Source organism: Triplophysa dalaica, chromosome 14 (assembly GCF_015846415.1).
Source record: "Triplophysa dalaica isolate WHDGS20190420 chromosome 14, ASM1584641v1, whole genome shotgun sequence".
Classification (NCBI taxonomy): domain Eukaryota; kingdom Metazoa; phylum Chordata; class Actinopteri; order Cypriniformes; family Nemacheilidae; genus Triplophysa; species Triplophysa dalaica.
In genome coordinates, this window is record NC_079555.1 from 22,969,547 (window position 1) to 23,030,841 (window position 61,295).

Here is a 61,295-nt window from a genome sequence, read left to right on the forward strand (position 1 = left end):
GTCACTTGTGTAAACGCCTGCTGGCACTGCTCCGTCCACTGGAGGGTATCTGCTGCGTCCTTTTTAGTAATATCAGTAACCTCGAGTAACCTCGAGACCTTGTTTCTCATTCACTTTATGTGACTAAACTTTATTGTATTTGTTGCTGGAAGCACAGGCTCACAGCACGTTTTCTGCTGAAAAGGGGGCAGAGACTTGCAGCTCACTTGCAATTAAAGAGACACACACACACACACCAAAACAGTGCGTTTCTCCACACATGCAAAAGTGGGAATGTAGCGCATGGTATATTAAAAGATCTGTGGTGTATTATGAGCCGAAACTTTTCAGACACATTACGTGGACCCCTATGATTTATATAACATTTGTGTAAAACTAGAAAAAAAAAATCACCCCTTTAAATATACTGATGAGCCTTGCCGGTGTCTTAGCTCGGTGGAGTCGCGCTGAAAGAGTCGCAGGTCTTGACACTCGTCGGTCGGTACACGAGGAGGGCAGATGCTTACCTCTTCTGGACGATTTCCTTGCTGACCAATTTCACGTAACTTTCTGCAGAGACCCGATGTGCTCGATGTACGGCAGCTCTTTGCTGTGCATGAGGTCTGTGTTGACCGTGTGGTGCTGGAGAAAGAATGACAAGAGTTTAAGTCATGACACGCATTTAAAGGTACAGTGTCTAGACTTTTGAAGGATTTATTTACCAAAATGTAATATATAATACAAAACTATGTTGTGTGTGGTGAAGAAATACCTTAAAAAATGAACCGAAATGTTTATATTACCTTACAATGAGCGATGTTATGTATATACACCGCATGAACACCCTTACATGTAATTTATCAAATTGCACGGCAATGTTTCCATAGTAGCACTACATGGACAAACTGAGCGTGTTTTGTAAAACGAAGGATGCACGGCACTATGTTCTTCTTCTTCGGCTGTGTTTTGGAGGCAGCTTGCAAAGCCACTACATAGAAGGATTGGCAAAATCCTTTGATAGCTTTAGCTAATAGATTGATAGCTTTAGCTAATAGATGAGCTGATCATCAAGTGAAGTAGCGTACATTAATAATCACTATAACGATTAGAGTAAATTTAATTAATTTATTTTTCTTTGTAAATAACCCTCATCACTTGACTTGCAAAGGTTATTCTCTGCTGTCTCAGACGACATTTACATTTACATTTACATTTAGTCATTTAGCAGACGCTTTTATCCAAAGCGACTTACAGATGGGGTAGGCAATGGAAGCAATTGGGACAGCATAAGTACAACAAAAGCATAAGTGAAATCAAAAAAGAAGACTGGTCTCATATAGCCTAACACAGTATACAGATTAATTCATTCATTCATTATTATTTTTTTCTTAAAGAGTTGAGAAGAAAATAGAGTTAGAACAGATCAGTCAGATGTTGACGCAAGAGATGTGTTTTCAGACGTTTCTTAAAGATGGCTACAGAATCTGCAGATCTTGTAGCAGTGTGTAGATCGTTCCATATAGGTGGAACAGATCCGGAGAAGGTGCGCGAGAGAGATTTTTTACCTTTTTGGGATGGGACCACAAGACGCAGTTCGTTTGCAGAGTGTAGGGATCTGGCGGGTACATATGTCTGCAGTAGCGAGCGAAGTTAAGGTGGTGCCGAACCAGTGGTGGTCTTGTAGGCCAGTAGCAGAATCTTGAATTTTATGCGAGCGACTATAGGGAGCCAATGTAGCTTCATGAATAGAGGAGTGACGTGTGCTCTCTTCGGTTCATTAAAGATAACTCTTGCCGCAGCATTCTGGATCATCTGTAGAGGTTTGGTTGTGCAAGCTGGAAGTCCACCCAGTAGCGCATTGCAGTAGTCCAGTCTGGACAGGACCAGAGCCTGTACTAGGACTTGCGTAGCATGCTCTGATAGGAAGGGTCTAATTTTCCTAATATTGTAGAGGATGAATCTACAGGACCAGGCGGTGCTAGCAATTTGATCTGTGAAGTTGAGCTGATCATCGATCACCACTGCCATGTTTCTTGCCTTTCTGGAAGATGTGATGGTTGATGAGCCAAGTTGAATGGAGAGGCTGTGATGAGTCTTTGTATCGGCCGGGATTGCAAGCAGTTCTGTCATTGAAACTTTCAGCTGCAGGTGATGGTCATTCATCCAGAGCGGGATGTCGGCTAGGCAAGCTGAGATGCGTGCAGAATCTTTTCGTCTGGGCGAAAAGAAAGGTAGAGTTGTGTATCATCCGCGTAGCAGTGATCGGAAAAGCCATGTTTCCGGATGACAGAGCCTAGGGATGACATGTATACAGAGAATAGCAACGGACCAAACACTGAGCCCTGAGAAACACCTGTGTCGAGATGTTGGGACTCAGACACCTCACCTCTCCAAGATACTCTAAAGGACCTACCCGAGAGGTAAGACTTGAACCATTGTAGCACCATTCTGGAGCCATCCCTTAGTCTTGAGGGTGGACAGGAGAATGTGATGGTTAACGGTGTCAAAGGCGGCAGATAGATCCAGTAGGATGAGAACAGATGAGTTAGAGGAAGCTCTTTCCAGTCTTAGGGCTTCAATGACAGAGAGCAGCGCAGTTTCAGTGGAATGACCGCTCTTGAAACCAGACTGGTTGCTGTCTTGGAGGTTGTTCTGGGTGAGAAAGGATGAGAGCTGGTTACATACAACATGTTCTAGAGTTTTCGCAACAAAGGGGGGGAGGGATACCGGTCTGTAGTTTTCTAACACTGCAGGATTAAGAGAAGGTTTTTTTAGTAGTGGGGTAATACGGGCCTCTTTGAAGAGTGTAGGAAATGTACCAGTGGTGAGAGATGAGTTGATAATGTGGGTCAGAGAGGGAACAACCGATGGGGAAATGGCCTGGAGGAGATGAGTGGGGATGGGATCTAGGGGGCAGGTAGTCGGGTGGTTCAAAGAAATGACTTTGGAAACGTCCTCTTCAGATACGAGAGAGAACGAGGGGAGCGAGCATGTGTCTGGGGATTGGGCGTGGTCAAGAGGCAGTGGCGCAGAGAATTGATTGCTGATGGCGGTCGTTTTCTTTACAAAGAACGACGCAAAATCGTCAGCTGTTAAGTCCGATGGATGTGTCCGATGGACATCTCTGTCCTGTGTCCGTAACTTCAGTCTGTTGTTCACCTGTGAGACATAGATTGCAATTATCAACACCACCGATAATGGCCGCTATCACTTACGGAACCCTTTTGTCCTGTGACGGCAACCGTAGCTTCTCTAATGGGAGGGGGGTAGCGGAGCTGTAGGTTGCAATTTCCTACATCGCCAATAGTGGCCTCTGAAACTTACACACAGAACATTTAAGCCCAATGAAGTGTCCAAATATAAAAATACATCCGACATACTAACCTTTTCAGGCTCTTCAGGTATTTGAGTGGAGTCTGTTTGGTCGATTTGGCCTCAGTGAGCTCACAGAGATCAAGCTTTGATTTCTCCCTGTTCCTCACAGACAACAGGGACGGCCGTTGTGGGTCCATGAAGGGGAGAAAACTAGCCACATTATCTACCTGAAAAGAAAGAAAAGCATTTTTAAAACACTTTCAAATGATATTCTCACCTCCTGTTTGAAATCTTCATTCTGGAGGTCTTTCTCCAGGTACGTGGCAAAGTCTTTCAGGAGCGGATGATCCAGGGAGTGTTTCTGATACAGTCCCTTCTCTGCCATCAGCTTCCTCGCATGACTCTTCCACTGCATGTCGGGCTCGCTGAAATGTGAAAAACAGAGCATGTTATAAAAGTGCATATAAGTGAGTAGAACAACGTTCAAAACAAAGAGCTTTATTCTCACATCTGAAAGGTCACTGCAAACTTCAGAGGGCTCAGTCTCCGCCACAGCTGGTGGTTCTGGGGTGGTGCCCGTGGACGACATTGGTGCCACTGCACCCGTCAGTGCTGGAGGAACATCAGTCACCACCACCTCAATCCACCTTTTAGAAAGAATTGAAACAAAGCTAAATTCACAGCTCCTGCAAATCACACAAACAAAAAGCAAGACGACACTGTAGTAGAGTAGGCGGGGCGAGACCGTGGTTCGAGTCCGGTGAGTAATTGTGAATTAGCGCCAGCTGTGCGCACACCGGCCTCGAATCACGTAGGAGATGGGAGCATATAAAAGGAACGAGCGACCGGACCGTCGAAGAGAGAGGACCAGGCCCGAACTTGTTTTACGTTTGTATTTATATTGGTATTTATATTTATGTTTATGTTTTGTTCGCCGGCGGTCGTCCGTGAGGGGCCGCCGGCTGTTATTATTTATATTAAAACTTGTTTAATGTTTTCCGGTTCCCGACTCCTTCCTTCTATTTTATTGAGATGTATTACAGACACATTTCTGCTTCACCAACCTGTCGATGGGACTGGAGTACAACATGATCTTTGCCAAGTGGCCAGAACTGAAGACTATGCCAGACTGCAGAATCTCCAGAGAATTGGCCTTGGCCTTCTCCACCAGCTCAGCGATGGCCTCAGATGTGTGAATGAAGCTGCAGCTTGATATAATGATCATGTGAATGGAGACATTAGCGAGTCAGAATCAGTCCAGGTCCAGTGCTGATCAAATTATGACTGATTTACGGCTCTTAAATAAATTAATTAAAAAACACTGTTAACCATTTCTGTAGACATTACAGTATTACTGGCAGTAGTTTGTTCAAAGATAACTGAACATTAAACATCAACAAATATTTATCTTGACAGAAAAAAAAAGTTTGTTACTTTCACCCCTTTGAAACCCTTTTAAACTCTTGAGCTTTTATTTATTTTTGCTAGAAAACAAGACAAAAATGCTATACAAATCTTGTCAACTTACCTTTGAGAAGCCATTCTTGATTGAAGAAGAAGGTTTTCCAAAAACTGCATCAAAAGAATCTGCGTCGGATGTTCTAGCAGAAAGTGGGTGACTGGTCCTGTGGGGTCTCCTCGTTTATATCTACCTGAGAGGGAGGGTCTGAAATTGGGAGGGGCTTCATCAATCATGTCAGTTTCAAACAAGATTTTAAATAAAGTGAAATTAATTTATAGTACATATACTTGTATTTTTGTTAAAGTGACTTTTTTGTTCAAGTTTACCAAAGCAAGTGAGTGCACATGAGCCTCAGTTTCACCAGACTTTAGACCTTATGAACAAAGGGTCACCAAGTGTTGTATCAAGTTTGGTCATGATACAGCACATTATTTTTGGAGGGGTCTGTGAGTTTTTTAGCCGCCCTACCACCAAAATCCACTAGGGGGCCCATAGGCTTCCATTGGTTTTAACACTTGGTCTGAAATTTGACCACAACAGACATTGAGATGCTTTTTGTTTATTATTTTTTTAATTTTCCAATTAACAGACACATTGAAAAATACAAAAGCACAGAAACAATATGAAACAATACATTTGTATGAAACTATACTTTTGATGCACACTAATTTATGAATCAATTATCATTTCTGTATCAACTTCTCTTCTGAAATAGATTATTATTCGAGACACTGATCAGATGTGTATTCAAGAGTCTCAGAGCTTTCCAATAATATATAGTTTGTCGTGATTCGATTAGAAATTAACGCACAATATTGACGCAAACTTCGCGTTATGTTTCCCATATACGGGACAATGACGGTTAACAACAAACAAGTACAATAACCTAACACAAGAAAGATTCATAGTTCATGTTGTGCTCTTTGTGTTTTTTTATTTTCGACATTCACTAAAACAAATGATTCTTACCTTAAAGTTGTGTTGTGGGTTGTTTGTAATTCAGGCACGGGCAACGCCATGTTTGTTTACGCGGCAGCATTCTGGGAATTGTAGTACCTCCGTGCTAGTAAAGACGTTAGGTCAGCAAGTCGCTTTTTATTCAACGTATATATAATGAACTACTAAATATATTTATATATCGCAAATGTGCATTGGACTACGTGCACAAACAATGATTTACTGCGTTCGCCTCTTATTCCCCACACTCAAATTCCCAGAATGCTTTGCAGCGTAAACAAACATGGCGGCGCCCTTGAATGAAGGAATTTGAACGAATGAACAGTACAAACAGTAAAACACGAGAGAAACCAAGCGTGTAGATAAACCAGAAACAACGTCGGAGTGTCTTTAAACCCCTCCGGTTTTAAAGGAAATGGGGAACTACTTTCTTCCGCCACGAATCCAAACCCAGCATACCTCCGCTACCGAGGCCAAACAATCACTTCCTTTATATTTGCGCTGTGCTGAGAGAGACTTTTAAAAGTCAACTCACCAGGAATGTGTTAATCCCATTTCTATTCTCTTGATCGAGACCCTCGCGTCCCACTCTGTAACATTTTTAAACAATGAGTGCAGAGCGCTGTCAATCAATTGCTATAGACACCGCCAACACGTCCTCCAATTATCATGGTGTTTTTCCGCCACCTAGTGGCCATTTTCCAGTATTGAAGTTTGCGCATTGTTGTGATTTACAGGTGAAACTCGAATAATTCGAATATCGAGCAAAAGTTCATTTATTTCACTAATGCAACTTAAAAGGTGAAACTAATATATGAGATAGACTCATTACATGCAAAGCAAGATAGTTCAAGCCGTGATTTGTCATAATTGTGATGATTATGGCTTCATGAAAACCCCAAATCCACAATCTCAGAAAATGAGAATATTGTGAAAAGGTGCAATATTCTAGACTAAAAGTGTCCCACTCGAATCAGCTGATTAAGCCAAAACACCTGCAAAGGGTTCCTGAGCCTTTAAATGGTCTCTCAGTCTGGATCAGTATGAATCACAATCATGGGAAAGACTGCTGACCTGACAGTTGTGCAGAAAACCATCATTGACACCCTCCATAAGGAGGGAAAGCCTCAAAAGGTAATTGCAGAAGAAGTTGGATGTTCCCAAAGTGCTGTATCAAAGCACATTAATAGAAAGTTATGTGGAAGGGAAAAGTGTGGAAGAAAAAGGTGCACAAGCAGCCTGGAGAGGATTGTCAGGAAAAGGCCATTCACAAGTGTTGGGGACTTTCACAAGGAGTGGACTGAGGCTGGAGTCAGTGCATCAAGAGCCACCACACACAGACGGATCCTGGACATGGGCTTCCAATGTCGTATTCCTCTTGTCAATGTAAGGTGGTGAAATATGTGAGAAAAGAAGAACCACCAACCACCCACTGGCCCAATGGCGGAGTCCAAGTGGCATGGCGAAGGCATGCGCGCGTTCTGTCTTTCCAGCGCTCTGGGTTGTTATAGTTAATGTTATTTTAACTTTGCATAACTTATCTGACTCCAAAAGATAAAAAGGAAACCTTGTTGAATGATATTATTTGTATATGATTATTATACGTGATAATAATCATGCAATTTTGGTCAATGTTTGATTCTTCTGCCTTATTGTAAATTACACTCCTTCATCCGATTCATGCTTAGAGTCTCGCGCCGGCCGTTACACGCGGATCTCACGGTCACAAACTCGTCAGTCTTGGTCACTGCCAGAGGTTCTATGACTAGTAATACTCAGAAAGCATTATTTTATCTAGTTCCCTTAGACTATAAAAACTTAATCAAAGTAATGATTTTTTTTTAAACAGAGGTCATGACCACTCCATAGAGATAAATAGACCAATCTTACTTCCTCTGATGGTAGCTCTGTATAATCATGCCATAGTTTCCTATGTACACTTAGTTAGAATAATATTCCAATAACCAGAGGTTTGAGACTTTTCTCATTTAGATTGGTCAGACAACATATGTGCTGTTCTAAAGGGAAACATTGGCCCCTACGGTCTAAGTACACTTAACTAATGCCAAGTAGTTAGCCGGAGCTCTAAAATCTCAGCTGGCGTGCCCCAATACTCCACCTAATAGAGGATTTTAGTCCGTCACTAACCTGAACGTAGATTTGCGCTAACAAAGGATATAGTGTGATCTACTAAAGTTCATAAACTCAGAATATTGCAGAACAAACTCAAACATGGCAATTTATTAGTCAGGTAAATGTCTCTTGCCAATTACAATTCAATTCAGAGAATAAAAAAAAAAAACATAAATTCCTCAAAGATTAGTCTACGAGTCTAAGACGCATACCTGACAGTAGAAAAAGATGCGATCGGAAAAAACACAGTTCTGTGTGTCTGAAGGCACCATGAGGTTCATCTTAGTAAGAATGCCCCAGAACATTTGACCAGCTTCCCTTAAATACTCAGACCAAAATATCCTTCCTCTCTGACATCCATGTCTGCAGGATAGTTAGATCTATCAGTTTTGGCATATGAACAATATGGAACACTACTATGTTATCATTTGGATCTATAACAAGATAGTCAAATCTATCAGATCTATCATACCGAGTGGTGACATCTGACTTATCAATGTGTTCAAATCTTTGGTAAACTATTTGTCTTTGGAAAAACTACATTTTTCATCCTGAGATTGACAATTGCAAGAATTGCCCATAACCATGATGGCCAACCAAAGAATATTGGGTTATAAATGATGTTTAATTAACAAAGTTCGGGAGGAGCCGAAGCATATAATCAGCCGGCTGGTCTACAATCAGCAATCACAACGTATACACAATCAGCCCTAGCGAGCTCGCTAATAAATAAGGAAACCATCTTACCTGTTCGATCTCATTAGATTAAGCATCAACTTGAAGTTCGACGCTATGTCCGAGACCCCCGTCATCGACGACGCACCGATATACCGCAACCCTTCAGCGCCGATGAGCGTGTCCCATCTTTCCAGCTCGGGATCGGATCCAGTAGAAGATTCCCCGGCTTCATCACGCGGCCGCCAGCTCCGACGTTCCGCACCTCGCAAGGCTAAAACCAGAGGTGACACTTCATCACCTGCCCCAGAGAGACGTCCGCCGCCTTCACCGGCTGCTTCCTATACCTCTACTCACGACACGATACCCGCCATCCAGAAATGGACCGTCCAGGGCCTACGGCTGGCTCTATCCAATGCGGACGTCGAGTTCCATAGGCGGATGACCAAGGCGGAGCTTTACTGCCTCTACGTTTCTTCCCTGGCCGACACCGCCCCACCGAAGTCAGCTCCACAAAAGACCACTGACAAGCCGGGCAAGGCTCGTGGTTCCCCCTATTCCCGACCCGGGCAATCCACCAATGCGGCTCGTCGTGGCCGTCCGCCGGCAAGCCGGCACAGCAGGCCCTCCGTGAGCGCAGGTTCCGCCACGGATTTCCAGGACGCCACGAACCGTCCGGTCGAAGGCTTCCAGCAACTCGTCCCTCTAGCTGTAGGCCAGCTCCAACCTCCAGCCAACATCCCGCCAGAAGTAAACAGCGCGGGCCGCATAAGAAACGTTGGCTCGACAGCACCCGGAGCTCCGGTGCGTTCTCACCCATTCCCCGCCCCTGGCTCTTGGCCCGCTGCACCCCCATCGACTACTAGCGCGAGGCTGCCTCAGCTAGCGATGCAGGGACCGGTCCTCAGCCAGTTCACCGCCCCCTTAGAAGCCACCGCTAGCGCGAGCATGACTCCGCTAGCCGCTCAGGCGGCTGCAATCCCCTCCATTTTCTCTCTCCCGCAGAGCCGACCAAATTTCACATTGGCTACGGCGACAGCAATGCCAGTGCCGGTTAACGCACCAGCGTTGGAACCGCCTCCAGTTTCCGGGAACATCAGATCGCAGATCTTGACAGGTGCGGACACAGATCTTTATTCACTCCTCTCACCTTTATCACCTCCGTCAACCGAGCGGCAGATCACTTACGGCGATCTGTCGCTCACGCTAAAAAATCAGTCACCCAGCCACACCCGCACGCTTCTTTCCCCGAATTTACCGTTGCTTTTTCCCGCTACACTGACGTGATCTGCACTGCGTTCCCTCATAGGAGACGCGAGCTGGGCGATTATCTCGCTATCGTGGCAGAGCTCGCTCTCTCCTATGGGGGCGCGCATTTCTACACGTATCACAAACTTTTTTCTGCCAAATGTGCCATTCGTGTGGCTCAGTGGAACCAGTGCCCCTACTGGGGAGCATTGGACACTGAGCTGCATAACAGGGTTTTCCTGGGCGTCCGCAATATTTCATGTGCGGTATGTCGCTCAGTAGCGCATACCACAATCGATTGTCCCCTAGTCACCCCCTCTCTTCCCCCACGCTCAGCTTCGCCTCCCAAATCTACCTGCTCTGTTCCGCGCCTGCCAACTCGCCCAGTTCACCAAACCCAGGGGCAACCCACCAATTTGGAGGCTTGCAGGAATTTCAACGTCGGAAGATGCGCCAGGCAACGTTGTCGCTTCCTGCACGTTTGCTCATTTTGTAGCGGAGCACACGCTCGAATCGTGTACCCGTTGCCTCAAACACAGAATAAAAACCTAAAAAATTACCTTTCGACTCCCGTGAACATTTCTTGTTTGTCTTCCGAATTGTCCTCGCACCCCGACTTTCAGTTCACTGACTATCTTCTGACCGGTCTCTCGAACGGTTTCGACCCAGGCGTCATCAGTCTTCCATCACACAGCTTAATATGCCCCAACCTCCAGTCTGCGCTCGCCGAACCAGAGTCAGTCGATCTCCTCATTAAAAAAGAGATCGACGCTAATTTCATTATTGGCCCCTTCGACGCTCCCCCTTTTACTGCATTTCGCATCAGCCCCATTGGCATAGCAACACGTAAATTCTCTGGATTTCTAAGATGTTCAGAAATTTCCACAACATCCATTTTCAACCCCCTAACTCACCCAACGGTATCCGACCTGTCAGTAGTCGATTCAGAGACGATGTCATTCTCCATTAAACAGAGCAAGACGGACCAAACCAGGAGAGGACATTTCATCTATATATTCAATCTCCACTCACCAATTCAACCTTACCAGACCCTCCTAGCCTACCTCCACTTCAGGAAATCCCAGACCAAAACCGCAACGGATCCTCTATTCATCGACGAGTCTAACCGCCCAGCTACACGCTTCTGGTTCCAAAAGCACCTAAAAGCTGTCCTGCTCCTATCCGGTATCCCCGCAGACCACTTTTCCGGCCACTCCTTCCGCATAGGCGCAGCAACCACAGCAGCCCAAAAAGGCCTCTCGCAGTCTCAAATCCAAGCACTAGGGCGCTGGACATCGGAAGCTTTCAAGAGCTACATCAGGTCAGATCGCTCTATCATCAGGGAAGCCCATCGAACCCTCATTTCCAAAATCATCTAGAGAATCCATACTTCACACACACAAGCTCGAACATCCTCCATGCCAGCCTAAATCTCTCTAACAGGAGATCTCACCACTGCTTCAACCGGCTCAGGGGCCAGTGCCCAAGTCTAAGGCTTTGCAGCAGCAGATTTAACAGCAGGAGCCAACATCGCAGCAGCGACTACCCTGGCAGAGACCAGCACTCCCATTCCAAGCAAAGAAGTCAGCGTCACAACCGCCTCAGCCAAGGCCAGCATTTCCACTTCAGGCATGGAACCAAGTGCTGCAACTAGGAATCATCCGCAGCACTTCTGTCACAAGCGCCAAAGCCAGCGTTGCAGCAGGGATCGGCTCCACAGACGCCCATGGTTCCATGTAAGAAGCAGAAACCAGCGTTGCAGAAGGGATCGGCTCCACAGACGCCCATGGTTCCATGTAAGGCACAGAAACCAGCGTTGCAGAAGGGATTGGCTCCTCAGACGCCTATGCACCTACCACAAGCGCCGAAGCCAGCGTCGCAGCAGCGATCGCCTCCGCAAAGGCCCTTGCTTCCATCTAGGGCGCAGAAGCCAGCATCACCGCAGTGACCGCCTCCACAGAGGCCAGCGCTTCCATCTAATGCGCAGAAGCCAGCGTCGCCGCAGCGATCGCCTCCAAAGAGGCCAGCGCTTCCATCTAATGCGCAGAAGCCAGCGTCGCCGCAGCGATCGCCTCCACAGATGCCAGCGCTTCCATCTAATGCGCAGAAGCCAGCGTCGCCGCAGCGATCGCCTCCCAAAGGCCAGTGCTACCATATAATGCGCAGAAGCCAGCGTCGCCGCAGCGACCGCCTACGCAGAGGCCAGCGCTTCCATCTAAGGCGGCGAAGCCAGCATCGCCGCAGCGATCGCCTCCGCAGAGGCCAGAGCTTGCGCTTCGCTTCCTGCCACCTACGACTTTCCACGGAAGCAAGCATTACAGCATGATCACCCCAGCAGGAGCCTCCGTCAGGCGCTCCACTACAGCCGGCTCCCTCCTTCAGTCGCCTCTTTCCAGTATAAGTCTCAACAACAGGGACACACACAAAGCCATGTTCATTCTGGACGGTTCCCGAAAAATCCATATTAGGAACTCTCCCTACGCTCTACTACCAGCCACTCGTGGATTCAAACTTCTCATCACTGCAGCAGACACCTTTCACCTTCTCAGTCTCAACCATCCTCGGAGGAACCCCTACCCCTTCTTGTCTCATAACGAACCACATCTCCTAAGGAGCCCTCATCCTCTCGTCTCTACCCGAACGCAGGCCACGCCTCCGCAGCGCTCAGCATCGCTTTGGGGGGTATGCGTACTCCGGCGGCTGTCCCACTTTCTCGCTTTATGGGGGTGTGCTCTGGGCTCAGACCGGTTCCGAGCTCGGCGCACTCACTCGTACCAAGGTAGAGTGTTTCGGGCTCGGATAGATCTGGCGAGCTCGGAGCCCGCTTCCCGGACAACACGCCAAATACGCATTACCTTCATAACCAAGCTCTATCATTATCCCTATCAGCATCACTGTTATCTGTGTAGGTGAACTCGTGAAATGATGTTTAATTAACAAAGTTCGGGAGGAGCCGAAGCATATAATCAGCCGGCTGGTCTACAATCAGCAATCACAACGTATACACAATCAGCCCTAGCGAGCTCGCTAATAAATAAGGAAACCATCTTACCTGTTCGATCTCATAAGATTAAGCATCCCTCCTCCACCCCGGCTCCTCTCCAAAGCTCAATATCCCGCAGGAACCCCGGGGGGTGTGCTCTGGGCTCAGACCGGTTCCGAGCTCGGCGCACTCACTCGTACCAAGGTAGAGTGTTTCGGGCTCGGATAGATCTGGCGAGCTCGGAGCCCGCTTCCCGGACAACACGCCAAATACGCATTACCTTCATAACCAAGCTCTATCATTATCCCTATCAGCATCACTGTTATCTGTGTAGGTGAACTCGTGAATCAACTCAGTAGGGGAGAGTGGGGTAAAGCGAGACATCGGGTAATGTGAGACACCCCCTGTATCTAGGCAACGGAACACATTTGTGGTCATGTGACCATTATGTTTTTGAGCAAAATTCCCCTTGGCCATGAAGAAGAAGACCTCATGCTGCTGTGGTAAGCATATTTTTTTCACAAAAATATATTTTTTGCTGGTAAAAGTAAATTTTCTTGCTGTCAACTTAATCAACTGTTGTGCCAAAGCAAATTGATTCAGGTAGAAAAACTTATATCATACATGTTGATGAACTACCAACATATAAAACCTTGTGATGATGCTAGCTGAAGATTAGCCTGAATTTCTAAGAGAGATAGTTTTTTTCTAAAATATGGCGGTGGGGTAAAGTGAGACAAATGCTGTGGGGTAAAGTGAGACATGAGGCACAAGTTCAGTTTAGTCTAAAACATATGTTAATGTAATATTACATTACATATGTTTTATTTTTAATGTCATAAACACTGCAGAAAAACCACCATGCCAAGGCAATACACCAGGAAGACAACCTGGGGTAAAACACCCCTTGAGGAGATGGAGAGTGCAGCCGCTGAGGTCAAGGAAGGAAAGAAGTCTCTAAGAGCAGCTGCAAGGGATAGAAATATTGATAAGTCAAGCCTCCTAAGATTTATTAAGAAAAAAGAGAAAGGGGAAGTAAAATCAGTAGCCTGGGGTGCAGTAGCTGAGGCAAAGAGAATATTCACAGATGAGATGGAGGAGGAGCTTGCCAAACACTTGAAACAACTCGCTGAACAGTTCCATGGCCTTCCTCCAATTAAGTGCCGTCAACTGGCATTTGAATACGCAGAGAAAAATTATATACCTGTCCCTGCCAATTGGACAAAGACACAATGTGCAGGTAGGCTAGGGTGTGCAAGAGATCACATGATTCTGTAGGTTAACTAAGGCCAACTGATCTTGCCACAAAGCTAAATCGTATTGATAATAATGAATTGTTTACTCTAGGTGAAGATTGGTTTGGCAGCTTCCTAGCACGCCGCCATCTCTCTGTCCGAACTCCAGAGGCAACATCCCTGGGAAGGGCTACAGCCTTCAATAAAACTACAGTCGGGGAGTTCTTTGACAATCTGGCTGTGTGTGCAGTGAATGCTACTGGGAATGCCATACCTCCCATGTTTATCTTCCCCAGAGTTAAGTTTAAGGACTGCTTCATTATAGGAGCACCCCCAGGAGCCAAAGGTACCTCCACCAGAACGGGATGGATGAATGAAGACACCTGGGCTGAGTTCCTTGAACACCTGATACAGCACACTAACTGCAACCCTGACCATCCCATGCTGCTAATCCTGGATAATCTTAAGGCTCACATCTCACTCAAGGCAGTAGAAATGGCCAAGAGCAACGGTATTGTTCTGCTCACCCTCCCACTCCACACGTCCCATCGCATGCAGCCTCTCGATGTGACCGTGTATGGCCCATTCAAGATCCAATACAGCCGAGCTCTTGATGGGTGGATGAGATCAAACCCTGGTAAAACACTCTCGATTTACCAGATTGCAGGACTTGTGAATGAGGCCTTCATGTCAGCAGTGACACCACGCAACATCATTTCTGGATTTAGGTCCACTGGGATTTTCCCATATAACCGAGAAATTTTCCCTGATGAAGCGTTTGCACCATCTATGGTGTCAGACCGGCCAAACCCTGAGCTGCACCCTGCCACTGCAGATGATCCACCCCCTGCAGATGATTTGGATGGTCCACCCCCTGCAGATGATCCCCCTTCAGATGAACCACCCGCTGCATATAATTCACTTGCGGATGCTAATCCTTTCACTGCGCATGGTTCACATGGATGTGCCTCGCCAGCTGACTAAGATGTGCAATGTGTTCCCAGCCAACCTGGATATGTCTCTCCTCGTGAAATCCTACCACTTCGCAAATTTCCCCCCAGAAAACAAACCAAACGAAAGCGTGTGAAGACAGCCATCCTAACTTATACTCCTGAGAAGCAGGCAATTGAAAAGGCTTATAAAGAAAGACAAAAGAAACTGGCAGGGGAAAAGAAAAATAGAAAAAAAGAAAAGGGAAAACTGAAAAAGAAAGCAACCAAAAAGAAAATCATAGTTAGCAGCTCTGAGGAGAGTGATGTCCCTGTCCCAATTGATAATGTGTCTGACAAAGAGAGCTCTGAGGATGAGAGAAGTGATTCAGGGAACACAGATCTGTCCGTGGGTGACTTTGTCATATTTAACTTTGCAACCAAACACAGGAGCGTCCGTTACATTGGCATGGTTGAGAAAGTTGAGGATCATGAAATACTTGCACAATTTCTCAGAAGAATCCAGGCAAACACGAAAGTGTGGGAGAGACCCACGTTTGCTGTAAAGGAAAATGATGTGGCACATGTTCCTAAAAGTGATGTGGTGAAGAAGCTGCCACAACCTAAAAGGCCTGGAGGAACCACACGGAGAGAGCAACTCTTCATCTTTCCCTGTAACCTTCAGGGCTGGAATGTAGAGTAGACATAGTTGTAGAGTTGTAGACAGCAGGCTGGTGTTCTAATCCAGGTGGGTCTAGTCCTGTGTTCCAGGCTGTTCTAGTTGGTTCTGATTGTCTTTTGGACAATCCTGGACACTAGCTGGCTCTAAGGGTCCTTTGTTCTGACCCCCAGACTGCGTTCTAATCTAACTGGTTCTATCTGTCATTTGAATGTTAATTAAAACATTTTGAATTATATTATGTTGTATTTGATTTGTTCAGAGTTACTGTACTTTCAAGTTACTTATTTTTTTCAAAATAATGTGCTTAACTGACCAATCGCCATGATTCTGTTACTAGTCCAACATTACTTCTGGAATGTGTGGTTGTCAAACTAGCTGTCAGGATTCTAACTGTTACAACATGTGTTGTTATGGTAGTTTCAGAGTGGAAAAAGTTAGTGGATCAGTTTACCCCCAGCTGGTTCACTTTACCCCCTTGATTTTTCTGGTCTGTCTCAGTTTACCCTTAAGCTGGGGTAAAGTGAGACACAACAAGACCACTTTTTTAAAAACAATCATATTTTCACTGCCCTTCGTCCTGAATACATTCTGGTAATTTCCATTGCTATGAAACATCCTGAATTAATGGGAAATGTGTAAATTTTACTAATATATCATTTTAGCTCGCTTAGAGGGGAGCAAATGTAAAAAACGTCTCACTTTACCCCACTCTCTCCTTCGCCCAAAGGGGTCTAAAGAGAGACTTTTGCTCTTTAAGGCCAAAGGATTCAAAGTTATAACCAGTTGTACACTTGTCAGGACCAATAGATGGATCTGTGTCTAGTCTTCAATTACATATGTGTTTTGTATCATTTTTTATCATTCGTTGTGAAATTAGTAAGAATTGAAATAATGAAATCATGAAATCTAGCACATGTGGTATGGAAGGATAGTAACATTTCTAAATATTGCTTCAAAACAAACTTTTAGTGTATATTTAAGATTGGGACATTAACAAATGAATCAACAGATGAAAAAACACACACAAAACCAGAATTTACAATGCCACCAAAGAGCAAAACAACAAACATATAGCTGTAAAATCTTTTATCTCACCAGTGCTTGTCAGCAACTCATTGACACTTCACAAATCAGTGTCACTGTTCAATATGTAGGTGATTGTTCAAAGGTACACTAAACATTATTATTAAATGTGTTTTAATATGGATGAACTTGAGCTAAATTGTATGATTCTGGATAGGTGGGGGTCAATGTGGTCTGTAAAAATCAAAATTTGTTTTTGCTCAGGTTAATGAAGTGTCTCTGCTCACATCATCATAGGAGTCGGAGACAATGTAGTTATTGTTGTTGTAATGTAATTGTTCTTTCATTTTAAATATCTGTCTTACCATCTATATAAACATCTGTTATTTTCTGATTTGTTACATTTTATTTCATTTTATTTATTTATCCATCCATCCATTTTCTACCGCCTATCCGGGGCCGGGTCGCGGGGGCAGCAGTCTAAGCAGGGATGCCCAGACTTCCCTCTCCCTAGCCACTTCATCCAGCTCTTCCGGGGGGACACCGAGGCGTTCCCAGGCCAGCCGGGAGACATAGTCCCTCCAGCGTGTCCTAGGTCTTCCCCGGGGTCTTCTCCCGGTGGGACATGCCCGGAACACCTTACCGGGAAGGCGTCCAGGGGGCATCCGGAAAAGATGCCCGAGCCACCTCAGCTGGCCCCTCTCGATGTGGAGGAGTAGCGGATCTACTCTGAGCTCCTCCCGAGTGACCGAGCTTCTCACCCTATCTCTAAGGGATCGCCCGGCCACCCTGCGGAGAAAGCTCATTTCGGCCGCCTGTATCCGGGATCTTGTTCTTTCGGTCATGACCCACAGCTCATGACCATAGGTGAGAGTAGGAACGTAGATTGACCGGTAAATCGAGAGCTTCGCTTTGCGGCTCAGCTCCTTCTTCACCACGACAGACCGGTACAGCGACTGCATTACTGCAGAAGCTGCACCGATCCGTCTGTCAATCTCCCGCTCCATCCTTCCATCACTCGTGAACAAGACCCCCAGATACTTGAACTCCTCCACTTGAGACAGGAACTCTCCACCTACCTGAAGTGAGCAAGCCACCCTTTTCCGGCTGAGAACCATGGCCTCAGATTTGGAGGTGCTGATTCTCATCCCCGCCGCTTCACACTCGGCTGCAAACCGTCCCAGTGCATGCTGAAGGTCCTGGTCTGATGGGGCCAGCACGATGACATCATCCGCAAAGAGCAGAGATGTGATCGTGTGGTCACCAAACCCGACGCCCTCCGGCCCCTGGCTGCGCCTAGAAATTCTGTCCATAAAAATTATGAACAGAACCGGCGACAAAGGGCAGCCCTGCCGGAGTCCAACATGCACCGGAAACAAGTCTGACTTACTGCCGGCAATGCGAACCAAGCTCCTGCTCCGGTCGTAGAGGGACTGGATGGCCCTTAGCAAAGGGTCCCGAATCCCATACTCCCGGAGCACCCTCCACAAGATGCTGCGCGGGACACAGTCGAATGCCTTCTCCAGATCCACAAAACACATGTGGATTGGTTGGGCAAACTCCCATGAACCCTCCAGCACCCTGAAGAGGGTATAGAGCTGGTCCAGTGTTCCACGACCGGGACGGAAACCACACTGTTCCTCCTGAATCCGAGGTTCTACTATCGGCCGGATTCTCCTCTCCAGTACCCTGGCATAGACTTTCCCGGGGAGGCTGAGAAGTGTGATCCCCCGGTAGTTGGAGCACACCCTCCGGTCCCCCTTCTTAAAAAGAGGGACCACCACCCCGGTCTGCCAGTCCAAGGGCACTGTCCCCGACCGCCACGCGATGCTGCAGAGGCGTGTCAGCCAAGACAGCCCCACAACATCCAGAGACTTGAGGTACTCAGGACGGATCTCATCCACCCCCGGTGCCCTGCCACCGAGGAGTTTCTTGACTACCTCGGTGACTTCATCCCGGGTGATGGGCGAGTCCGCCTCTGAGCCCTCGGCCTCTACTTCCTCAATGGAAGACGTGACGGCGGGATTGAGGAGATCCTCGAAGTATTCCTTCCACCGCCCGATGATATCCCCGGTCGAGGTCAACAGCTGCCCCCCTCCACTGTAAACAGCGTTGGTGGGGCATTGCTTCCCCCTCCTGAGGCGTCGGACCGTTTGCCAGAATCTCTTCGAGGCCGACCGATAGTCTTTCTCCATGGCCTCGCCGAACTCCTCCCAGGCCCGAGTTTTTGCCTCCCCAACCACCCGGGCTGCAGTCCGCTTGGCCTGTCGGTACCTGTCAGCTGCCTCGGGAGTCCCACAAGCCAGCCAGGCCCGATAGGACTCCTTCTTCAGCTTGACGGCATCCCTTACTTCCGGTGTCCACCACCGGGTTCGGGGATTGCCGCCTCGACAGGCACCGGAGACCTTACGGCCACAGCTCCGAGTGGCTGCGTTGACAATGGAAGTGGAGAACATGGTCCACTCGGACTCAATATCTCCAGACTCCCTCGGGATCTGGTCGAAGCTCTGCCGGAGGTGGAAGTTGAAGATCTCTCTGACAGGCGATTCGGCCAAACGTTCCCAACAGACCCTCACAGTACGTTTGGGTCTGCCGAGTCTGTCCAGCTTCCTCCCCCGCCATCGGATCCAACTCACCACCAGGTGGTGATCGGTTGACAGCTCCGCCCCTCTCTTCACCCGAGTGTCCAAGACATACGGCCGTAGGTCAGATGAAACAACAACAAAGTCGATCATTGACCTCCGGCCAAGGGTGTCCTGGTGCCCTGTGCACTGATGGACACCCTTATGCTTGAACATGGTGTTCGTTATGGCCAAACTGTTACTAGCACAGAAGTCCAATAACAGAACACCACTCGGGTTCAGTTTTATTTATTTATATAGCACAAATAACCTAATGTTGACAACTGTGCTGTTCAAGGGTGAAAGAAAAAAAACCCTTGACCCTTGAACAGCACAGTTGTCAACATTAGGTTATTTGTGCTATATAAATAAATAAAACTGAACCCGCGTCCAGGGATCGGGTTGTCGAGGCCCCCGCCTTCGACTACCACCCGTTCCACTTTGCACCGGCCCCTTACGGTCCCTCCTGTAGGTGGTGAATCCACGGGAGGGTGGTCCCACGTCGCTCCTTCGGGCTGAGCCCGGCCGGACCCCATGGGGGAAGGTCCGACCACCAGGCGCTCGCATACGAGCCCCAACCCCGGGCCTGGCTCCAGGGTGGGGCCCCGGCTGCGCCATACCGGGCGACGTCACGGTCCTCGAAATTGTAGTCTTCATATGGGTTTTTGAACCGCTCTTGGTCTGACCCGTCGCCTAGGACCTGTTTGCCTTGGGAGACCCTACCAGGGGCATATAGCCCCGGACAATATAGCTCCTAGGGTCAACTGTGCTGTTCAAGGGTGAAAGAAAAAAAAAAAAAAAAAAAAAAAAAAAAAAAAGAAAAAAAACAATACAACGTGAATAAATAAATAAAAAATCATCCTTGCTGTGTATGATGAATGGAAAATGTATTTTGAACGCATTGTTTATAAGCAATCAGAACAATATGGCCACACTTTAGAATGCTACCCATTTGTTACACATGTACTAATGATGAGTAGATGTAATCACTTGGTGTGACCAGGAAGTTGAATAGATTTACATATACATGTATTTAAGAACCAATAAAGATGAGGGTGTTGCCACACTCAGTCACATGACCAGGAAGTTAAATCAAATAATTCAGAAAATTATATAAAATTAACAAAGCCAGCTTCCTATGTAAAACTTTGTGTACCATGTGTGAAAATCGATTGTGAATACTGATAGATCTGGATAGAAACGGTTTCTTGTTTATTTCATTTTATTATTCTATTTCATTTATCACATTTATTACAATATTCATCATATGTATTCATTCCTTTATTTTATTATTCACTTCTATTCATATCATGTGCTCTTTATTTTCCTGTTGTTTAACCTGGGAGTTGTATTGTGTCTTATGCTGATATGAGTATCCGTTGGTCTCCATCTCAAGGTTCATAATAATGTCATGAGACAATGTTTTGATACTGTAATCTTGAATGTTAAAAACACATATTGAATCTGTTTCTAGTCAGACGAAGTTTGGCAGAGCTTGACTGAGCATCAACGCACAACTGAGATTATTCAATAAATCATTTGTCTGTCTATTTAACATCACTTCGTCTCCTGCCTGCTGTTCTTCCCTTCAGCTCTATATCTCCCTGTTGTTTGGGTTAAAGGATTGACTCACAACGGAGTTGATATCTCCAGGTGTAATTTGTTCCTGACGGAGAGAGATCTAGTGAACCTGGACTCAAAGTTTAGATCTATAAGATCTACAAGCCATATCTCATAGTTGGATCTAACAATACAATACAATACAAGTGGTGTGGCAGCGCTGGGTCACATGAACAGGAAGTTAAAAAGATATCAAAATATTCAAAATCACAAAATAATCTTTGTTTCCTTTGTGAAAAATGTTTGTGAACATATTCCAGTGGGTGTGGCAACACTTGATCACATGACCAGTAAATTAGATATAATTTTATTATTTCAAATTTTTTAATACAATCAACAAACACTGATTTTCGTATTCACGTTTTCATCTGTCGTTTGTGAGTCGTCTGTTGACAAGGACAGTCTTAAGAAGATTACTGCTGATTCCCTGTGTGACACTGTCTATTATACCCATGCCACCCATAAAATACATTATATGACATGTTGTGTTGCAATTTTTGGTGAAATCAATCAAATTTCATGGAGTTGGTCAGCTTTGTGTCAGTCAGTGTCCGTTACAGCTCTTGGCTTTTTGTGTACAATGTATTTGAATCTACCTCACTTCCTGTCCAGATGGCACACGTTTCCTTGGGATGAGATTCACCAGCTAGGGAATCACCTGGAGCTCAAGGAGAAGGAAATGGGCAAGGGGAGGAAAGCCAACGAGGAGCTATGATGCACTTTCAACCTCTTACCTCTTTTTGGGGGTTCTGCAAATGGTCAGAAAACGTTGAATATTAATATCAATGTTATGGCAAAAGCTAATACAAATTTAAAAGCAATATCCATGTTAAGCATTGATAACTTAATATATTCATTCCTCATCTGCATCTCTCAGCTGGCTCTCCGTGCTGAAGAGGAAGAGGAGAAGAACAGAAGACTCAAAAGAGAAGTAAGTCCAGCCCTTTGTGAGCCTGCAAACGAAAATCTTACATTTTTAGGGTTGAAACCTTTTGTAATTGTGAGGATTTTTATTCTTCTTCTCATAATTTTTCTGCCCTTAAACTGATCATGCAGCCCAAACCGTACGGCCGACAGAGTTTAGACTAAGTTGACTGAAGTTGTCTCAGCAACAAGAGCTTTTTTGGTTAATATTTAACTGTCTGATATCATTTGAGTTTTCATTATTTACTGATGTATATTTAAATATTTTATATGCTGTGAATATATTTTATATACAGAGAATGAAAGATGTGAATGAGCTTTGTTCATTTTGAAAGACTGCTTAATTCAGTTGGATATTGTGGGCTGAAAAGTTACTTGAAAATGATAAAAAAAGCTTTATTTGATCAAAAAAATTTCTATTTGGTTGAATAAAAGTAATGTTTTATACAATGTAATAATTGTAAAAATTTTATGTCAAACTCAAAGTCAATTTGGTTAATCCACTTAAAGGTACGGTGTGTGTACAAGATCAGGATGGCACCACCTCCGCCTCATTTTGAGCCTGGAAAAACCCTGTATCCGTCTGTATTTTAAATGCAGGCTTTTTAGAAAATGTGACACAGAAGTTATTTTATAACTCATGAATCTATAATTCACCTTTCATTTGATATCAAGTTATACATTTAAATGAACCTCAAGATTAGAGACAATAACCCAGTTTATACCTGGAAATCCCAAGAAGCCACGTGATTGGCTGAACAGTGTTGTTTATTTCACTTTCAGGTGACATCACTTCCTGTTTACATTTAAATGAACCTTAAGGTTATTTAATAACTTTGTTTATATTTGAGAATTCTAAGCACCCACATGATTGGCTGAACAGTGTTGTTTATTTCGCTTTCAGGTGACATCACTTCCTGTTTACATTTAAATGAACCTTAAGGTTATTTAATAACTTTGTTTATATTTGAGAATTCTAAGCACCCACGTGATTGGCTGAACAGTGTTCTAAAATACTGTGTCGTTTTGCTGGAAGCCACCACACTCAAAACCTAAAAGCACACTGAAGAAAGAGCATACAGCATCTTCTCTGAGATATCCCTTGAGATTTTACAAACAATCACTACTTTTCTCTGAGCAGTTTACTTTCGACACCATGAAGGTATGTTAATCCAACCTTGTGGTAACATAAAAAATACTAAGGCACTTAAAAAAAAAGATATATCCCCTTGATCAATCTGTACTCAATCTGTCGCTTCACTTTTAAAGCGAAGTGCAGATGGTACCTTCTCTGGTCCAGGCTATAACCTGAGAAAGAGCAGAAAACCTTCGAGCCCTCTGAAGGATCCCAACCTGTCTGACAACCTTGCAGTGATAGCACATGTAGTCAGCTTGGACCACAACTACATCTCTAAGTCTGGCAGCTCTCACTCGAAACAACTAAAGGGCATGAAGCTAGAGAACCACTTCTTTAATAACGCAGCTGTAATTCCTGAGTTTTGCCCAGAATTTACAAAGACTCACACCGTAGCCCATCTGGTGCAGACCAGCCCAGAGGAACCTCTTTTAATCCATGGGAACAGCACAGAAGACCATCAAAGAATGTCTCGTGCTGTGGTGGATTCTATGTTAAAGAAATCCTCTGGCAAGCCTCTTAACTACAGCCTACAGTTAGGGCTTCGTGTGAAGCAACGCCTCTGGAAAACTCTAAACTGCCCCACCATGCTTGAAGAAGAGCAGCCTGATGGACTCATCCAAGTTAAAGAGATGTTCTCCAGACCAAGCCTAAAGAGATCTGCCCCTCGTATAAATGTGGACATTAGTGGTGAACCCCTGCCATACGCACCACAGAGGAAGAGACCCTGCCTGTGACATCCATGCAGATCCTAGATTATATTTAGTGTCTATAATGTACATAGTTCTTGAATAAATGTTTGTTCCTTATAACTATGAATCTGTCTTATTTATATTCAACCTTCTCATACAATTTCATGCAATTGCAACTTAACTACTTGTTGGAATATTCGATTAAAAAAAAGATTCAAAATCAATAAAATCACTTTACAAATACATTGAAAATAGTCAAGTAGCTTATCATAAAGTATGTATTTGTGTGAAAGAGGTAAAAAACACAATTTAATTACTCTTATGAATTTGAGGGGGGATACTGTCTTTTGCGCACAGACAAGATGAAAGAAAATGTCAAATTAAAAGAAATAAAGAAATGGACAAAGATGCAAAAAGAGACTATTATAATTAGTACAAGTATGCATTAAAGGGATAATCCAACCAAAAATGAATAAATGAGGATGAAACATCTGATTTCCCTTCATCATCCTTCTCCAAGTAAAATCCTGTAACTCTGTCTTACTTGTCAGATCTGATACAGAATGGACATTTAATTTCAGTGACACTGACACCACAAAAATCACAAGAAACAAGGCAATCTGGGGAAGCACCTAAGAATGGCACACATGGATTAATGAAGAAACCTGTCTTGTGCGCTGTTTTTTCATGAGATTTCTTCTGTTCTTCTGTAAACATATCAAGTGCATATTTCTCACGAGAACATCCCCAGGTAATAAAGTCTGATGTAAATGTGTATGATTGGGGATAGCGTACACTGTTGATCAAGCTCTGAGCTGGTGGATTGGGATCAGTACAACATACACTTTTCATTTTAGATGCTGTGATTCGACCAGCACGACACTGAAACCAGTTTAGAAGAAGCTTGATCCCTTATAGCTATTGCTCTTCAGATACTGAAATCTTTCAATGATTACAAATGGACAATACATCACTGTAGTCCGTGTGAAGTGTCCCCTCATGCCGCAGTTCAGTCAACACCAGGGGAAAGTTTTCACTCATTGGTTTGGGAATAAAGTGGTCTGAATAAGGCTCAATCAGGGATAAATTGCAGAGTTTGAGTCAGTTGTGCTGAGAGTGTTGAATAATGATGATAATTCATCTCTGGTAGGAGGCTGTGTTCTACTTTCTTTAACAGTAGAACTGTCACTTTCTTTTTCAAATGACTGCACATAACCAGATCATTCACTCTAGCAGCTATTTTACTTTATATTTCTTTGCTGCAAACCAGGCAATCTCTCGACATTCCTTGTACTCCACTTTTGACTAGGGATACTCCGATCCGATATTTGTATTCCTTGTTATGGATGGGCAACCGCTGTCCGTCATAGCGAACAATGGCTTCACTAAATTTGTGAATCATCGTTCGTTATTTTGTTTTACAGGGAAAGGAAATTAATGTTAAGTCGAGCCTGATGTCTTACACAGCAATGCACACAGTTTATTAAGTAATTGTGCACTTTAAAAATGTTACCTTAGTATCGGATCGGTACTCTGTATCGGCCGATACTGAATCTCAGGTATTGGAATCGGAAGAAAAAAAGGTGGATCGGAGCATCCCTACTTTTGACATTCCAGTAGGTAACATCCAATGCATCTTTTCCTGCGTCACTGTCTTTGAGTCCCTCAACTTCACTGTTGCTTCAATCAGAAACAACAAATCAGCCACATGTGTGCACGTCTCCCCCAGGCCAGCCATACAAGTACAGTGGGCTCCAAGAATCCTTCCAGACTTTCCTGCAATCGTATTCACTGAGAATGAAGTACCTGGACACAGTCTAGTTTCAGTTCAAGAGCCACACATCTCTCCTCTTGGTAGTGGGGATCCTGTGAGTCAAGTTTATGTTTGAAGGCCATTACAACGCAAACAGATACAGACAGACAGACAGACAGACATACACAGACAGACAGACATACACAGACAGACAGACAGACTGTATAAAGAGAGGTTGTGAGAGTTAGTCACAGGCAGGCAACTTCAGAGACTAATTATATATGAACAGTTACACATGTTTATTATTGCACAGGCTTAGGAAGGCTGAAGGCCCAAATGCATCAGTGTGAAGTGTTTTAGTTATGTTTAATAGTGATGATGGCCAAGAAGTGAATAAAAGACTTTTATCTTTTTTTGGACCAGAAGAAGTGCCTTGAATTTATTTCTATAAATCGAGTTATCTTATATTGAAATTAGCTAGCCCCGTTCAGCAAGCCTAATTTCTTGTTATTGTATTATTAGCATTTTCTTACGGAAAAGTGTCTCTATTGATAAAGCAAACAGCACGATTACAGCGTCCGAAACATAGCAGAGGGCGCGCGTGCCTGTAACCATGGACTGCACGTACGCGCGAAGTAAGTGACGTCAGCCTCTCCTGTATATATATTGCCGAAAGGGCCACGCCAGTTTCGTGGACGGTATGCACCAAAACAGTTTTATTAACCTTTATTAGAATCGACATTTGCGGGTCCGAAATGGTTCATTATAAACACTTTTGCCCAAATACGAACTCTAAAGACATTAGTTTTATGATAAACTGATGAAAACATCGCCGACCGGCGCCCTCCGAAGCCCCGCCTCATTAGCTAGTCAGAGCAACAGCCAATGGCGAGTCGCCATAGGCAGATCAGAGAAAACGACCATAATTCACACATTGTTAGTAATACTTTTGCAAACAATCACATAATAACCTATTTTGACATTATGACGTGAAATGTGGAGGACTTTGGAGACATGAATGTGCCTAAAATGTCATAAACATAACGCAGCACTTAATTGAATGGGTATCGATGCTGCGTTTGTTTGTTTGTTTTTGAGCATCTTCACAAAACCGTCTTACGGTGTGCAATGGGAGAGATTAAGAGAAAAGTGTCTCTATTGATAAAGCAAACAGCACGATTACAGCGTCCGAAACATAGCAGAGGGCGCGCGTGCCTGTAACCATGGACTGCACGTACGCGCGAAGTAAGTGACGTCAGCCTCTCCTGTATATATATTGCCGAAAGGGCCACGCCAGTTTCGTGGACGGTATGCACCAAAACAGTTTTATTAACCTTTATTAGAATCGACATTTGCGGGTCCGAAATGGTTCATTATAAACACTTTTGCCCAAATACGAACTCTAAAGACATTAGTTTTATGATAAACTGATGAAAACATCGCCGACCGGCGCCCTCCGAAGCCCCGCCTCATTAGCTAGTCAGAGCAACAGCCAATGGCGAGTCGCCATAGGCAGATCAGAGAAAACGACCATAATTCACACATTGTTAGTAATACTTTTGCAAACAATCACATAATAACCTATTTTGACATTATGGCGTGAAATGTGGAGGACTTTGGAGACATGAATGTGCCTAAAATGTCATAAACATAACGCAGCACTTAATTGAATGGGTATCGATGCTGCGTTTGTTTGTTTGTTTTTGAGCATCTTCACAAAACCGTCTTACGGTGTGCAATGGGAGAGATTAAGAGAAAAGTGTCTCTATTGATAAAGCAAACAGCACGATTACAGCGTCCGAAACATAGCAGAGCGAGCGCGTGCCTGTAACCATGGACTGCACGTACGCGCGAACGCGCGAAGGGTGTGACGTCAGCCTCTCCTGTATATATATTGCCGAAAGGGCCACGCCAGTTTCGTGGACGGTATGCACCAAAACAGTTTCGTTAACCTTTATTAGAATCGACATTTGCGGGTCCGAAATGGTTCATTATAAACACTTTTGCCCAAAAACGAACTCTAAAGACATTAGTTTTACGATAAACTGATGAAAACATCGCCGACCGGCGCCCTCCGAAGCCCCGCCTCATTAGCTAGTCAGAGCAACAGCCAATGGCGAGTCGCCATAGGCAGATCAGAGAAAACGACCATAATTCACACATTGTTAGTAATACTTTTGCAAACAATCACATAATAACCTATTTTGACATTATGACGTGAAATGTGGAGGACTTTGGAGACATGAATGTGCCTAAAATGTCATAAACATAACGCAGCACTTAATTGAATGGGTATCGATGCTTCGTTTGTTTGTTTGCTTGTTTTTGAGCATCTTCACAAAACCGTCTTACGGTGTGCAATGGGAGAGATTAAGAGAAAAGTGTCTCTATTGATAAAGCAAACAGCACGATTACAGTGTCCGAAACATAGCAGAGCGAGCGCGTGCCTGTAACCATGGACTGCACGTACGCGCGAACGCGCGAAGGGTGTGACGTCAGCCTCTCCTGTATATATATTGCCGAAAGGGCCACGCCAGTTTCGTGGACGGTATGCACCAAAACAGTTTCGTTAACCTTTATTAGAATCGACATTTGCGGGTCCGAAATGGTTCATTATAAACACTTTTGCCCAAATACGAACTCTAAAGACATTAGTTTTATGATAAACTGATGAAAACATCGCCGACCGGCGCCCTCCGAAGCCCCGCCTCATTAGCTAGTCAGAGCAACAGCCAATGGCGAGTCGCCATAGGCAGATCAGAGAATACGACCATAATTCACACATTGTTAGTAATACTTTTGCAAACAATCACATAATAACCTATTTTGACATTATGACGTGAAATGTGGAGGACTTTGGAGACATGAATGTGCCTAAAATGTCATAAACATAACGCAGCACTTAATTGAATGGGTATCGATGCTGCGTTTGTTTGTTTGTTTGTTTGTTTGTTTTTGAGCATTTTCACAAAACCGTCTTACGGTGTGCAATGGGAGAGATTAAGAGAAAAGTGTCTCTATTGATAAAGCAAACAGCACGATTACAGCGTCCGAAACATAGCAGAGGGCGCGCGTGCTTGTAACCATGGACTGCACGTACTCGCGAACGCGCGAAGGAAGTGACGTCAGCCTCTCCTGTATATATATTGCCGAAAGGGCCACGCCAGTTTCGTGGACGGTATGCACCAAAACAGTTTTATTAACCTTTATTAGAATCGACATTTGCGGGTCCGAAATGGTTAATTATAAACACTTTTGCCCAAATACGAACTCTAAAGACATTAGTTTTATGATAAACTGATGAAAACATCGCCGACCGGCGCCCTCCGAAGCCCCGCCTCATTAGCTAGTCAGAGCAACAGCCAATGGCGAGTCGCCATAGGCAGATCAGAGAATACGACCATAGTTCACACATTGTTAGTAATACTTTTGCAAACAATCACATAATAACCTATTTTGACATTATGACGTGAAATGTGGAGGACTTTGGAGACATGAATGTGCCTAAAATGTCATAAACATAACGCAGCACTTAATTGAATCGGTATAGATGCTTCGTTTGTTTGTTTGTTTGTTTTTGAGCATCTTCACAAAACCGTCTTACGGTGTGCAATGGGAGAGATTAAGAGAAAAGTGTCTCTATTGATAAAGCAAACAGCACGATTACAGCGTCCGAAACATAGCAGAGGGCGCGCGTGCCTGTAACCATGGACTGCACGTACTCGCGAACGCGCGAAGGAAGTGACGTCAGCCTCTCCTGTATATATATTGCCGAAAGGGCCACGCCAGTTTCGTGGACGGTATGCACCAAAACAGTTTTATTAACCTTTATTAGAATCGACATTTGCGGGTCCGAAATGGTTCATTATAAACACTTTTGCCCAAAAACGAACTCTAAAGACATTAGTTTTACGATAAACTGATGAAAACATCGCCGACCGGCGCCCTGCGAAGCCCCGCCTCATTAGCTAGTCAGAGCAACAGCCAATGGCGAGTCGCCATAGGCAGATCAGAGAATACGACCATAATTCACACATTGTTAGTAATACTTTTGCAAACAATCACATAATAACCTATTTTGACATTATGACGTGAAATGTGGAGGACTTTGGAGACATGAATGTGCCTAAAATGTCATAAACATAACGCAGCACTTAATTGAATGGGTATCGATGCTTCGTTTGTTTGTTTGTTTGTTATTTTGAGCATCTTCACAAAACCGTCTTACGGTGTGCAATGGGAGAGATTAAGAGAAAAGTGTCTCTATTGATAAAGCAAACAGCACGATTACAGTGTCCGAAACATAGCAGAGCGAGCGCGTGCCTGTAACCATGGACTGCACGTACGCGCGAACGCGCGAAGGGTGTGACGTCAGCCTCTCCTGTATATATATTGCCGAAAGGGCCACGCCAGTTTCGTGGACGGTATGCACCAAAACAGTTTCGTTAACCTTTATTAGAATCGACATTTGCGGGTCCGAAATGGTTCATTATAAACACTTTTGCCCAAATACGAACTCTAAAGACATTAGTTTTATGATAAACTGATGAAAACATCGCCGACCGGCGCCCTCCGAAGCCCCGCCTCATTAGCTAGTCAGAGCAACAGCCAATGGCGAGTCGCCATAGGCAGATCAGAGAATACGACCATAATTCACACATTGTTAGTAATACTTTTGCAAACAATCACATAATAACCTATTTTGACATTATGACGTGAAATGTGGAGGACTTTGGAGACATGAATGTGCCTAAAATGTCATAAACATAACGCAGCACTTAATTGAATGGGTATCGATGCTGCGTTTGTTTGTTTGTTTGTTTGTTTTTGAGCATTTTCACAAAACCGTCTTACGGTGTGCAATGGGAGAGATTAAGAGAAAAGTGTCTCTATTGATAAAGCAAACAGCACGATTACAGCGTCCGAAACATAGCAGAGGGCGCGCGTGCCTGTAACCATGGACTGCACGTACTCGCGAACGCGCGAAGGAAGTGACGTCAGCCTCTCCTGTATATATATTGCCGAAAGGGCCACGCCAGTTTCGTGGACGGTATGCACCAAAACAGTTTTATTAACCTTTATTAGAATCGACATTTGCGGGTCCGAAATGGTTCATTATAAACACTTTTGCCCAAATACGAACTCTAAAGACATTAGTTTTATGATAAACTGATGAAAACATCGCCGACCGGCGCCCTCCGAAGCCCCGCCTCATTAGCTAGTCAGAGCAACAGCCAATGGCGAGTCGCCATAGGCAGATCAGAGAATACGACCATAATTCACACATTGTTAGTAATACTTTTGCAAACAATCACATAATAACCTATTTTGACATTATGACGTGAAATGTGGAGGACTTTGGAGACATGAATGTGGCCTAAAATGTCATAAACATAACGCAGCACTTAATTGAATGGGTATCGATGCTTCGTTTGTTTGTTTGTTTGTTTTTGAGCATCTTCACAAAACCGTCTTACGGTGTGCAATGGGAGAGATTAAGAGAAAAGTGTCTCTATTGATAAAGCAAACAGCACGATTACAGCGTCCGAAACATAGCAGAGCGAGCGCGTGCCTGTAACCATGGACTGCACGTACGCGCGAACGCGCGAAGGATGTGACGTCAGCCTCTCCTGTATATATATTGCCGAAAGGGCCACGCCAGTTTCGTGGACGGTATGCACCAAAACAGTTTCGTTAACCTTTATTAGAATCGACATTTGCGGGTCCGAAATGGTTCATTATAAACACTTTTGCCCTAATACGAACTCTAAAGACATTAGTTTTACGATAAACTGATGAAAACATCGCCGACCGGCGCCCTCCGAAGCCCCGCCTCATTAGCTAGTCAGAGCAACAGCCAATGGCGAGTCGCCATAGGCAGATCAGAGAAAACGACCATAATTCACACATTGTTAGTAATACTTTTGCAAACAATCACATAATAACCTATTTTGACATTATGACGTGAAATGTGGAGGACTTTGGAGACATGAATGTGCCTAAAATGTCATACACATAACGCAGCACTTAATTGAATGGGTATAGATGCTTCGTTTGTTTGTTTGTTTGTTTTTGAGCATCTTCACAAAACCGTCTTACGGTGTGCAATGGGAGAGATTAAGAGAAAAGTGTCTCTATTGATAAAGCAAACAGCACGATTACAGCATCCGAAACATAGCAGAGGGCGCGCGTGCCTGTAACCATGGACTGCACGAACGCGCGAAGGAAGTGACGTCAGCCTCTCCTGTGTATATATTGCCGAAAGGGCCACGCCAGTTTCGTGGACGGTATGCACCAAAACAGTTTTATTAACCTTTATTAGAATCGACATTTGCGGGTCCGAAATGGTTCATTATAAACACTTTTGCCCAAAAACGAACTCTAAAGACATTAGTTTTATGATAAACTGATGAAAACATCGCCGACCGGCGCCCTCCGAAGCCCCGCCTCATTAGCTAGTCAGAGCAACAGCCAATGGCGAGTCGCCATAGGCAGATCAGAGAAAACGACCATAATTCACACATTGTTAGTAATACTTTTGCAAACAATCACATAATAACCTATTTTGACATTATGACGTGAAATGTGGAGGACTTTGGAGACATGAATGTGCCTAAAATGTCATAAACATAACGCAGCACTTAATTGAATGGGTATAGATGCTTCCTTGTTTGTTTGTTTGTTTGTTTTTGAGCATCTTCACAAAACCGTCTTACGGTGTGCAATGGGAGAGATTAAGAGAAAAGTGTCTCTATTGATAAAGCAAACAGCACGATTACAGCGTCCGAAACATAGCAGAGGGCGCGCGTGCCTGTAACCATGGACTGCACGAACGCGCGAAGGAAGTGACGTCAGCCTCTCCTGTGTATATATTGCCGAAAGGGCCACGCCAGTTTCGTGGACGGTATGCACCAAAACAGTTTTATTAACCTTTATTAGAATCGACATTTGCGGGTCCGAAATGGTTCATTATAAACACTTTTGCCCAAAAACGAACTCTAAAGACATTAGTTTTATGATAAACTGATGAAAACATCGCCGACCGGCGCCCTCCGAAGCCCCGCCTCATTAGCTAGTCAGAGCAACAGCCAATGGCGAGTCGCCATAGGCAGATCAGAGAAAACGACCATAATTCACACATTGTTAGTAATACTTTTGCAAACAATCACATAATAACCTATTTTGACATTATGACGTGAAATGTGGAGGACTTTGGAGACATGAATGTGCCTAAAATGTCATACACATAACGCAGCACTTAATTGAATGGGTATAGATGCTTCGTTTGTTTGTTTGTTTGTTTTTGAGCATCTTCACAAAACCGTCTTACGGTGTGCAATGGGAGAGATTAAGAGAAAAGTGTCTCTATTGATAAAGCAAACAGCACGATTACAGTGTCCGAAACATAGCAGAGCGAGCGCGTGCCTGTAACCATGGACTGCACGTACGCGCGAACGCGAAGGTGTGACGTCAGCCTCTCCTGTATATATATTGCCGAAAGGGCCACGCCAGTTTCGTGGACGGTATGCACCAAAACAGTTTCGTTAACCTTTATTAGAATCGACATTTGCGGGTCCGAAATGGTTCATTATAAACACTTTTGCCCAAAAACGAACTCTTAAGACATTAGTTTTACGATAAACTGATGAAAACATCGCCGACCGGCGCCCTCCGAAGCCCCGCCTCATTAGCTAGTCAGAGCAACAGCCAATGGCGAGTCGCCATAGGCAGATCAGAGAATACGACCATAATTCACACATTGTTAGTAATACTTTTGCAAACAATCACATAATTACCTATTTTGACATTATGACGTGAAATGTGGAGGACTTTGGAGACATGAATGTGCCTAAAATGTCATAAACATAACGCAGCACTTAATTGAATGGGTATCGATGCTTCGTTTGTTTGTTTGTTTGTTTTTGAGCATCTTCACAAAACCGTCTTACGGTGTGCAATGGGAGAGATTAAGAGAAAAGTGTCTCTATTGATAAAGCAAACAGCACGATTACAGCGTCCGAAACATAGCAGAGGGCGCGCGTGCCTGTAACCATGGACTGCACGTACGCGCGAAGGAAGTGACGTCAGCCTCTCCTGTATATATATTGCCGAAAGGGCCACGCCAGTTTCGTGGACGGTATGCACCAAAACAGTTTCGTTAACCTTTATTAGAATCGACATTTGCGGGTCCGAAATGGTTCATTATAAACACTTTTGCCCAAAAACGAACTCTAAAGACATTAGTTTTATGATAAACTGATGAAAACATCGCCGACCGGCGCCCTGCGAAGCCCCGCCTCATTAGCTAGTCAGAGCAACAGCCAATGGCGAGTCGCCATAGGCAGATCAGAGAATACGACCATAATTCACACATTGTTAGTAATACTTTTGCAAACAATCACATAATAACCTATTTTGACATTATGACGTGAAATGTGGAGGACTTTGGAGACATGAATGTGCCTAAAATGTCATAAACATAACGCAGCACTTAATTGAATGGGTATCGATGCTTCGTTTGTTTGTTTGTTTGTTTTTGAGCATCTTCACAAAACCGTCTTACGGTGTGCAATGGGAGAGATTAAGAGAAAAGTGTCTCTATTGATAAAGCAAACAGCACGATTACAGCGTCCGAAACATAGCAGAGGGCGCGCGTGCCTGTAACCATGGACTGCACGTACTCGCGAACGCGCAAGGAAGTGACGTCAGCCTCTCCTGTATATATATTGCCGAAAGGGCCACGCCAGTTTCGTGGACGGTATGCACCAAAACAGTTTCGTTAACCTTTATTAGAATCGACATTTGCGGGTCCGAAATGGTTCATTATAAACACTTTTGCCCAAAAACGAACTCTAAAGACATTAGTTTTATGATAAACTGATGAAAACATCGCCGACCGGCGCCCTCCGAAGCCCCGCCTCATTAGCTAGTCAGAGCAACAGCCAATGGCGAGTCGCCATAGGCAGATCAGAGAATACGACCATAATTCACACATTGTTAGTAATACTTTTGCAAACAATCACATAATAACCTATTTTGACATTATGACGTGAAATGTGGAGGACTTTGGAGACATGAATGTGCCTAAAATGTCATAAACATAACGCAGCACTTAATTGAATGGGTATGGATGCTTCGTTTGTTTGTTTGTTTGTTTTATTTTTGAGCATTTTCACAAAACCGTCTTACGGTGTGCAATGGGAGAGATTAAGAGAAAAGTGTCTCTATTGATAAAGCAAACAGCACGATTACAGCGTCCGAAACATAGCAGAGCGAGCGCGTGCCTGTAACCATGGACTGCACGTACGCGCGAACGCGCGAAGGGTGTGACGTCAGCCTCTCCTGTATATATATTGCCGAAAGGGCCACGCCAGTTTCGTGGACGGTATGCACCAAAACAGTTTCGTTAACCTTTATTAGAATCGACATTTGCGGGTCCGAAATGGTTCATTATAAACACTTTTGCCCAAAAACGAACTCTAAAGACATTAGTTTTACGATAAACTGATGAAAACATCGCCGACCGGCGCCCTCCGAAGCCCCGCCTCATTAGCTAGTCAGAGCAACAGCCAATGGCGAGTCGCCATAGGCAGATCAGAGAATACGACCATAATTCACACATTGTTAGTAATACTTTTGCAAACAATCACATAATAACCTATTTTGACATTATGACGTGAAATGTGGAGGACTTTGGAGACATGAATGTGCCTAAAATGTCATAAACATAACGCAGCACTTAATTGAATGGGTATCGATGCTTCGTTTGTTTGTTTGTTTGTTTGTTTTTGAGCATTTTCACAAAACCGTCTTACGGTGTGCAATGGGAGAGATTAAGAGAAAAGTGTCTCTATTGATAAAGCAAACAGCACGATTACAGCGTCCGAAACATAGCAGAGGGCGCGCGTGCCTGTAACCATGGACTGCACGTACGCGCGAACGGAAGTGACGTCAGCCTCTCCTGTATATATATTGCCGAAAGGGCCACGCCAGTTTCGTGGACGGTATGCACCAAAACAGTTTCGTTAACCTTTATTAGAATCGACATTTGCGGGTCCGAAATGGTTCATTATAAACACTTTTGCCCAAAACGAACTCTAAAGACATTAGTTTTATGATAAACTGATGAAAACATCGCCGACCGGCGCCCTGCGAAGCCCCGCCTCATTAGCTAGTCAGAGCAACAGCCAATGGCGAGTCGCCATAGGCAGATCAGAGAATACGACCATAATTCACACATTGTTAGTAATACTTTTGCAAACAATCACATAATAACCTATTTTGACATTATGACGTGAAATGTGGAGGACTTTGGAGACATGAATGTGCCTAAAATGTCATAAACATAACGCAGCACTTAATTGAATGGGTATCGATGCTTCGTTTGTTTGTTTGTTTGTTTTTGAGCATCTTCACAAAACCGTCTTACGGTGTGCAATGGGAGAGATTAAGAGAAAAGTGTCTCTATTGATAAAGCAAACAGCACGATTACAGCGTCCGAAACATAGCAGAGGGCGCGCGTGCCTGTAACCATGGACTGCACGTACGCGCGAAGGAAGTGACGTCAGCCTCTCCTGTATATATATTGCCGAAAGGGCCACGCCAGTTTCGTGGACGGTATGCACCAAAACAGTTTCGTTAACCTTTATTAGAATCGACATTTGCGGGTCCGAAATGGTTCATTATAAACACTTTTGCCCAAATACGAACTCTAAAGACATTAGTTTTATGATAAACTGATGAAAACATCGCCGACCGGCGCCCTGCGAAGCCCCGCCTCATTAGCTAGTCAGAGCAACAGCCAATGGCGAGTCGCCATAGGCAGATCAGAGAATACGACCATAATTCACACATTGTTAGTAATACTTTTGCAAACAATCACATAATAACCTATTTTGACATTATGACGTGAAATGTGGAGGACTTTGGAGACATGAATGTGCCTAAAATGTCATAAACATAACGCAGCACTTAATTGAATGGGTATCGATGCTTCGTTTGTTTGTTTGTTTGTTTTTTGAGCATCTTCACAAAACCGTCTTACGGTGTGCAATGGGAGAGATTAAGAGAAAAGTGTCTCTATTGATAAAGCAAACAGCACGATTACAGCGTCCGAAACATAGCAGAGCGAGCGCGTGCCTGTAACCATGGACTGCACGTACGCGCGAACGCGCGAAGGGTGTGACGTCAGCCTCTCCTGTATATATATTGCCGAAAGGGCCACGCCAGTTTCGTGGACGGTATGCACCAAAACAGTTTCGTTAACCTTTATTAGAATCGACATTTGCGGGTCCGAAATGGTTCATTATAAACACTTTTGCCCAAAAACGAACTCTAAAGACATTAGTTTTACGATAAACTGATGAAAACATCGCCGACCGGCGCCCTCCGAAGCCCCGCCTCATTAGCTAGTCAGAGCAACAGCCAATGGCGAGTCGCCATAGGCAGATCAGAGAATACGACCATAATTCAAACATTGTTAGTAATACTATTGCAAACAATCACATAATAACCTATTTTGACATTATGACGTGAAATGTGGAGGACTTTGGAGACATGAATGTGCCTAAAATGTCATAAACATAACGCAGCACTTAATTGAATGGGTATCGATGCTGCGTTTGTTTGTTTGTTTGTTTGTTTTTGAGCATTTTCACAAAACCGTCTTACGGTGTGCAATGGGAGAGATTAAGAGAAAAGTGTCTCTATTGATAAAGCAAACAGCACGATTACAGCGTCCGAAACATAGCAGAGGGCGCGCGTGCCTGTAACCATGGACTGCACGTACGCGCGAAGGAAGTGACGTCAGCCTCTCCTGTATATATATTGCCGAAAGGGCCACGCCAGTTTCGTGGACGGTATGCACCAAAACAGTTTCGTTAACCTTTATTAGAATCGACATTTGCGGGTCCGAAATGGTTCATTATAAACACTTTTGCCCAAAAACGAACTCTAAAGACATTAGTTTTACGATAAACTGATGAAAACATCGCCGACCGGCGCCCTCCGAAGCCCCGCCTCATTAGCTAGTCAGAGCAACAGCCAATGGCGAGTCGCCATAGGCAGATCAGAGAATACGACCATAATTCACACATTGTTAGTAATACTTTTGCAAACAATCACATAATAACCTATTTTGACATTATGACGTGAAATGTGGAGGACTTTGGAGACATGAATGTGCCTAAAATGTCATAAACATAACGCAGCACTTAATTGAATGGGTATCGATGCTGCGTTTGTTTGTTTGTTTGTTTGTTTTTGAGCATTTTCACAAAACCGTCTTACGGTGTGCAATGGGAGAGATTAAGAGAAAGTGTCTCTATTGATAAAGCAAACAGAACGATTACAGCGTCCGAAACATAGCAGAGGGCGCGCGTGCCTGTAACCATGGACTGCACGTACGCGCGAAGGAAGTGACGTCAGCCTCTGCTGTATATATATTGCCGAAAGGGCCACGCCAGTTTCGTGGACGGTATGCACCAAAACAGTTTCGTTAACCTTTATTAGAATCGACATTTGCGGGTCCGAAATGGTTCATTATAAACACTTTTGCCCAAATACGAACTCTAAAGACATTAGTTTTACGATAAACTGATGAAAACATCGCCGACCGGCGCCCTCCGAAGCCCCGCCTCATTAGCTAGTCAGAGCAGCAGCCAATGGCGAGTCGCCATAGGCAGATCAGAGAATACGACCATAATTCACACATTGTTAGTAATACTTTTGCAAACAATCACATAATAACCTATTTTGACATTATGACGTGAAATGTGGAGGACTTTGGAGACATGAATGTGCCTAAAATGTCATAAACATAACGCAGCACTTAATTGAATGGGTATCGATGCTTCGTTTGTTTGTTTGTTTGTTTTTGAGCATCTTCACAAAACCGTCTTACGGTGTGCAATGGGAGAGATTAAGAGAAAAGTGTCTCTATTGATAAAGCAAACAGCACGATTACAGCGTCCGAAACATAGCAGAGGGCGCGCGTGCCTGTAGACAGTCCAGCACGAGCGCACGAAGTGAGTGACGTCATCCGCTGCTGTATTTATACTGCCGGACGGCCACGCCAGTTTCGGGGTCGTCTTAGCATGTGTGAGAAATGTTTTAGGGACCTCTAATCAAATCTTTCAAATTGCATTTTACCACTCTAGCTGCATTTAATTATAAGAATAACACTAATTTCATTTATCTTATACACTAAGCCTTACTTGATACTAATGCTTCTACTCAATCAAAAGACAGGACTGTGCATTACTTTAACACAATGTACATTTAAAACACAGCTTTAGAATTTTAATGACTTGTTCAATAAAATAACATCAGCAACACTGAATATAATTAGTAGAGCTTTAGTTGTGTTCAAAGTAGTCAAGAGTTTCATTTAGTGAAATGTAAATATGTATCTTGTTAGCATATTTGATTGTGTATGTATATGACATGAATCTGTGTGGCTACTGTCTGTTTTTTCCTGTTCTTGTTCACTTCTTCAGTGGACTATGATCATGGACAGCAGGTGTCATCACTAAAGATCAATCATCACTTGTTAAGTAAACTCAGTTGATTCATTAACTTCATGAATAAATTCACATTTCACACCAGAAAGACTCTGCTTCAGTCTTAGTTTGTACACCCGTAGGTTCGCATATTTACACCAGCGGGTGTACATTTGACACCAGTGACATTGCTGCGCACAGGCACTGGTTTGTTCATTATTACTTTTTCTAACAAACTCACGGACAAAGAAAATAACACTTAACCATGAGCTCATTGTTTGGTTAAACTCTGAAACTGCAGTACGTCATATACCGTCTGATATGCCCAAGAAAGATGTCTGGTAAAGAAGATAACATAATGGTGTTTAACTACCTGCTAATATTTTTTCTTTTAAAAGTTCTAAGAAGCGCTCGCCACAATTAAATTCTTATATGGTGGTCCGGAAATATAACTAGTGAGCGCAACCCGGTTGAAATATGATGCTAACAACCCAGAAGAGGGACGGGCTAACAAAAGGGTGATATCATATGAAACCTGATTGGCGGACACTTGCTTCTAAATTCTCTAAGAAACAGCATGAAAGTTCTGTATAAAGTATGGAGTCAAATATGTATTTGTTGGACATCTTCAGATAAACTCTTGTGTGTCTCATCTTTGCTTGCTCGAGCAAATAAAGATTGAGCTTCTATGAAGCTGGCTTCTTGGTCTTCGTGATTTCTTTCTGCATTGAACAACTGATCTTTACATTTACAATAAGTCAATTAGCAGACGCTGTTATCCAAAGCGACTTACAAGTTGGGTAAACACTGGGACGACAAAAAGCATAAGAGCAATAAAAACATCTCTCAAAGCCTACTACAGTGTACAGAGCCAAGTTTAGTTTATCTAAGCTTTCACAACATTAGTCAGAGCAACAGCCAATGACGAGTCGCCATAGGCAGATCAAGCAATACGATCATAATCACACATTGTTCGTAGTACTTTTGCAGACAATCACACAATGACCTATTCTGACATTATAACGTGAAATGTGGAGGAGTTTGGAGACATGAATGAGACTGAAGTTTCGTAAACATAAGGCAGCACTGAATTGAATGGGTCGACGCTTCGTTTGATTGTTTTTGAGCATTTTTACTAAACCGTCTTATGGTGTTACATGGGAAAGATTAAGAGAAAAATGTCTCAATCGAAAAAGCAAAGAGCACGATGACAGTGACCGAGACAGAGCAGAGCGCCCCTGTATCCAAGGCAACACGAAGGTCGGAAGCAAGTGACATCATCCGCACGTAATCCAACCAATGACTTGATTTTGTTTTGGAAATCGAAAACTGTGCTTCTGGTTCAGATCTAATAAAAACAATAGACATACATGTAAGAATATTGATAACAATTCAATTGTGTTGAGATGATACAACCATGCTTACCCAGATTCACCAGCCAGCTGGCCCAGCAGTTTGCGAGCAAATATCACATCCTTCAGTGTCTTCATGTGGTAATGCTTGTCTGCTGTGGCGGTGGAATGTGTGTGGTAATCTGCCACGAAATCCCTTTCTGAGTCACCCTGAGATTTGGCGGCAGTCTCAAACACCTTCCTCGCCATCTGACTGGTGACCGGCTTCACTCCATATCTAAATAGAAATATGTAAACAACATGTTATTACAAGACCTGGGACTAAGAGAAGTTCATTTCAGAGAATTGACGTGAAGCCGGTTGATGTCATTGGAGGCGTTGAAGATCGGCCTCCCTGTGCTGGAAATGAAGGAGCGGTCTAGTCCTTCTGCCTCATCCCATGTTCTCTTCTGTGTTTGGCCGTTGAGAAGTTCTGGCCTGATCCCTTCATAGTAAGCACCAAACAACTATTGGCAGAAGACAAACACGAATAAAGATCAAGTTCTGTTTTTTTTCTGGTAGATAAAGACAACGTACATGAATCTGATGAACTTGTGCTCTCGTGGCCGGTCGCTGCACAGATAGAGCAAGAGAAAGACGAGCTGCGTGGGTAAAGCAAAACCTCACGCTCGCGGGCTGTACCGCTGTTCCAATTGTCCTACCCTGTCAGATTTTCCAGAGCGCAGGGCAAAACTTTCATTTTAATTTAATCTAAACCACATCAACAAAATAAACAGGTAGGATGATTTCACAATGCAAAATACGCTGTCAGATAGTCCTACCATCTAAAAATAAACACATCATATACATTTATAGCATAAATACCCTGTCAGATTATCCTACCAGCATAAAGGAAACATGTAGGATTAATTTACAGCGCAACACCCAATCAAAGTGTACTATAGGTGTATTGTATAGGTTAGTGTATTTTCATTGTTAAATCATTCTTTTATCTATCATATTCCCGTAGCAGTATAAAATAAACAGGCAGAATTATTTTATAGAGCAAAAAGAATGACGTAACATTGATGTGCGCATGCCGGGTTGGATAATCTGATGGGTAGGATGAAATTTCAGAACTGCAACATTTTTCTACTGTATATAAGCGTTATGGTTTATCTACATGCTTTACCTGACGAAAGAAGTCACTGCAACACTGGTTTGTGCGCGTGTGTGTGCACACACTTGGCTGGTCCAGAAGGAATTCCCTCCCGATCCGTATCCGCAGATTGATCGTCTCCGAACGTTGCATGAAGTCAAACACACCCGATATTATCAGATATTGTGATGATTTTAAAGTCGATTATCCATAAAAAAATGTCAACACATCGCCCAGCCCTAGCCGTTACACAATGCAGACACTACAAAGATACTCGACCACTCCCGGCCGCTGGAGATGTTAAAGGATAACCACTGCCATTGTGTCCTCAAACGCTCTCTTCGGGAAGACCTTCAACAATGACGGCAAGGAAGTCTCTCTTGGCCTTCTCCAGCACAGTCCAGCAGTTGCTTGGTGTAAGCTGCCCTGGCTTCGTCAGCAAATCGTCCCTTTTTAAAAAGATAAAAGTGTATTAAATAACTTGCTCGCGCATATCTGTTATATGATCTGATCAAATTGGTTCAAAAGATTACATTTACATTTAGTCATTTAGTAGACGCTTTTATCCAAAGAAACTTACAGAGAGTTCAGGAGCAATACGCAATGATGTCATACAGGAGCAATAATACAACAGGTGCTAATACAAAGTTAAGAGTTTCAATAAAAGCTAGACCAATACCTGTTGAGAGAAAGAGAGAGAGAGGGTTAGTTGTTTTCCTATTTGTCTGTCAAGTATTCAAAGAAGAGATGAGGTTTAAGTCGTTTTTTGAATGTTGTGAGAGATGTGGTTGACCGGAGGGATCTTGATGGGGTGTAGGAGTGTAGGAAGCTGTAAAAGTATGCCATCAGCTGGAGGTGATGCTCTTTCATCCCTGAGGGACCCCAGTGATCATGTGGTAAGCAGTGGACGGCGAGCCCCTCCATGAAACCCTGAAGGATCTGCCGGAGAGGTAGGATTTGAACCAGCGGAGAGGAGTGCCTGAGATTCCTAGAGATGACAGGGTTGCTAGCAGTATCTGGTGATTGACAGTGTCAAACGCTGCAGATAGGTCTAGCAGAAATAGGACTGAGGATTTCCATTGATTGGTTGAAAGCTGCCCTTAACAGTGTTTTTGCAATAAGTGGGAGGAGAGCAACAGAGGTGTAGAAGGGGAGGTGTGAATGGGACGTGCGTGAGAGTGAGCGCATTGTGCCTTGCGTCTTGGGTGAGAAGACTGTCTGCGGTGGAGTACAGGAATAAACTTGAAACACATGATGTTAGTGTCACGGGTAGGGGGGGAAGAGTACATCCCCCCGACTCGGTTCCGTACCACCAGGAGGAGCTACCCCGCAGGACAGAAGAGGACGGACAACAGGAGATATAATTTACACTTTTTATTTATTAAAAGAATGTCCCCTTTAAAAATCAAGCAGTCTCTTTCGGTGTTTCTCCAACACACATTGGCTCGGTAAGTCCTTTCCACAGGAAAGACTGGATTTCAGCAGGAGTCGAACTCAATTCAGCGGCTCTAAAACGCCTCTTTCCGTGTTTCTCCAACACACATTGGCTCAGTAAGTCAGGACTGGATTACATAGAGAGGTGAGCTCAACTCAGCAGCTCCGTTGGCTACAGCACGGACAGAAGACAGACGAAGGTATCAAGCTCTAACTCTGTATTTCGTACTCACAGGACTGGACTTCATAGAGAGGTGAGCTCAATCACCCGAACAATCTGCGGGGTTCCCACACTCGTGTGTGTACACAGCAAAAGACTCCAGTCCACCCGTGAAAATATCAGCACATCACTGCAATCACTCCAAACCTCAATGAATAAGGCAGTATTCGGGCTCAAATGGACACCTTAGTAAATGGAGATGTAATCATTCCTCCTCCTCCTTCAGTCCTCAGTCCTTATACTTCTTACTGCCTCTCCCGCTGTTTCTTTCCCCTCTCTCGCACCCCACTGTTTCTCTCCTCCCTCTCAATCTCCCTCTTCTCCAATGTCAGCGTCTTTAATGCTTCTCCGCCCCAATCCTCGTTCAGGGTTTTCTCCTTCACACGTGCCGGTGATTTCGCTCAATCAATTCTAGCTTCGCTTCCGCCTCGTTCGTGCGTCCGGACATTACCCAAAAAACAACTCCAAAAAAAGAGGTTCCGGCCCTGGTGACCCTGTGACATTAGTCTACAATTAAATGAAAGCAAAGGTATGTTAAAGGGGTTATTTCATGAAAAACAGACTTTTTCCATGTTAAAATGCTAAAATCCGGTCTCTTGTGCCTCTGCAGACTCAGAAAACATGTAATGATGTAAAAAGTAGTTCTTATTACTATATTTCCGCCACTTGATCTGAATGTGTCCACCCATTTCGCCGCCGCCATTTTTGTTTTCGCGTGTGTGAATCTTTGCCAAGTGGCCAGAACTGAAGACTATGCCAGACTGCAGAATCTCCAGAGAATTGGCCTTGGCCTTCTCCACCAGCTCAGCGATGGCCTCAGATGTGTGAATGAAGCTGCAGCTTGATATAATGATCATGTGAATGGAGACATTAGCGAGTCAGAATCAGTCCAGGGCCAGGGCTGATCAAATTATGACTGATTTACGGCTCTTAAATAAATGAATTAAAAAACACTGTTAACCATTTCTGTAGACATTACAGTATTACTGGCAGTAGTTTGTTCAAAGATAACTGAACATTAAACATCGACAAATATTTATCTTGACAGAAAAAAAAAGTTTGTTACTTTCACCCCTTTGAAACCCTTTTAAACTCTTGAGCTTTTATTTATTTTTGCTAGAAAACAAGACAAAAATGCTATACAAATCTTGTCAACTTACCTTTGAGAAGCCATTCTTGATTGAAGAAGAAGGTTTTCCAAAAACTGCATCAAAAGAATCTGCGTCGGATGTTCTAGCAGAAAGTGGGTGACTGGTCCTGTGGGGTCTCCTCGTTTATATCTACCTGAGAGGGAGGGTCTGAAATTGGGAGGAGCTTCATCAATCATGTCAGTTTCAAACAAGATTTTAAATAAAGTGAAATTAATTTATAGTACATATACTTGTATTTTTGTTAAAGTGACTTTTTTGTTCAAGTTTACCAAAGCAAGTGAGTGCACATGAGCCTCAGTTTCACCAGACTTTAGACCTTATGAACAAAGGGTCACCAAGTGTTGTATCAAGTTTGGTCATGATACAGCACATTATTTTTGGAGGGGTCTGTGAGTTTTTTAGCCGCCCTACCACCAAAATCCACTAGGGGGCCCATAGGCTTCCATTGGTTTTAACACTTGGTCTGAAATTTGACCACAACAGACATTGAGATGCTTTTTGTTTATTATTTTTTTAATTTTCCAATTAACAGACACATTGAAAAATACAAAAGCACAGAAACAATATGAAACAATACATTTGTATGAAACTATACTTTTGATGCACACTAATTTATGAATCAATTATCATTTGTGCATCAGCTTCTCTTCCGAAATAGATTATTATTCGAGACACTGATCAGATGTGTATTCAAGAGTCTCAGAGCTTTCCAATAATATATAGTTTGTCGTGATTCGATTAGAAATTAACGCACAATATTGACGCAAACTTCGCGTTATGTTTCCCATATACGGGACAATGACAGTTAACAACAAACAAGTACAATAACCTAACACAAGAAAGATTCATAGTTCATGTTGTGCTCTTTGTGTTTTTTTATTTTCGACATTCACTAAAACAAATGATTCTTACCTTAAAGTTGTGTTGTGGGTTGTTTGTAATTCAGGCACGGGCAACGCCATGTTTGTTTACGCGGCAGCATTCTGGGAATTGTAGTACCTCCGTGCTAGTAAAGACGTTAGGTCAGCAAGTCGATATTTATTCAACGTATATATAATGAACTACTAAATATATTTATATATCGCGAATGTGCATTGGACTACGTGCACAAACAATGATTTACTGCGTTCCCCTCACATATCCCTACACTCCAGTTCCCAGAATGCTTTGCAGCGTAAACAAACACGGCGGCACCCTTGAAGGAAGGAATTTGAACGAATGAACAGTTCAAACAGTAAAACACGAGAGAAACTTTCGATATTTTATTTATTGGGGAATGCAGCTGATGCCCCTTTCTGACAAGAACCCAGACTAGTGATGTTGAAATTAAGCTTTTCCCTCAAGTGTATCATAAAATGGTTCATTACTCGAAGCTTTTCAAAACTGTTCACAACAGCGCCATCTCGTGGTCAAATGTGGAAACGCGGTCTGTGTGTCAATTTTGCTTAAAATTTATTTACATTTTAATGAATGTGTTTCGATCGGCAAATCCATTTATTCATAGAAACCTTTTTCTTAGTCCTGTATGTTCATGTGTGAGGCTCATGTAGACATACATGACAATTTATTTCTGTATTAATACAATATCGCTCGAGCAGGAGTGCGTGTAGTGTTTTTATATCATCATGGCTGTGATTAGGCCAGAGGCACGAGGCAATCACAGTCACACAGATATAAGAACACAACATACACGAGCGATATTGCATGAATACATCAGTTCGACCGCACAAGTGTGTAGATAAACCAGAAACAACGTCGGAGTGTCTTTAAACCCCTCCGGTTTTAAAGGAAATGGGGAACTACTTTCTTCCGCCACGAATCCAAACCCAGCATACCTCCGCTACCGTGGCCAAACAATCACTTCCTTTATATTTGCGCTGTGCTGAGAGAGACTTTTAAAAGTCAACTCACCAGGAATGTGTTAATCCCATTTCTATTCTCTTGATCGAGACCCTCGCGTCCCACTCTGTAACATTTTTAAACAATGAGTGCAGAGCGCTGTCAATCAATTGCTATAGACACCGCCAACACGTCCTCCAATTATCATGGTGTTTTTCCGCCACCTAGTGGCCATTTTCCAGTATTGAAGTTTGCGCAGTGTTGTGATTTACAGGTGAAACTCGAATAATTCGAACATCGAGCAAAAGTTCATTTATTTCACTAATGCAACTTAAAAGGTGAAACTAATATATGAGATAGACTCATTACATGCAAAGCAAGATAGTTCAAGCCGTGATTTGTCATAATTGTGATGATTATGGCTTTCAGCTCATGAAAACCCCAAATCCACAATCTCAGAAAATGAGAATATTACATGCAAACAATAAAACAAGGATTGTACATAGAACAATATCGGACCTCTGAAAAGTATAAGCATGCATATGTACTCAGTTCTTGGTTTGAGCCCCTTTTGCAGCAATTGCTGCCTCAATGCGGCGTGGCATGGAAGCTATCAGCCTGTGGCACTGCTGAGGTGTTATGGAAGACCAGGATGCATCAATAGCGGCCTTCAGCTCTTCTGCATTGTTCGGTCTCATGTCTCTCATCTTTCTCTTGGCAATGCCCCATAGATTCTAACCATTAGTGAAATAAATGAACTTTTGCACGATATTCGATTTATTCGAGTTTCACCTGTAGATCTCATTTATCATACAGCAGTAGCCTATTTTCAGTTCACAACGCCAACAATCTTTGCTTGGAGAAAGATATGCCTGTAAGTCTTTTTTTACTATCTGTAAGCTTTCATATTACTTGCTAACATAATATTGATTCTTGGAAGTTAAACTGTGATCGATACAATGATAATGAAAGAAAGTCCTTTTGCCCAAACGTATTAATGTGCAGGTAGTAATTTCATAGCTTGTTTATTGTATGCTAGTTTTACAAAAAAAAGAGAGAAAGCTTACATCCTGGAAAGGATAAACTGCTTCCTGTGTTTGTTTGCTAGCAATCTAACTTCTTCAGAGTAGCACAGTTGCGAGGACAGTGTAGTATGAGATATTTTAATGGCGGAGTGATACAAACAGTCAGTGAAGCGGTTCAACGGTCAGTTCCTGTGATGATCCTGGGGGAATATCTCACAGCTATCAGCCAATCAGAATCGAGAACTGATTTATAAAATTGTATAACTGCCACGTGTGAACTGGGGACTTGACATTTTATTCTGTGTGTAATAGAAAAATGTAAAGATTTCTAATAAGGAACAGGAACATTGTTCAACAGTGCGAGGTTACTTCTGAATGATTTCCTGCTTTTGCTGCCTTTGGAATATTCTTCCATACTTGACAGTTGTAGTCCCAATTCACTACTGAAGCGAAAAAGACAATCGAGACCTGCGTGAGTCAAGTGTTCGTGAATCTCTTGAATCAGAATATGAAGCAGTTACGTGGGTATGTGTAAAAACAAAGCTGATGTGCTCAGTGAGTGCGCACCTAACCTTGAGTGAAGGAAGCGCGTACGTTCCGGACGATTGAGTCACCGATGACCACAGCGTTGCATTACGTCTCACAGAGGGCGGCAAAGCGGTTCATAGCCGGGTTCTCGAAGACCGGTGGCGGTGGTGGGGGAGAGGTCATCGCTCCGGTCCTGGTTTGCGCCTTTCGCTGTGTGTGTGCCGGTGCAGGAGTGAAGTTCATTGGGGCTCGTCGTGTTCTTGAAGCCTGGGCTCTGTGCAGAGAAACACGTGGAGTAGAAGTGGTAGGAGTATTACAATCACGATGAAAACTTACCGCCGTTTTGTGAGCGTAAGCCCTGGATGTTTCCAGTGCCGTTTTACGTTCTCGCAGATGTGTTTGCCTCTCGAGTAGATCGTGGATCTGCTTCTCCAATGCTTCCAGTTCTGACTGAATAGCGAAGAAAGATTCATCATCTGCACTCAGAGGCGCACACACACGTCTGAAACATAAACCATTGGTGATGTAATGATGAGAACAGTGAGTTAAGCAGTAAGGGCAATATTCAGTAAATAAAGCCTGATAATGCTAACAGCCTGAGGGCTAATATAGGGATGGATTGTTCGACATCACGTGTCGACACATGTATCGAATTTTCGACAAACTAGTGCTTCATAACAGTGTTCCGGAGCATTGCTTGAAATGAGTCTGTCACATGACCTGAGGAAACAAAGCGTTGTTACCTCACCGACACATCATGAAGGGATCAAACTCAAAGCATGTCGATTGTACTGTCCCATAGGAATATGTTATAATTATTTATTTAATTGATATTATTTTACGTAATGTATTGCTAATTAAAGTACTACTATGTCAAAAAGTAAATTGCAGGATTAACACCGTTCCCAAAAAGTATAAAAGTGTTTCATCAACCAAACCACAAACTGTTTTCCTGGGTTCTCTGCAGCTTACACGTGTGGTAAAAGTGTGTTTGATCTATAAATGGAGAATGAACGCAAGAGACCCCGTTCTAAAGTGTGGGAACACTTCAGTCTCCAAACTCCTAATAAAGTGTCACGTCTGATATGCTAGCAAACTTTGTCTTATTCCTATAATACATCCTCAATGCTTCGTCACAAACATCCAAACGCTCTGGGCAACGATACTCAAACAACAGAGCACCAGTCTGCACCATCTGGGGAGAGGGTAAAATACATATTAATAATAAAGACATCTCCTTTGGGACAAAAAAAGTTATATTTCCTTCAACAAATGAGTAATAAATGAATTAAAATGCAATAAAGTCACCAGTTTTGAGTTTCGATTTTCATATTCTATTTCATTTTTTTGTGTTATAAAAGATTACACTATCTAAGAACACTGAGTATTTTAGTATCCATTAGTTTGGTGGGTTAATCTAATGTGTTTAAGGTTCCCTTTCGAGAGCGGTCACTTCGACATTGCGGAGAACCGCATATGAAACTCCTCCCCTTTTTCACTTTTCCTGAAGTCTGATTGGATTACGCCAGTAAAAAAACTGGCCAATTGTCACAAGAATGCAACAGTTTGCAAATACTGAAGAATCCAGACAGTATACATTCAATTCAATTCAAGTTTATTTATATAAATGCAACCCAGAAAGTCCCTCTCACCGAAAACCGTGCAGGTTCAACCCGGTCCCACTCCACGATCGACACCAGAAAACAGAGAAACATCCAGGAAAAATAGTAATGGCATGTTGTAACTTTATTCATCTGTTGTCCGACATCCACCACAAAACAAGACCAAACCAGACTCACACAGCCCCAGCAGATGAATCCCCTCACTCCCCACAACACCCACCCAACAACCTCCAATCAGGGCCACCGAATGCAGCAATAACTTCAAACTGCTGACATGTGATGTAAATTTAGCATTAAATACCAAATATTGTAACTTCAGCATTAATGTGACAAATAGTCCGTCTTTTGCTCTTGGTTGGGGATGTAGTGGTCTGAGCTGGGACGGTCCGATGGTCGTATTTCTATTGGGTGGTGGTGGAATTGCCTTAGATGGAGCTGGGATGGTCAGTCAGTCTGCAGCTGTAGCTGGCGTAATCTCTAGGTGGGGATGAGCATATGTTGATCATCTGGACCTGGCGGAATTTCTTCCTACCTCAGGATGGGCATCCCGAGGCCAAGGCAGAAGGAGAAAAATTAGCGTAGCTGCTGTTCATTAACTATGCATTAAGTGAAAGCTTGGATGAAAAGATGAGTCTTTAATCTAGATTTAAATTGGGAGAGTGTGTCTGACCCTCGAATAGTATCAGGAAGGCTATTCCAGAGTTTATGTGCTACGTATGAGAAAGCTCGACCCCCTTTATTGGATTTAGTTATCCTAGGTGTCATCAAAAGTCCTGAGTTTTGACATCGTAGAGCGTGTGATGGGTTGTTATTTGATAAAAGCTTGGTTAAGTAAGTAGGGGCTAAACCATATAAAGATTTGTAAATAATTAAAAGAATTTTAAAATCAATACGATACTTAATGGGTAGCCAGTGAAGCGATGATAAAACTGATCGTATTTTCTTGACCTAGTAAGAACTCTGGTAGCAGCATTCTGGACTAACTGTAGTTTGTTTATTGATGATACAGGACAAACACTAAGAAGAGCATTACAATAGTCAAGTCTTGAGGTCACAAATGCATGAATAAGCTTTTCTGCGTCAGCAACACATAAAATATTTCGTAATTTGGCAACATTTCTAAGGTGGAAGAAGGCTGTTTTTGTGATATTTGAGATGTGATTTTTAAATGACAGGTTGCCGTCTTATATAACGCCTAGATCTTTAACTGTATTTGTTGGAGAAAACAGTGAAGCTTTCAATTTGAAGGCTGTAATCGGAGTTATTCTGTTTACTTGATTTTGGTGCTATAAGTAATATTTCTGTTTTGCTAGAGTTTAAAAGGAAGAAATTACTAGTCATCCAATGTTTTATGTCCTCGATGCACTCTGCCAGATAGTTTGAAGGAATCATCTGGTCTTGATGAGATATATAGCCGAGTATCACCTGCATAACAGTGGAAGCTAATTCCATGTCTTCTAATAATGTTGCCAAGGGGCAGCATGTATATGGAGAAAAGCAAGGGTCCTAAAACCGATCCCTGAGGTATTCCATAATTTACTTGCGTGAGATTTGACGATTTCCCATTTAAATGGACGTATTGATATCTGTCTGTTAAGTAAGATCTGAACCATTGCAGTGCCTGTCCCTGAATACAGATATAATTGTGTAAATGATCTAATAGTATTTTATGGTCTACAGTATGGAAAGCAGCACTAAGGTCAAGCAGGACTAAGAGTGAGATGTTACCTTTATCTGATGTAATAAGGAGGTCATTTGTAATTCTAACGAGCACAGTTTCAGTGCTGTGATGCGGTCTGAAGCCAGACTGAAACTTTTCGTTCATGTCATTATTTTGTTGGAAGCTACACAGTTGAGTTGACACTACTTTTTCTAGTATTTTAGACAAGTAAGGGAGATTTGAAATCTGTCTATAGCTTCCAAGTTCGTTGGGGTCTATATTTGTTTTTTTGACAAAAGGCTTGATTACAGCCAGTTTAAAGGGTCCTGGGACATGTCCTAGATTGATTGACGAGTTAATAATGTTATAAATGGGCTCATTTGCAACAGGTAGTAACTCTTTTAATAAAGTAGTCGGAATGGGGTCTAATAAGCATGTCGTCGGTTTGGATGTTGCAATAAGTTTAATTAAATCTTCCTGACTTATAGGAGAAAAACACTCTAGCTTTTCTTTTTGGGTGATGGTCAATATTAATTCTTCAGACACACTTGTAGGTTTGGTTTTAGCTGTTTTCTCGTATTTTTTCGACTTTCTTTGCAAAAAATGTCATGAATTCATTTCTACCAAGGTGCGGCGGAATAACCAGGTCAGGTGGAGTCTGTTTGTTTGTTAATTTAGCAATTGTACTAAATAAAAACCTTGGATTGTTTTTGTCAGTTTCTATGAGGTTATGGAGGTGCTCTGCTTTTTGTAGCAGTTTGTACTCTCTTTCCATGCAATTTTAAAGACCTCTAATTGGGTTTGTTTCCATTTGCGCTCAAGTTTACGTGTTTCTCTTTTTAGGGCGCGAGTGGTGCTATTGTACCATGCTGCTATGATCTTTTCATTAATCTTTTTTGACTTCATAGGTGCGACCGCTTCTAATGTGTTAGAGAAAATAGTGCCCATGTTGCTGGTCATGTCGTCGAGCGATTCTATATTAGTTGGAAATGTTATTAGAGGAGTCAGATCTGGCAGGTTCTTTATGAAACTATCTTTAGTAGTTGAGGTGATTGTTCTACCCTGTCGATAACGAGATATACAACTGATTTCTGCAGTGAGCAGTGTACATAATAAAAGATGGTGATCGGTAATATCGTTGCTTTGAGCTATAATATCGATATTGGTTAGATCGGCTCTGTGAGATATAATCAAATCTAGTGTAAGATTACGTCGATGAGTAGGTCTATTGACGTAGTAGCTCTTTAAACGCCACAGCTAATGGATCGTTAGCACTATCTAAGTGGATATTAAAATCTCCAACAATCAGTACTTTATCGATGTTAACCAATAGGTCCGATAAGAATTCTGCGAACTCTATCAGAAAATTAGTGTAAGGCCCAGGGAGTCTACACACAGTAACCAATGTAAGAGAAAGCACTGGTTTTTTACTTTTATTTGGAACAATTATGTTCAACGCAACCACTTCAAATGATTTAAATGTACGCTTTGTTCTCCGAGTAACGGTAAGAAAGTCTCTAAAGATCGTTGCGACACCACCACCTCGACCAACCGGACGTGGCTTGTGCATATAACCGTAGCTTGGTGGAGTAGACTCATTTAGACCAAAATAATCATTTGGCTTAAGCCAGGTTTCAGTAAGGCATAGTATATCAAAACTGTTGTCTGTGATCATTTCATTAACAATAACTGCCTTTGGATTTAGTGATCTAATGAGCAAAACCAACGGCCAAAGTATGGGCTACTTAATATTAAATATATTGTCTTTTGGTTTAATCACAATAAGGTTTTTATCTGACTTTTACATAAATGATTATTTGGTTGTATTATTCGGGGGACAGACACAGTCTCTATGCATTTGGAAGCAGTAACATTCTTAACAGTTGGGTGAGAGGAACACAGACTATGGTTTAAGTTTGTACTTACTAGTCAAATGGTGCGTAACGTCTTTGAGATGTTGTCAGACAGAATTTCCGCTCCAATGCTGCTGGGGTGCAGGCCGTCGGGGCGGAAAAGCCTTGGTCGCTCCCAGAACAGATCAAAATTATTTACAAAGAGCAGCTTCTATTCAATACACCATGACATTAACCAATTATTAAGCGTAAATAGTCTACTGAACTTTTCGTTCCCTCGTCTGTAAGTAGGAAGCGGCCCTGATCCTGGCTGTGGGCGATGCGTACAGTATCGACAAGGCTCCTGAAGTCCCTCTTCAGGATCTCCGACTGCAGCATTCTCACATCATTCACCCCCGCGTGCAGTACTATGGCTCCCACTCTTTCGTCGTCCTTCAGAATCGCATTTACCTGCGTAGAGACATCGAGAACACGGGCGCAGGAAAACATTGAGTGCACACCTTACCTTGAGTGAAGGAAGCGTGTATGTTCCGGACGACTGAGTCTCCGATGACCACAGCGTTGCATTTCGTCTCGCAGTGGGCGGCAAAGCGGCTACTGGTAGGGATCTCGAAGACCGGGTGGCGGCGGTGGGGGAGAGGTCATCGCTCGGGTCCTGGATTTCGCCTTCCGCCGTGTGGTTGCCGGTGCAGGAGTGAAATTCATTTGGGCTCATCGTGTTCTTGAAGCCTGGGCTCTGTGTATAGAAACACGCGGAGTAGAAGTGGTAGGAGTATTACAATCATGTCGAAAACTTACCGCGGTTTTGCGAGCGTCAGCCCTGGATGTTTCCAGTGCCGTTTTACGTTCTCGCAGATGTGTTTGCCTCTCGAGTAGATCGTGGATCTGCTTCTCCAATGCTTCCAGTTCTGACTGAAGTGCGAAGAAAGATTCATCATCTGCACTCAGAGGTAACGTTAAACACATATCTGAATCATTAGCCATTAGTGGTGTCATAATGAGAACAGTGAGTTGAGCAGTAAGGGCAATATTCAGAAACTAAAGGCTGGGAATGCTAACAGCCTGTGGGCTAATAGCGAATGATCGTATAAAACAAGTTGATCTGTGCGCTATATGACGATTTGGGTATGGGATACACCTAAAGATACGTTTTACCCTCTGTGAATTATCAACTTGGAACATAAATCTTAAGATATAACAGGAATAAACAATATTTTTAGAAAAGTTTGACGGAGCTCGGTCTCAAACCACACGCTCGCAGCAAACAGGAAGTGATGAGGTTCAGGTGCGGGTGCAATCTTAACAGAAAGGTTGGTGAGTGCTCATAGTAATGTACCCATGGAGTTTGCAAGGAACCAAGGACACTGAGAGAAATTGATAGGTGGAAGGCAACAGAGTTCAGGCAGTTTTTACTGTATACCGGACCGGTCATGTTAAAAGATCTCCTCAGCACAGAAGTGTACAAAAACTTCATGTTGCTTTTTGTGGGAATTTTCATCCTGTGTAACAACAGTTTAATACAACATTAATGTGATTATACCAATGACATACAGGTTCTATTTGTCACCCACTTTGGTCAGCTGTATGGTCCAAAATTCCTGTCCTACAATGCACACTGCCTTGTACACCTTGCAGACGATGCAAAACAGCATGACATCCTGGACATATTCAGCGCTTTCAAATACGAGAATCACCTGTACAAACTGAAAAGACTTCTGAGGAAACCAACGTACCCCCTGAGTCAAATAGTCAGAAGATTCTCTGAAATGCAAAGTTGCTGAACAAAAACTCACAAAACCAGACCATACGCGTTGAGAAAACAGCATGCAACTGGTCCTATCTCTGCAAATGTTCATGAAGCAGCACAATGCAAAGAATTAAGAACAAGCTCTTACACTTTCAAGCTGTATCAGGCAAACAGTCTCGTTTACATCATTGGTAAAGCTGCTAAGCTGAAGAACATCATTTTATTCAGGGATGACATTTATGTTGCCTACAGTACCTTCAACCACCAGGAATCCTTTTTTGACTATCCCCTACCATCCTCTACTCTATGCATCTACGTAGTTGACAACCTCTCCACAGCAGCAATTTCTGCAAGTTTGAAGAAATAGAGAGCAAAATTTTCCTAGTCCTCCATCATAGTTGCTTTGTTTCAATTCCTCTTTTACATAAAGAGTACATCTATATCTGTGCTTGTTTTCTGTAGTTAAACTCATCACTCAATGACTTGTACACAGGGGTTCTTCCAAAACTTTGCAACCGAGATGGAAACAAAATTCTGTATTTGCAGAAATTCAATTTTGAACAGTTTCGAAAGTGCCTTTTTCGGTCCCAAAATGACTACTACTGTGCACAAGCCATTGATGTTGGGTTGAGTTTTGGCTCAAGTTGAGTGTTTTGCTTAACTTTCTGTATAAAGTGACACCAAAGTTGTTCAGTTGAGTTTTGCTCTGGGCTATATGCAGACCAGCTATGTTCGCCCCCTCGACTGAATTTCTTTTAAAATCTTACTTTGTGCACAGGGGCATTGTCAGGTTGGAACAGAAAAGTGTCCCTTCCACACGGTCGCTAATAAATTAGAAGCACACAATTTCCAATATCATAATATGCTTCGATATTAAGATTTGTACTCACGGAAATGACTGAAGTAGTTCATTAGGAGGGCGGCATATAGTTTTGGCAATATAGTGTAGTTAAAGTTACATAGTTTGCATTTGATAGACATATATGATAAACAAATCTTAATAGCTTTCCTGTAGCTCAGTGGTAAGAGCATTGCGTTAACAAAGCAAGGTTGTGGGTTCGATACCAGGGGATTGCAAATGCATTTGTAAAATGTGTAGGATAAAGCAATGTAAGTCACTTTGGATAAAAGCGTCTGCCAAATGCCTAAATGTAAATGTAATGTAATAAAAAATACAGGTTTCGTTCCTTCAACTTTACCAAATAAAATGTACCTAATGGTGGAGTTTGAGGGAGAAGGGACGACTGGACCAGCTGCAAAGTCCTGGTATTCAGATGCCTACTCCTGGTGGCCACCCAAATAAGGAGACTGACAAGTTGCTGAAGTGTGTTAAAGTAATGGAGGAACCACAGCCAGAGAAAGGGTGGACCGGACACAAAGCAAGAATTCTTCATGAGTCTGGTAGGAGGAGAACATGTTCTACTTGATATTAAACATAATTTTTTGCAGGTCTCAAGGACAAATAAATAGCTTACCATCAATTGTCCATTTATAAGAGTATTTGCTACATCTCAGAAGTCACAATGACGTGTATCTTGTCTCTTTGCTGTGTTCTAGAAAAAAACATATTCTGATAACATGTATTTATCAGATGAAGGAACCATAACCCTAAAAAAAAACGCATACACACACACCACACACACACACAGCCATCCTACCATCAGGACCAAAACCGAAAGTTACTTACCTTGGAGAGGTATATTTTTGGAAACATACTTGGAAAAATGTTTGTATCCCAAACGTTCTTGGAACCTATTGACTACTATTGTCATTTTTCCTACTATGGTAGTTTATGGGGTCCAAGAACTCTTTAGTTACAAGCACTCACCCTGTTCAATAAAACAAAGAAATTGAAACAGAATTTTCCCATTTTGCTGAATTATCCCTTTTATTTTCAAATTCATAAAGAGATTGTAAATGTAATATATATGAGTGGTTTAGTTCATGGTTTTAAAGTAGCGATTTGTAAACCATTTGTAACCCCTGGGTATATTTGAATTATTAAATTTGTACATTGTGAATTCTATGGCGTTTATTTAGTCACTAAAGTCACGCGCATGAGAAACACACAAGTACATGTGATTTAGGCATAGAGAACAGTTCCACGAGCTGAAAAAACCCTTGCTAAGACATTTTCTCGTTTGGCTTTCAGTGGAGGCGGTCGCATTGATCACTCCCCGTCCTTGCCCTTATTTTCCCCTGCTTTGTCTCTTGTCTCGTCTCGTCTCATCTATTGAGATACTCTCTCTGCACTGCCCTCCAAACTTGTAAAATTATGGATCTGATCAACTGGTCTCTTAACGCAATTGACACCATTTTCTCGACGAGAAGCTTGGGTTCGGGGGAACCTGTCTGCCCTGACGGAACGTTCGCAGCTGGCTACACGATGTGGGAGAGATGGCGGGCCATGTGTCTGGCGGCTCTTTCCGTGGAGGACATTGAAGATATCTACCTATTCTGAACTATGATAACAGGTCTTGTGCTGATTGGATTAGGCGCTGCCCTGGGTTCTCGAAAAATTCATAAAACGGGAACAGCTGTCCAAAGCCTCACAAGGCTGCCTGTATCGATTGAAGCTGTGGGAAGAGCGGTCAGCATTGAGACTATTAACCGAAATATGGTTGGTATCAGGGAGATCCTCACAGCTTTGGAAAGAAAAATTGATGGTTTCGGAGATCAGAATGGACAATGAGGGTTGCCGTGACATCTTGGATACGGCTTCTCGACTAAACAATCAAAATCTTATCTTTTTCGGCTCCCCGGAACCAGCACTGGCCTTGGCCAAGGCCGCAGCTGGAAAATCAACCCTGTGAAGAGCACTGCAGTGAGACGCTCTTGCGTTCATCCCCCACTCTACAGACTCATGATGATTACAAACTATCACACATACACACACACACATACACGTTGCCCTCACCCGATCCCACGCCTCCGTCGCTTTGAACCGCCAGCCTGATAAGCGGGTCTGTAAACGTTGCTGTAATGGCACTGGACCGGATGGCTGCTTGCCGGAGCTGGATTAACTTCCCCCGTTTCAAGTCTTTTCTATTGTGTATTATGTGTATTGTGTACTCTGTCCTGAGAGCCTGTGGGGACCACCAAGGAAGAACAGCAAGTTAGTTAACTGCACAAAAAACATGAGAAGGATTTGACACCCTCACCTGTTACTGACACCCACACTGTTAGTTACAGAAAAAAGGCTACACAAACTGTTTGTTCTGATTGTTGACCACACAGATGACATTCCTGTTCAAATAAACATTGTGGGCTGTGAACAACTAACTCAGGGGCAGATCAGTCACCAGTTATGGGCAGTGCCTATCCCTTTGTCAGGGTGTCCAAACTCTGTCCTGTAAGGCCATGTTCTGAAGATGTTAGCTCCAACTCACCTCCAACAGACCTGCCTGCAAGTTCCTAGACAGGTTTAGGCTTAAGGAAGAGGTTCAGGCGTGTTTGAATGGGGTTGAAGATAAACTCTGCAGGACAGTGACCCTTCAGGAACAGGATTAACTTAATTTAGTTAAGTTAACTTTACTTAGTTGTCTCAGTTATTAAACATAACTTGACAATCTTTTGAAGTTTGACGACATTAACTGAACGCCCCTTTAGTGAAAACACAAATAAATAAAAAAGTTCTGTTCATTTCTAAAAAAGATGATGTTTTTAAGTAATAGTGAAATATATATAATATACGATCTTATAAATCAATCAATAAGCCCCGCAAAGCAGTGGGTTACAGTGCATTTTGTAACAGCTGGGGTTTTAGGCACTCCACGAAAATGCACTGTAACCCACTTCTTTGCGGGGCTTTTCCTTTCCTTTAATTGAATTTAATTAATCTGAGGAGGTTTAAAGAATAAAAACAATACCTATAGTTAAGATGGGAGGCTAAATGATCAAAAACAGGCGCTGTGGGAATAATGTCACACTTTAGCCTCAGCATTTAAAGTCTTACCAGAGAGTAAGAGGGCACGGTGGTCTGATACCCTAGCACAGTGTACTTCAAATCTTACATTGGAGGACCAATGCACTGCAGAGTTTAGCTCCAGTCCTGATCAATGTCACTCACATGTGAATATCTAGTGATCCTTACGACCACGATCAGCTTTCTCAGGTGTGTTTGATCAAGGTTGGAGCTAAATAGTGCATTGGCCCTCAAGGGTAAGATTTGAGGAACCCTGCACTCGCATGTCAGCTGTGAAGCATAAAGTCTGGTGTCCTCCTTATAAAAACAAGGATACCTTTGGTGAATGGACAAGGGGAAAACATCAGATTAAAAAGCATTGATGACAGGTAAAGCCCTTTTACTACCACCGGTGACAGGTGTTCCCTTATTGCAATTCATTTACTGCGCTCCTCCTCAATCATGGCCGTTCCAGTCATGAGCTGCATGGCAGTGACTGAACAGATGTAGCGCATCACTTTGTGACAAATGTTTTTGTTTATTTGATCATTTTACCTTTGGTGATTGAGGCTAAAGTGGGACACTTATTGTTATTGAAATAAATGGAAAAAAAGTGTCCCACTTTAGTCTAAATCACCTCTACCTTTTCAATGTATACTGTCATATTTCTACATTAATTAAAACAAAACATTTATTTTAGATTTGCGCATTTGGCAGAATGTTTCAGTATGTGTTATGGCTTGGAAAAGGTGTTGACCATTTATAACCTCTTTACATTAACAATATATCTAGGAAGGTTTAAAATAAATAAAAAACTTTTATTCAAACCTGTACAAGCAATTTGTTCCCTCTTTGAATGAAAATGGCATCAACATTGGTGATTAGTTACACCAGTTACGAACAACATGATTGCAGATGAAGCCATTAATACAAATGAATGTTTAAATCCATGATTTGTTTATCAAGGGTGGGTTGCAGCAACAAGGATGTAGAGTTTGATTCTAGCTTTATTTTCATTTGAGTTGTGTTGTACTAGTATAACAAATCTTGCATTAAAATTTGAACCTATATTTAAACCTTCATCAGTGACTCATTTTGTCCACCATGTTGGATTTGCCAGTGTAAACTAAACAGCAACAGTTTTGTCAATAAAAATAAATCATTGGTTTGTATATAGATGGAAATGTAATTTTGCCATTTAAAACCGCTCTTTAGATATATATTTTGTCAACAAATTTGTGACATTAACGGAGGAACATGACAGCATACATTGTGAAATACAGATCATGTAAAAACATCTACAGAATTAGACATTTGTATGAAGCTGCATTGCCCGTAGCTCATGACCAGGGTAGACGTGGAAGAGCAGAGTACAGTTCAGTACACAAAACACAATCACTGTTACATTTCACAGGTGTTACATTTCCTCAGGAGATCAAGACCCTGTTCATTCTTAGACGTTCTCCCAGTGTGAACTGAATAAGCAGGGCATCCCCAATTTAATGCCCCAAGGCGTTGTGCCTCCTCACTCCTCCAGAAAAATTGAATGCGGAGGCAGTTTTAATATATTTTTTACAATAAACAAATCTCTAAAATATTAAATGATTTGTTCAATCCATAGAGAACACCTTTTCTGTACTGAGAATAAATATATTTACATTTACATTTACAAATATATATGCCCTTTTTGAATGCCTTAGAATGTCAATATTACAAACGAGCTTTGACTTTAGGGTTTAAAGTCTAATGCTAATGTTGTCAAACAAATGATAGTTTTTTGTGTCTTGAAAATGATTCTCATTTTCTGTTTTCATTTGCAGTAAATTGTATATTGTGTTTTGAATAAAAACAGTTACACAATCTAATCATGAGATTCAACGCACAACATGAGAACACCCATGAACAATCTGAAGTACAGATGCCTGTTAGTTACACACAATCAGTTACACAATCTAATCCTCTTCGCTCTGAAGGGGCAAATCCTCACATTATAGAGATGTGATGTTTGACTTTACACTCACACACAGGTTGTTTCATTTCAGTGATGGTTTGTGTTCAGTTCTTCAATAGCAACATGATATCAGATGTTGAAAACAGTTTGTATGTACCCTCAAACATTTGATTAAATATTACAAATCTCACTTTGTCACGCTGATAATGTTGGTTTAACAAACTCACTGCGGTTGAAGCGATGACTTCTCTTCAAGACACTTTCTGTGACAGATATCCTCTCAGGGGTGGACGTGTGTACATTGAACCTGCGAAATTAGATTTTCATCTTAAATGTTGTTTTCTAGAAGCAACTTGATGCACTTTTTCTTTCAATCAAGCAATAGTAGGTTTTTTAAAATGAAAATGCCAAACTTTCCCAGGTTATGTTGTTTGTTCATTGACGCTATCGGGCCTGAAACTTCTGAACTTGTGCTCAATCATTTTCTCTGCAAAATAAAACACAATTCAAATGACAGATTCACATCGACTTCACTTTTACAAGAGCAGTTTTCCATTTATGATATTAATAGTCGTGACTATAGACATGGGGTTAATACTACACACATGATAATATTGTCAATGGTAATACAGCATCATTGACACGTTCTACACTCATATATTCAGTTTGATTCATTACACAAACACACACACAAATAATAAAGTCAATGAAAGATGATTTTAACTGATGGCACTCAATTCAATTCAAGTTTATTTATATAGCGCTTTTCACAATGTGTATTGTTTCAAAGCAGCTTTACAGGGCAAACAGGAAAACAGAAAAGTTAAAACACAGACCGTGCAGTATTTATACAACGAGTAAGATCATTTCTATAAATAAATCGAATCTAATTAAATAAATAAATGAATGAATGCAGTCTCCCGGTGAGCAGGCCACACTGCCCTGCTGTCGAGGAACCCAAACTCCAATGAATTGATTAATGGAGAAAAAAACCTCGTGAGAAACC

The 61,295-nt window shown here is 42.8% G+C and overlaps 2 protein-coding genes and 1 long non-coding RNA gene across 29 annotated transcripts; 2 read left to right on the plus strand and 1 right to left on the minus strand.

Annotated features, from left to right (window-relative positions):
- The first annotated feature begins 13,128 nt into the window (after positions 1-13,128).
- Positions 13,129-16,060, plus strand: LOC130435724 (uncharacterized). Its single transcript, XM_056766526.1, has 3 exons — positions 13,129-13,255; positions 13,604-13,992; positions 14,100-16,060. The coding sequence occupies exons 2-3, from the start codon at positions 13,614-13,616 to the stop codon at positions 14,969-14,971; spliced, it is 1,251 nt and encodes a 416-aa protein (XP_056622504.1). The 5' UTR covers positions 13,129-13,255; positions 13,604-13,613; the 3' UTR covers positions 14,972-16,060.
- A 4,441-nt stretch (positions 16,061-20,501) lies between these two features.
- Positions 20,502-23,733, plus strand: LOC130435879 (uncharacterized). The gene is made up of 4 exons (XM_056766747.1): positions 20,502-21,620; positions 21,740-21,793; positions 22,570-22,948; positions 23,056-23,733. Exons 3-4 carry the CDS (start codon positions 22,943-22,945, stop codon positions 23,656-23,658), a joined length of 609 nt encoding a protein of 202 aa, XP_056622725.1. The 5' UTR covers positions 20,502-21,620; positions 21,740-21,793; positions 22,570-22,942; the 3' UTR covers positions 23,659-23,733.
- Positions 23,734-39,456: 15,723 nt separating this feature from the next.
- Positions 39,457-60,674, minus strand: LOC130435880 (uncharacterized). 27 transcript variants are annotated; one of them, XR_008908883.1, is made up of 14 exons: positions 60,517-60,674; positions 57,352-57,520; positions 55,648-55,832; positions 54,690-54,781; positions 54,481-54,529; positions 52,761-54,390; positions 47,597-48,054; positions 44,170-44,307; positions 43,662-43,849; positions 42,149-43,516; positions 41,936-42,034; positions 41,389-41,804; positions 40,291-40,723; positions 39,457-40,213 (listed from the first exon to the last, which is right to left on the minus strand). It is a non-coding gene; the product is annotated as an uncharacterized LOC130435880 (long non-coding RNA). The 27 variants fall into 27 exon arrangements; XR_008908869.1 differs by having other exon boundaries at positions 52,761-54,529; XR_008908881.1 differs by having other exon boundaries at positions 54,481-54,781.
- Between the last annotated feature and the right edge of the window lie 621 nt (positions 60,675-61,295).

Bases quoted from the DNA above. Each gene is read 5' to 3' on its own strand.
- LOC130435724 (XM_056766526.1), top strand. From the start codon at position 13,614: ATGCCAAGGCAATACACCAGGAAGACAACCTGGGGTAAAACACCCCTT. The intron at 13,993-14,099 runs GTAGGCTAGGGT...TGTTTACTCTAG, and splicing joins GACAAAGACACAATGTGCAG to GTGAAGATTGGTTTGGCAGC.